Source organism: Populus nigra, chromosome 1 (assembly GCF_951802175.1).
Source record: "Populus nigra chromosome 1, ddPopNigr1.1, whole genome shotgun sequence".
Classification (NCBI taxonomy): domain Eukaryota; kingdom Viridiplantae; phylum Streptophyta; class Magnoliopsida; order Malpighiales; family Salicaceae; genus Populus; species Populus nigra.
In genome coordinates this window covers 15,715,182-15,787,270 of record NC_084852.1, presented here as the reverse complement: position 1 = coordinate 15,787,270, position 72,089 = coordinate 15,715,182, and the positions used below count along the sequence as shown (strand labels likewise).

At 35.6% G+C, this 72,089-nt stretch overlaps 1 protein-coding gene across 2 annotated transcripts; it reads left to right on the top strand.

The window, feature by feature from the left end:
• The first annotated feature begins 53,917 nt into the window (after nucleotides 1-53,917).
• Nucleotides 53,918-69,316, top strand: LOC133698009 (uncharacterized). 2 transcript variants are annotated; one of them, XM_062120875.1, is made up of 18 exons: nucleotides 53,918-54,410; nucleotides 55,188-55,436; nucleotides 55,775-55,965; nucleotides 56,054-56,225; nucleotides 61,319-61,456; nucleotides 61,529-61,706; nucleotides 62,467-62,612; nucleotides 63,014-63,190; nucleotides 63,420-63,530; nucleotides 64,424-64,543; nucleotides 64,672-64,828; nucleotides 65,230-65,393; nucleotides 65,543-65,629; nucleotides 66,304-66,632; nucleotides 67,197-67,278; nucleotides 67,560-67,699; nucleotides 67,830-68,079; nucleotides 68,631-69,316. In XM_062120875.1, the coding sequence occupies exons 1-18, from the start codon at nucleotides 54,117-54,119 to the stop codon at nucleotides 68,958-68,960; spliced, it is 3,315 nt and encodes a 1,104-aa protein (XP_061976859.1). In that variant the 5' UTR covers nucleotides 53,918-54,116; the 3' UTR covers nucleotides 68,961-69,316. The 2 variants fall into 2 exon arrangements, with proteins under 2 accessions (XP_061976859.1, XP_061976853.1); XM_062120869.1 differs by having other exon boundaries at nucleotides 67,806-68,079.
• The last annotated feature ends 2,773 nt before the right edge of the window (nucleotides 69,317-72,089 follow it).

Here is a 72,089-nt window from a genome sequence, read left to right as displayed (position 1 = left end):
ACTGTTAAAGACCCCTGCCTTAGTTGCAACATTTCTTCAAACATCATCTACTCATAATCAATGGGTAAGTATTTCTCTTTCAGTCGTTCCTTCATTTCCTCCCAGCTTGAGATCGATGGGCGTTGAGTTCATTGAAGTTGTTCTTCCACGCTTCCCCACCAGACACGAGCATGTCCCTTCAACTTCATCCTGATATACCGAACCTTTCGATCTTCTAAAACAGCAAACCAATCGAAATAGTCTTTAATGGCGGTTAGCCAATCTTCAAAAACATGGGTTCTAGTTTGCCATAAAAGTCAGGCACATTCACCTTCATTCGCTTAGTGAGTTCATCGATGGGTTGATTCTCCAGCCCTTGCCATCACGGTGTCGTGGAAGTTCCTCTCTGTGATGTTGTAATCGGTGGTATTGGGGTTCAATGTCTCTATACTCAGCGTCCAGGTTTTCCCCACAAATCCTATGGCTCCCTTCTAGTGTTTCCTCACGAAGTTATCCACACCCCTTTCTATTGGGAGACCTTGCTCCCTCTCGAGCTTTACGTTCATCCACAACATCTATTCTGTTAGAAAGTTGTTCTACCATAGTGGTGATATGGATGATTTGCTATTGTAAATCTGTATGTTCACATGAGGAATTATTAGGAACATGAGTGTTTGATATTAGGTAAGAGTTACCGCTCCGGGTTACAGGCATGAACCACTCTAATACCAAATTGATGTAATTGCTCCCTGTTACAACCTCTCATTGCTCACAATAAGGACAATAATTAAGGCAGAATCTCTCTGTAGAGGAATGTTACGATGTCGTGGTCGCACAAATTAATTACCCTAGCTTCAAACACAACACACAAGATAGTATAGAGCAACCAAGGGATCGATCCCACGAGGAAGGTTCAAGTCAGATTTTTATGCTAGATGATATGCAATTTGGGGAGGTTTGGATGTTATCTAGGCTAAAGCAAAAGAAAATAGAAAACTATGAAGAGAAATTAAATAAAATCAGAAAATTATCAAGAGAACAAACCTTGGTCGTAAGCACACATTCACCTACAGAAATCAGAACTGATAATGGAAATGAAACATCAATTTATATTCTGAATAATTATCTCTTCTTAACATTGGTTAGTTAACAGATCCGCCATATAATTAACTCTAACCATCAAACAACCACAGTGTCTGATCTAGATAAGTTGATTAATCAAGAAAACATAATTATTCGCAATCTATGTTTGATTTGGTTGAATGTTCTCCCTAAAATTAATAACATAGATCCGCCACAATTATTAAACTCAGTTGCTTCACAAGTTTATATACCACAACTCCAGTTTTGATATCAACTTAGCAACAAATTGTCTACAATAATAACTTAGAGTATGCTCTAGCAATTAAAATAAACAATCATAGAAAAAATAAACATAGAAGAATAAACATATCCATCATATAAACTGAAAATAAAAGGTTAAATAAATCTCACAGTTCTTGAAATTCGAAGGTTTCCGTGTCCTTGCAACCAAGAAAACGAGTTTAGCCTTGCATGTTTGTTGAACAACTAATAAAAAATAAGGAAGAATGTATGATTTAGGGTTTCTTAGAGGAAGGGAGTGTTTTTCTCCTCTTGGCTAGCTGCCCCCCTTCTCTTTTCTCATTCTTTTTATATCATAGGAAACCCTAGTCTCTATTTTACAAAATAGTCATCCCTTAAGTAAACAGTTTACAATTAAGTACTTCAATAACTATTTTTCTAAAAAAAAAAAAATAGCCTTGCATGAAATCTTCAAGCTTTGACTTAGAGGAGCTAAATTGCTAAAATAAAAACTTGGATATCGGTTTAGATGTTTCGGAACATAATTTGGACTCGTTTCTTCACGAAACCTGTTTGTTGGCAGAATTCAGTTATCATATTTGAAAACTAATATCTCCCTCATATGACATCATTTTTTCCTACAATTTGGAGCGTTGATAGGCCTTTGAGTCAGGAATCCAATAAAATTAAGTTTGCATCAATTGGACTTTTTTAGCTCTAGATATTCAAGTCGTAATGGATGAAGGTCAACACTGGCAGATTGTGAGATTTGACTTTGAAGACTATAATTTCCATTCTCTTCCTTATTTTATTTTCTTGCCTTAGATGTACAGAAAGGTATGGATGTTAGCTTTTAAATTCCACTAGAATCACTTCATTTCGACCTCTAGAGCTCATGGTCTGCACAAAACATCGACTAAAGGTCAAATCTGTCAATTATCTTCAATTTACTCCTTTTTGCATCTTTCATCCAAAAGTGCCTTCAAAACATAAAACAAAGAATAGCAAGGCATTTTATATATAAAACATATGCAAAAAACTAGTTAAATATGGGTGAAACTATCGAATAATATGGTTGCATTAAGGAATCACTCCAGATCTGTATTAAAGAATAGCAAATTGTCTGATTACAAGAAAAATTACCTATCTTATGTTATGCTCTCTTCTTAAATACCCTCTACTAGGGAATTATAATCTAACATGTATTTGAACTCTAATCCTAATCTAACTAGGAAACTACCTGCTAACTAGGAAAATAATAACTATAGCTAATAAGCTTTTAATTAGCTTTCACGATTCCTTGACTTCCCATGTTTCTATCATCTAGCAGTCTTTATGTTTTACAGGGTCCTTTCCTCTATATCCTCCTAATTTGCATCATATATCCTTTATTTCTTGTCAAAAAGATTCAAATTTCTTTATCTCTTTCACGTTCTATATATGAAGGTATTTGTTGGTTTATTGAATATTTTAAAAAAATTCTTTTGAAATTATTTTTCTTCTACTTTCATCTTTTGTGTTTATTCTAATTTTTGTATAGAGAGAAACACTACCAGATTTAACAATTTTACCCACAGAAATTTCTATCAGTATTTACACTAGCAATTTATCGGTACGTATGTTATCGACAGACTCACGGATGGAAACAATCCGTCGAAAAAACTATCGTAGGTAATTTATGGACCGTCGGTAGTAAATATACCGATGGATTTACAGATGAACAATGTGTGCTAAAAAAAATTACCTGCTTTATTCCTTCGATATATCCATCGATACATATAACATATCACCAGTAGAATACTATCTGTAATTATGTTGGTGCGTTAACAATAGCAGTAACATTTACATTAATTCTTTTTCAACTCCCTAGAATATATCAACTGTCTAGTTTCGCCGGTAACCACGTTAGTAATATTTAAAAAAAAATATTAAACAGAAGTAGAAAAATAATTAAAATCAAATAAATTAGTTTAAAAATCAAATATTTATTACAAATTTAAGCATTTGCATGTTCAAATACAATAAATATAAAATAGTGGTAGCGCTAAAGGAGGAGGAGAAGGCTAGTCATTGTCAGGACCGTAAGGCTAATTAGGGGGTGCACATGAACCACCCATCTATGATCTTATCTCCGTTACCAATCGAAGGAGTTCTTCATAATTAGCAGTGAGTCATTCATATTTATCATTAAGATGGGATGCCTGATCTTATACATATTGGTCTAATATCGCCATAAACTCTAAAGTTTGAACATTTGGAATTGATTGTGAGCATCCAATTGTTGAAGCAATAAACGTCATCCACAAGTTCTTGACCTAATGTTAGAGAGTTCATATACTTGATTGCTACCGGGCCCACATGACGATCATGCCTCCAACAACAAATCTAGATCGATATTTGGATGGGTCGAAGGATCGTTCTCGTATCTCTCCCTTCAATTGGCTGTTATATGTATCTTAGAAAGAAAAAAATAAATTCATAAAATTCAAGTAAATAATAACTTAAATTTTTTTTTATTGAAAACGAACACACTACAAAGTGTTGAGCTCGGCTATCAATGAATTGTTGCACCTCGTTTTGGCGATCATCACTCCACACATGCGTTTCAACTAAAAGCACCATTGGGCTTGGCTCGCATCCAAGAATCATTACCTGTAATAAAAAAAATATTGTCATTTAAATATATTTATAAAAAAACAACTAATAAAAAAATGAATGTAATAAAAAAATCATACCATCTTCTTCGTATGTGAAACGAACAAAACAGAGTCGCCGATGTACGTGGTCATGAAACTGTGAACCCATCGGTTCTGGTTATCTGTACCAGACTATAACCGTCTAGTCAAACGCGTGAACATCACATGCTTAATTTATTTTGCTCATACATCATCTGAGACGGACAATGGTCTGAAATCCTTCCAAACCACCATGTCATTCCAGCCTGGAAGTTCTATTTCTTTCATATATTTTTTAGCTTTCTTTTGCGCCTCGTGCAAAAAATCACGCAACCTACATGATACAAATTAATTTTATGTTAGGAAGTGAAAAATAAAATTTTAATATTTGGAATAAAAAATATCATGAATTCAATCTTACCTAATTGTAACGTGATTCTTACAAACCCTCCTTGCAACATTATTATTTCAACTCTCTCATTCAAATTTTTCCTTGAAGTAAAAATTTCTAAAAGGAAAATTTCATTAATTTCAATAAACGGTACAAATTAAAATAAAAAATATTTATGTTAATATTAACATTAAACTTGAAAATCATGCATCAACCTGCGGTTTTTATTCAAGATGTTTGGAAACCTTACTTCATTGAAACAATGAAATCTCCATCGATGATTTAAAGGCCGATGTTATTTTACTCAATTTTTGTAAACTTGAAATTGTATTCGTTAAATGATATTATTTTTAAAACAATTATTAAACATGTCGTTGTGAAAACAAAATAAATTTACATTGAAAGGTCGATCTTTCATTAGGTATCGTAGTTACGGGTAAATAGATCTTGTTTTGAAGGGACCCCCCTTGACGTTGTGGCATTGCACTCGACGAGCCCACATTGTGAGTCGATGCATGTGCCTCGGATGCCTGTTTTAGGTCGACACCTAGTGACTCATGGTCGTCAGCATCTTTGCTAGAAGAACTAGCAGTGATTAAGTCCTCGCAACGTGCAATAGACTTTTCCCCATGCATCTACACAAATTAACGGATAAAAAAAATAAAACAATACCTATTTAAAAAAAAACTTCGGCAGCATCTCCCCTATAGGGAGATTACCTAAAATTTCTAAACCTACAAATACACAACATATATGCCACAAACCAATTGATTTAATTCAATTTCTTCTAACAATTTAGCATAATTCAATTTCATAAAAACATTATTTTCTATGTGATAATATTTTTAATCTTAAATTTACAAGAAATTATTCTAAAATTACAAAAATTAAAAATAATAATTAAAATTAATCCTATTCACTTAATTGAAATTGAACAGCAAAATTGAAAAAGAAAACAACTAAAATTCAACGAAATAATAATGTAAAAATTATTACAATACCAATTAAAATTTAACACAATTATTTCTAAGTAATAAATTTACAAAAAATTTATTCTAAATGGAATAAATACAAAATAATAATTAAAATTAATCCTACACATTTAATTGAAATTGAACAAAATATTTGAAAAAACAAATAACTAAAATTCAACAAAATAATGCAACAATTATTTTAATAACAACTAAAATTCATGTCATTTATTAATTCATAAAATTATTAAGGACACAAAATTGAACAAAAATAATGAAAAAAAAATAAAAATAATGCAAAAAGAACACAAAAAAAGAAGAAAAATTAATGAAAAATTCTTACCTTAATGGTGTGCTTTATTTTGGCTCTTAATTAAAAAAAGGCATTGTTAATAAAGCCAAAAAATTAAGAAGAAAAATGAAGAAAGACAACATACCTTAAGAAGAGAAGATAATAGAATACTTGATCTCGTGTGAGAATGAGAGAGAGAAGAGAAGAGAAAGAGAGAGAAACGAGTGTGTTGGAGAAGAAGATGAAGCCTTGATCTATCATAATTCTAGTCTTTTATTTTAGTTTTTACCAACGGGATTACTGATGGGCAATTAAATATTAATAGTTTTATTATTTTCAATAGTGATTCCGTCTATAAAGTCAAATGGAAATTTTAAATTTGCACAAAAATTCTCAGAAAGCCCCTCAAAATATTTTTGACGGCTTTTCATTCTATCAGTGATTCCGTTGGGAAAAAAGTGAACAATAAATAGATTATTAATTATCACTGCATTGAGAAGTGAATAGTTTTCATGGTCTCTGGAATATACTGACGGACACATTATATCAGTATACCGATATCTAACGAACATTGTGAATAATGCCATTGAGAAGTGAACAGTTCCTATAGTCTCTAGAATATATTGATAGACACATTTTGTTGGTATACTCAATATATAATGCACATTGTGAACAGTATCAAGGTGAAGTTGAACAGTTTTCATAGTTTATGGAATATACCGTTCAACACATTTCATCGATATACCCGTATGTAATAAATATCATGAACAGTGCCATGGTGAAAGGGAATAGTTCTTATAGTCTCTAGAATATACCGACAGATATATTTTATCGGTATACCTCGTATGTAATGTATAATCTGTTAGTATTTCCATCGATGTAAAACAATGTTTGATGCCAAATTTTATATGTATTCCTTATTTATCCATCATGCAAATATTTAAATTCACAGCTTCACACACAACACAATAACATCAATCACATAACGAATAACATCAATTCATTACATTAAGGTGAATTTTGTCTATAAATATTACATTATAGTTTATGGCATTACACATTCATGTTGTGAAAATTAAAAAAAAATTCTCTTCTTCTTCATCCATTGACTCATCCTCATCTCTATCGCAATCTTGTATATTGATTTTTTCGCTACCATCTTCATCGACTTGTGTATGTCAGCTAGATCTCAAAACATCATTCAACTCCTCAGCGTCAACATAAATAAAAATATTCTCAGTGATGCAAAAATTTAAATTTTCTTCTAAGTTATTAGACAAAGCAATTTAATAAGGACCAACTAACTCACTAAGTTTAAAGGCATCATCTCCCATAGTTAATTCATCATTATCATCCTGAAAAACCTCAACACAACCTTTATGTTTGGTTTTTATTATGAATAACCAATCAGTTATTGAATGATCATTTCTAAAGGAAGGATTGTATGTGTAATAAATTTGTTGTCATTGATTGGCAAAAACAAAGACATCGTCGACGTTGCGGAGTTTAGCCTTTGAATTAATTTCGGTCAAATCATGATAAGGATCTACTCTAATTTCTCTGTTAGTGGTGTGATAGCAATAGCAGTTGAATAAAAATACTATATTCTGCTCATTATGATATTGCAATTCAATGATCTCATTCAACTTCCCATAGTAGTTAACTTCAAACTCATTAGAAGTCAATCCCTTAATACAAACCCCCACAATTATATATCTTTCTACTCTGCCTATATTATTCAGTATGAAATATATGTCCATTGACAAAATACATGTTGTAGCACTTCACCTTTCTTTCAGACAAAGTAACACTAGCATTCCTTCTTGATTGATAAACCTAGTACATGAAATACAACTATAAATAGTTAACAAAAAATGTGTAGTGAAATTAAGTATCCTAAGATATAATAATAATTAAACAGTACTTACATATATTTTGAACCACGTGAAAAATTGTTCATCCTATAATAAAAAAATTTGAGATTTAGTCAGTTGTGAGTTTTGCGACAGTAAAGATTGACATTGTTGCCTACGAGGAATTCAACAATGTATTAGTTTGTGATATTATAAGAGATAAATTGTTAAAAAATAACAACATATTAAGTACTTTACTTACTAAATAAAAGGTCTTAATTCATCATAATTAAATAGCACATAATTATATGCTTGTTTGAATTGTATCTTTGAAAAATATATTTCCCTTACAATATTTTTTGGTACAGATCGTCCAGGATAGGATAATATTGACAAGTTCTCACTTGAAGGCACTTCCCCACTATCATCATGCCATGGAACACGGTTGATTTTTGTTCTCAATTAAGGCTTGAAATAGTACGAGATAATTGTTAAGATCTCTTCAACAATATAGGCCTCACATATCGAAGCTTCAACATGTGCCTTGTTTTTTTACTTTTATTTTAAGGTTGAACAACTACTTGCATGGAATTAAATGAATGTTTTGAAATTTTCAAATAAAGACAATAAAATTTTAATTGTGATGCATGTGTAAACCCTAAGCTCTTGAATGGATACATCCATCTATATTGAAATTAAATGAGCCCTGCTTTTTTTTTTTTCAAAGTTTACATTTCAATTATAAAACTTCATTTCTTTTATATTTCAATCTCTAATAATTGAGAGATAAGAGAAAAAGTTAACAATAAAAAAGATCAGGGAAAGCTTTTGATTAGCCATATTTCCGTAATAAAAAGGTTAAACTTGATGTAAATTCATCTTAATGAGGGAAGTTAAATGAATTTAGTTTTGATTTTTAATCATGCAAAAAAAAAATTAGAGTCTAAAAATTTTGATTTGGTTATATTTGATTTTAATTTTTTACCCTAATTAAAATGTGTTTTAACCATGGAAATGAGTTCATTGATGTTTGAATGATGTTTTTGGAGTGTTTTTAGGTAAATAAAGGTTGGGCATTGGGTATTATATTTTTGCATAATTATGTATTTATTATGCAAGGTCAAATTAAATACCCCTTCTTCTTTTTCATTGAGCCGTAATAATAGTAATCTTAATAATAAAAACATACATGAAATATCAAGTCATAACTTTGAAGTCATTTTGCATGGATGAAACAAAAAACAAATTTTACAAAAAAAATAATAATTAATTAATAGATGTGGCTATTCGCTAGGCTTTTAAAAACTAAGTCTTAAGTGTGGAGCATTTGTTTGGAAAACGATAAAAAAAATAATTCATGCATTATTGATTTTTTATGGTACAAAAAAATCATAAATGGTCTTTGGTTGCTGTCTTATAATAAAAGAAACAAAAACAGTGAAAATGTATTTGTTTAGAATGATAAAAACATAAAAATAAATTTGTATCTAACAAAGTTTTATAGTAAATTTATGTACTTTTAAAATAAGAGATATAAAAAGAACAAGTCTCTATAGACAATATTTATTATTTTTTGTTCTTAAAACATGCTTGTAAAAAACTTTCAATTCCAAAATTGTTTAAATAAGACATGTAAGGATAAAAATAGCTATTATCATAGTTTTAAAACTCAACTCGAGGGTTGATCCAGGGTAAAGCCCGAGTCACTAGTCGAGACCTGGGTTAAGGGTTCGGTTGACATGGGTTGACTGAGTCAACGTAAGAATAAAAAAAATTATTATTATATTTTAACACCCAATTCAGGAGTCGACTCGAGGCAAGGTTCGGGTCATGAATGAGGTTGACCATTAACTCAGGTCAATATAAAAACAAAAGTTGCTATTATTTAACTTAGGGGTCAACCTGATATAAGACCCGAGTTAAATTGAGTTAACATAAAATAAAAGTTGTTATTATCATAGTTTTAAAACTTGATTCGGAGGTCAACCAAGGGTAACGCTCGAGACACAGATCATGAGAGTCAACCCGGGTTGACTCGGGTCAATGTAATAATAAAATTTGTTATTATCATAGTTTTTAAACTTGACTTGAGGTTCAACTGGGTAAGGCCAAGTTCACAGGTTGGAAGGGTTAGCATAGGTTAATCGAGTCAACTTATAGATAAAAATGGTTATTATTATGGTTTTAAAACCTAACATAAGAGTCGACTAGAGGCAAGGTTCAAGTCACAGTCTTGGAAGGTTAACCCAGCTGACCTATATTGTTTTTAAAAAATAATAACAACAATCTTGTTTTTACCAAAATTATTTTTTTAAAAATCAACGGGTTTTGTGACCCATGTTTTATCCCGAGTTTACCTGAGTTTTTCACTAGGTTATGTCAAATTAATCTTTCCTCTATCTTTTAACCGGACTAGAACTAGTCCAGATCCAAGTCAACCCATCAAGTCGGTCATGATTTTATAATTAAGGTTATTATAATATTATTAATTTTAATATTCAATATAAACTAAAGTAAAAAAAAGACATCTAATTATTTTTTAAAAATATTTAAGTCTGGCAACAATACATTTTAAGGGTAAAATATATTTTTTTATACTTTATTTTATCTTGTCAACCATAACCAAACAGAATTCAAAGACAATTATTTTATCATGTATATCACTATCGAATATAATTTTGTCTACGTCTTATTTTTTGTCTTGTCTTATCTGTCTCTATTATTTATGTCTTTTCTGTTCTAAAATAGTAACCAAACACTACTTAAAAGTTCAGAAACTAGTCAAAACATATTATATAACATGCCTGTTTATAGGAGTAAAGTATGAATGAGTTTCTCTAATTTTACAAAATAATTAAATAGTCCCTCTAGTTTTATAAATTAATTAATTAATCTTTATATTTTTAAATCTACTTGTAACTTAATCACTTTCGCCATTTCATTTTCTTTTTCATTTTTTTTTACTTTAAGAAATAGGAAAAGGAAAAAAAGAAAAAAAAATGCATAAAAATATTGATTAAAAAAAGATATATTTTAAACAAATTAAAGATGACCAACACTAATCAAATGTTTTTAAAACGAAAAGGACTATTTTAAATTATTATGAAAAACCAGAGGAACTAATTTATAATTAACTCCACATAACAAATATATAAGTATAGTAAAAGGAACCAAAATTAAAAAAACAACTCATAACTCCCAACCAGCTCTCATATTAACTAATCAATCTATAAACATTAAAAGAATTAAATAAGTTATAATATTTAACCTTTTTAGATTAATAGCATATTTTTTCCCTTTACTTTTGACATTTTTTTAATATGGCCTTTTTTATGAGATTCTATTTAAGTTTTTAATAACAAATGATAGTGGCATGACACATCAAATAAAAATGTCCACATTATAGCGTGGTCTACCTCCCAAATTGCATAGCAAAATTTAGTTATCGAGGCCTAAACCATTTTCTAGTTTAAGATCTAATGAAACCTATATGATAACATAATGGTTGCAAGATTTGTTATGTCCTTATCTAGAAGGTGTTTGAGCTTTTAATGTGCAATGTCTCAAAGATATAAGAACTTGTTGTCTGAAAGGTTTCTCAAAAAATGTTTTTTGAGGGGGAGGACAAGACCGAAAAACAAACACCAACAAGAAGTGGAGGGAAACATGGACAAATGTAAACATTAACAAATAGTAGCATTCCTGAAAACATGATCCAAATTATTGAAATCCCAGTTCACCAATGTATAATTTTAGAGAAACATTTAAAACATCATAATTTTAAAATGCAATTAACCTTAAATTGATATCAAGAAGAAAAAAGGCAAGCAGAAATAGAAGAAAAGAGAGTCCACTTTGATGAATTCATCAGGCATGTAGGGTTATAAATAAAAAATAAATGAAAAAAATTTATTCTTAAAAGGAACATTTTTAAACTTACGATGCAAATAAAAAACAATTGAAGAAGATCAATTTTTAGGTTATAATTTTTGGCAATGAATTAAAAGATAGACAAATAGTAGTTATAATTTCTTGCCATATTGGACATACTAGATGCACAACTAGTCCATAATATCATGTCTATAAGATGGCATGTTAGTCTTAAAATCGTATATTGTACAAATACAAAGGAAGTGCAATAATAACCTGACTGTAGAGTGAATATTATAAGATTATAGTTCAAACATCTCCTCCCTTCCAACCTCAATGAAATCTCTAATAAACTTGTCCAGACCAAATGTATTAGCATTTTTTAAAAAGAGAAAATAATAGCTTTTACAATATAAGGGAAACCCAAGATAAACATAAACCGGGAACATATTATTTCATGTAATCAAGCAAGAAACTTTATAGAACAATGGATGTTACCCTAACTAATGACATAATAAATGTTCCAAAACTCTATAGTAGTTAAGATATAATAAAGGATAAAACTATTGTTAAATTAATTCATATTAAAATAAAAGAAAAATGAACATAAAAGAGGAGGCTGAAATTCTCATTAATCTGTTTATTCTAAAGTGCTTAAGTTAACCTAAATACAAAAGGATTATATATAGGTTAAACTAAAAATACTATCCTACCCTTAATAAATAAAACAAAAGTAAATGTATTATTTAACATCTCCCCTCAAACTCACGATGCGGCAGCTACAAGCATCGAGAGTTTGCTAACTAGAAAACAAAAACGAGAAATGGAATGCGATTTGGTAAAGAAATCTACAATCTACAAGGAAGAAGGAACAAAGGGCAAAGTAATGTTGTTATGCTTGAGATGATGACGAGTAAGATGACAATCGATCTCAATGTGTTTAGTTCGCTCATGAAAAATCGAGTTGTGAGCAATTTAAATAGAACTCTAGTTGTCACAATACATATGAGTAGGATGAGAGAAGGAAACTCCCATATCAGCAAGTAACCAACGTAACCAAACAATCTCCTTGGTAGTAGATGTCATAGCACGATATTTTACTTCGATTGAGGATTGAGAAACAATAAATTGTTTCTTGTTTTTTTAAGAAATAAGAGAATCACCTAGAAAGATACAGAAATCGGTAACAGACTTGCAATCTAAAGGATCACTACCATGATCAACATTAGAGTATGCACGCAGCTCCAAGAAAGAGGTAAATGAAAGTAAAAGACTTTGAAAGACTGTACCCCAAAGATATTGCAAAATACGAAGAACAGCTGCCTAGTGAACAGTAGTAGGAGAAGAAACAAACTGATTAACAACATGAACAACATATGCAATATCTGGACGAATGGTGAGATATACCAAGCTCCTAATAATAGTACGGTATAAAGTAGGATCTGTTAAAGGTAAACCATCAGAATAAGAATACCTTACATTAACCTCAATGGGAGTATCTACAGTCTTGTTATCATTAAGTCTAGCCCACTCAAGAATATCTACAATATATTTTGATTGAGAAAAAAATAACCTCTAGGTGAGGAAGTTACCCAAATACCCAAGAAATATCAAAGATAACCTAAATCCTTCATTTCAAATTGTCTAGCCAACTCTGTCTTCAAAACTAAAATACCATCAATGTCATCACCAGTAATAATCATGTCATCAACATATAAAGATAGAATTATTCGACCTGCATTAGTGCACTTAATAAAAAGAGCAGAATCATGATTACTATAAACAAATCTAAAAGATAAGATCACAACAAAGAATTTCTCAAACATACCTAGAGTCTTATGAAACACCTAGATTCTTGTGAAACACCAGTAGAGGTGCTATATAAACTTCTTCTTGAAGATCCTCATTCAAGAAGGCATTTTTAACATCAAGTTGAGAGATATGCCACTAACGAATCGAAGCTACTGCAATAAGAGTACGAATAGTAGTTATTTTTGCAACAGGGGCAAATGTCTCCTCATAATCCATACCATATGTTGCTACCCAATTTTTGACCCATGTTTTAATAAATTTTCAGAAAAAATCCAAAAATAGTGAAAAGCATTGAAAACCCAAAAAATACGTTTTTAATACATTTGCATCGTTTTTAGCATTTTTCAGCGTCGTCTAAAAAGAATTTAAATTTTCAAAGGTCTTTCGAACGCGTTCAACTTTAACACGTTAATTTTAAAATCATTGATTTTCCTGATTGAATCGACGTTGATATTGCTCGTTTTCAAAAAATACAAAAAAAAATAAGAAAAATCAAAGTTTACAAAAAAAAAAGGAAAAGAGAAGGAAAGGAAAAGTTGAGGGACTAGTTTGAAAACCTAGCAAAACTTTTCCTATAAATACCATGCTACACTGAATTTTTAAGGGGGGGATTTTTTGGTAATTAGGTGGAGACAACACACAAGAGAAAAAACCCTAAAATTAACCAAAACCTATCTTCTCCAAAGGGGGTGGGGGCGGCTGATTTTTTTTCTTCTCATCCGGCCGGTTCTACCAGCAGCTCCCCCCGGTCATTTTTTGAATTTTCTTCTCTTCTCCTTGACCCAGCCGAACAGCAGCCCCCCTCTCCTTGAATTTTTTTCTTCTTTTTTCCCCTGCCGCTCACCATCTTCCTCTGCCCCTCTCCCTCTCGGCCGCGCCCTCTGCTCCAGCCAACCACCGTTCTTCCCTCTCTCAGCCAGCCGCCGCTCACAGCCTCACATCACACAGCCACAGCCACTCGAGAGCCCCTCTCCCTCAAGCTCTCCGATTTCCATCCATTCGGCCCTCAACGGCGGCGGCACCAGCAACCGATCATCCTTGCCCCCCCTTGTCAACACCAAAGGCTCCCCCCTGTGGCATCTTCTTCCCCCTTCAGCCTCCCTCTCCGGGTCAACGAACGGATCTTACCATAGCAGCCAGCCGCAGACGCCATTTCTTCTCTCTCCACTGACCGGACAGCCATCCCCATCTCCACCGCAGCTTCAACAGCCACGAACGACAGCGCCCCCACTGGATCTGTTACCTGCAGAAGAGAAAATCAACGAAACAAGAAAAAGGGGAGAAAGCAGATCTAAAAGAGGGAGGGAGAACCGAAACATTGCTTGTGTTTTTTCTTCTTTTGCAGGTGACGGTGGTTGCCACCACCGGCAGGGAAAGGAAGAGGAGAAGAGACTGAGCCAGGTCCGACCGGTGTCCGGGTCTGTCTGCAGCGGCGCCGCCACAGTTCCCGCGCCCAGAAAACTTCCTTGGCACTGTTCCGGCTTGGCAGATAGCAATCCCTGTAATTTCAGATTGTTTTGAGGCTAATTTTTGTAATTTTAAATTGTTTAATGTATTTTTTTGTTTAGTTTTGAATTTTTGTTATTTGTTTTACATGTAAAAATTGTGTATGTAAAAAACAAAAAAAGAAAAGAAAAGGAAAATATAGTGAAAGTGTATGGGTGTGTTTGTATTTGTTTTATGGATGTTTTATTTTTATTTAAGATAAAATTGTAAAGATTAAAGAAGAATTTAATATTTTGATTGGATCACGGTCAAGAATTATTAACTTACATGTAAGTTGTATTTCTAATATCCGATGAAAAGACAATTATTAAAACTTCTTTAACACATCAAAGTCACGAAGCAGCTTACCTCAGGTAGGGTGCGTTAGGGGTGCTAATACCTTCCCTAACCACAACCAGTCCCTTACTCGCGAATCTCTGACAAGACCAGTACATCCGGGTTTTCTAGTAACCCTCAATTAAATACTAGGTGGCGACTCCAACGAACCAATCAAATCAAATCAAACGCAATAACAACGATAAAATCGCCAGCCGATGCCGCGCGGATTTTTTTAGACGTGCGACAGAATGGCGACTCCACTGGGGAAGGTACTGTTTCTGACAATATTGGACTAAGCTTTGTGTATTTGATGTGTTTAAATTTTTGCTTTTTTGTCTTGTTTTATTTTTGTTTTATCCATGTATTTTTAGAATTGTTTCATGCATCACCTGTATTTATTTTTGAAAGCACACACAAGCTTCTAAGTTAGGTGGTGAATTAGCGATCTACCCTATGACTATTGGTCAGGGTTCAGATGTGTGAAAAACCAAACTCATATCTGAGTGCTTGCTTGGTAATGGTGGGTAGAGGTACCTTAACTATTCCTTGCAACGCCCCCATACTGTCTTTACGAAGAACGTCACTGGGCAGATATGAGACCCTTTTGAGACCAGGTAGAGAACCTACCCATGTTCACATAGCGAATAGAACCTGTCCTTAGGTTGTATGTGCTATTTTTATTTTGCATCAGGGCAAACCCTTCTTGAAGCATCTTGAACTCAAGACTTTTGGGTGACCCAATGGCCGTCACTCAGAAAATTTTCATTATAGAATTTGGGGCAAGAATCAAGATTCTTGTTTCATCATACAAGAGTTACGACCATATGTCACCCCTCGAAGGGCGAGTTCTTCATATAGATTACATGTTCATACATTTATCATGCATGTACCAGGAGGAAAAATAGGTTCCCCCATCCGAGCTGTGCTACACGCGAATGAAGAAAGATGATAGAAGCAAAGAAAGTTGTCAGAGAGAGGCACATAGTCAAAAGAAAGTTGAGAGCATCAAAGGCGAAGTAGCCAGACTCAGATCCGCTTGAACAAGTGTAGAGCATCAAAGGGAAAGGGAATGTCTACACAGTCTTCTGTAGGAACACTGCTTGTCCATGTCCCATTGAAGTTACACCTCCTCTTTTCAGTCATGAATAATTGCAGCAATGCCTTTAGTCATCAGCTAATGACAACCTTTGTTCTTGTTCAGTTGCACTGATAATTATTCATTGCCTCCGTATCTGCTAATGGAACCAAATAACTACTAGCTTATGTGCATGGTGTGTTAGCCTTCTTTGACGTTACCCCAACTGTTAGCTCAATTCCAGTTCAGCGGCACAAGATGTAAACAAAAAAAAAACCGAAAAAAAAAACATGATTCGACCCTGAACTTCTACGTGGCAGAGCTCTCTGTGTAGAGATTTGTTTGTGGATCTGCCAGTGGGGAACGCAAGAGGGGGTGTAGTAGTTTCATATGCTTTAAAACTTTCTCTCACCAGTGGCACCAGCAAAACATTGTAGTAGGCAGAAGAGTCAGACCTGGTCTGAAAATGTTAGCAGTCATCAAACTTCAATGTGGCAGAGCTCTCTCTACAAAAATCCGTTTATGGCTCTGCAAGTTGGGAATGCAAGAGGGGATTTATTAGTTGCATATGCTATAAAAATCTCTCATCAGTTTCAGCACAAAGACATTGTGGTAGGTTGAAGAGCCAAACTTGGTCTGAAAAACATGAACAAACATCAAACTTCTACATTGCAGAGCTCTCTCTGTAGAGATTTGTTTGGGGATCTGCCAATGGGGGATGCAAGAGGGGATGTAATATTTTCATATGCTATAAAACTTTGTCTCATTAGTTTCAGCAATGAAACACTGGAGTAGGCCGAAGAGTCAGACCTAGTCTGAAAACATGAGCAGTCATCGAACTTTGACGTTGCAGAGCTCTCTCTATAAAAACCTGTTTGTGGCTCTACAAGTGGGGAATGCAAGAGGGGATGTAGTAGCTTCAGACCATGTGAAAATTTACGCCACTAGTTTCAGTACTGGAACACTGTAGTAGGCAGAAAAGTTAGACCTGAGCTAGAAAACAGGGACAAACATCCAACTTCAACGTAGCAGAGCTCTCTCAACCAAAATCTGTTTGTGGATCTGCAAGCGGGAAATCCAAGAAGGAATACAATAGTTTCAGATCATCTATGATTTTCCTCCTAACAGTGTCAGTATTAAAATGCAAAAGTAGAGAGAAGAGACAGACGTGGGCTGAAAAACAGGAATAAGACTGAAACTTCAATAGAGCAGAACTCCCTTTACAAGTGTCTGTTTGTTGCACTGTCAGTGAGGGATCGAAGAGGAGACAAAGGAGCTCTAGATTCATTAGTTTCTCCTCCAATAAAAACAATGCATCATTTCACAAATTGACAGTGATAGCGTTGCATGATTCTATGCGTTGCCAAGATTACCTAGCTGGTGGAAGTTTTCCGACAACCCTCAACCAACCACAACAACATTGGAAGAATGACATGATGTCGTGAAGATCATCGAAAGAATTGAGCGAGCTATGAAGAAGTGAAGGATTGAAGGTTTTGCCATGGATTCCAGAACTGTGAAGAGAGTTGAATCAGAAGATGACTCTCAATTGAAAAACCTCAGTTATTTTGCCTAGTCAAGTCTCGCTCAAGCATCAACTACTCCAATGTCTTTGCCAAAGATAGACATTCCTTTGCCATGTGGGTTTATTTACCAGCATCTGCCAGATTCCAGACTTTTGCCTGACTCTGACAGATCCCATGCAACCACCGTTTTCTAGGTGGTATAATCCAGACAAGAGATGTGATGTCATGGTGGGGTCCTCGGCCATTTCAATTGAACAGTGGCAAGAATTTCAAGAATCGAGTCTAGAAGTTGGTAAGTAAGAGACAAGTAGAGTCTGTGAAGGAGGTTTGTCATTGGTTATATTGTCACAGAACATTCTCAGAATGACAAGAGATTGAAATTGCTCGGCGAAACACAGATATTGCCAGAATAGTTGATCCAAGAAGGGCGTTGAACTGTCAATCATGTTGTTATGGAATTTTTGCCATTCTGCATTTTGTTTCGGGATCACATCTCACCCTTCAACGAAACATGTCTTTTCGTTGTCTCTTTGTTGTTATGAAATCATGAGATGCTTCTTTCAAAGGGTATTTTGACAAAATATGTTTGATCAAACTCCAACATGCAAAGTTTAATCATGAACATTAAAAGTGTTTTGATTGCAGAAATGACTTGATGCTTGAAAATGACATGAGGTGACCAAACAATTCTGAACTCATACCTCTTGAAACTGAACCACACATCATATAGCTAGTTTTAACATTATGCATAATGACATGTAGTGGATTCAATAGTTATGGACTCGTGAATCATGATTCTTACAAGTCCAAATCATTACACTGGACGAGGTCAAAATTTATCGGTTCTAACCGACCTTGCTTGAAATGAGAAAAGGCCATCTTTGTTATCCCTTCACTTTCTAAAGATTATATCCCTTGCAGTCCCATTTTGAGCCTGGTAAAATATTTTCTTTCAAAAAGAAACCTTGACTAGGATCACACCCCGCACTTGGGGCAAATAAGAAAAGACAAAAGTGAAAGAGAAGGCTTAGAACAAAAGTCCAACGTTTGAGAGTGAGTTAAAAGAAAGAAGACCTAGACTGGGGGCATGTTAGAAAACTATGAGAAATGCTATGTGAAAGCCATGACCTTTGGCATCCATGATAAAGCCCTGAAGTTATCAGATGATTGAGATTGGTTATTCATCAAAGAAAAAGTTGGATTTGGATATAACCTATGTTAAGAGAATTCTGATATTTGAGGTTAATAAGGTAATATGTTATTTCCTCTACAAAGACAACAATAGAAAAAGAGTTGATGAATAGTTTGATGTTGATCCTAGGTCTTTGAAACCATCAAACACTTTTTGAGCTTGTGAAATCCCTTTTTTTCATAGCCATGTACCATAGCCTGCATTACATGTTTTTAAAAGCCCTTTTTGATCAGGTAAGCAATTTGAATCGAGAAATGGCGCTCTCAAAACTTGAAGAGTTTTTCCATAAGAGTCGTGGCTTCATGGATTAAGCTACTTGTTATTATGCATGCTAATAAAATTGGTGCTAAAAAGAAAACAGTCTTTCTTGATGAATCCTCAAGTTTTGACTTGAGCCTTTTGTTTTCCTTGAAATTCACATAAGGTCACCTCATCGCAGACCATCAAAAGATATACCCAAGATCAAAGATTAAAACTGATACAAAGAACCATAAAAAAGGTCATTTTAATCTTACAACGGGTCATTTCTGTTTTCAAAGTACAAGACAGTCAAAAGATTACATTGAATAGTGTGTGTTGGGTCTTTGACCGAAGAAGCTTGATTTCCAAAAACACTTTCAAAAATTGACATCTCTTTGATTTCATTTCAACAATTAGACTTGAATATGACATGATCATTGAAATATGAGATTTGATTCTAGAACAAGAAAGATTGTCAAACAAGAAGAATATCGATCAAATTGGCAAAATCCATGATCGAAATGACATCAACATATCTGGACACTCCTTGAAAAGTTGACCACTTGGGGGCAATACAGTAGACCCTGAGAAGAAAAACAAGCAGTATTTAGATCAGCTGGGGGCAATGAAAGATGATCAAATGATGAATCAATGCACTGAGGACAACGGTGTTTAAAGAAAGCAAATCAGCAGAACAAGCATTCAGATCATTACTGGGGGCAATGTTGTTCAAAGACAGTTAGTTGATTTAGTGAACTTCAGCAGCAATTGATGTGCAACACTGCACTTGAAGGGCATTTTATTATCGTCAGCTAAAACATGGCTATGACTCCTAACATATGTTATCAAGTGAGTGCATTTGAATGAACATCGAAAGATGCACACCACCAAGATTGACTGTGGGACCATCTATTCTGAATCTCAAATGCGCACTTCACCGCATGAATATGGGTGATGAACATCATTGATGATGCCAACGCATTTCCTTTTATGATCTGATTTGACAAGCTGAGAGGAATCCATGGAGAAGAACATTGAGCTTACAACGATGAGCCTTTTACTGCAAGCTATGAGATGCATGCCCAGATGACTTGATAGTTTCCAAGAAGGTTGATGATAACATATACTTGAAGGGTATGTTTCAACTGGAGGCAAGTTCATGACTGATTAACAATCTTGATGGGTTGGCATGATGCGCACAACCAATCAAAGGACAATTCTTGAGAGAATCTAGGAGATGGATGATTTGTTCAACTCCTTCATGATGAATCAAGCAACACCACACTTGGGGGCAGAGTCAAGCTTGATAAACAACAAGAGCAGTAATCGTCGTAGACAGCCAGAGATGGGCACTGCACTTACATTTGAGTGGAAGGCTAGCATACAAATGAGCAAGTACATGGGAAGAGCAAAGAAGGCCTTGGTTAGCAAACAAAGGCACCCTATGACGATGGATCATCCAAGGGGGTAACCTATATTTCACATCAGGTAAGGATGCACATACTTGTGATTTGTTACAGAAAGATCCTCCATGAAGTCCTGCAAGGTTGTGGACAAAGAGAATCATTGAGTTGATGATGAAAGAATCGGTTTAGATCCTGGAACGAGAAGAGAATGAGATGAACCCTGCTAGTAGGAGAATCTCAAAGAAACGAGGAGATTAACCCCGTCATCAAAAGGAGTCTTCAAGTCAACCTGCAACCAGAAAGCGCCAAGTTTGTCAGCCTTATCCTGCTAGGACTGCTCCAACCAAGTCTTTTTGCCAGGTAAGTCACATTCTATCTTTGGGTAGGTCACCCGTAACAATGAGACCATTTTTTTTTTTTTGAAAAAAAAAGCATCATTTTTCTGGGTAGGTCACCCATCACAATGAGACCACCATCTTCCATTTGGGTAGGTCACCCATTATAACACGACCACTTCACATTTTTTCTATCTTCCACCTGGGTAGGTCACCCATTATAACGCGACCACTTCACATTTTTTCTATCTTCCACCTGGGTAGGTCACCCATAACAATGAGACCACTTCATATTTTTCTATCCTCCACCTGGGTAGGTCACCCATAATAATGAGACCACTTCACATTTTTCTCATCTTCCACCTGGGTAGGTCACCCATTACAATGAGACCACTTCATATTTTTTCTATCCTCCACCTGGGTAGGTCACCCATTACAATGAGACCACTTCATATTTTTTCTATCATCCACTTGGGTAGGTCACCCATAATAATGAGACCACTTCATATTTTTCTATCTTCCACCTGGGTAGGTCACCCATTATAACGCGACCACTTCACATTTTTTCTATCTTCCACCTGAGTAGGTCACCCATAACAATGAGACCACTTCACATTTTTCCCATCTTCCATCTGGGTAGGTCACCCATTATAATGAGACCACACTTCACATTCTTTCCATTTGGGTAGGTCACCTATCATAATGAAACCGCTTTCCATATTCTTTCCACCTAGGTAGGTCACCCATTACCATGAGACCAGTTTTTGCACATTTTTTAGTTTTGATTTAATAAGGTCGCCAGATGGAATCTCATGTAGCTTTGGTTAAAGGGAATCGCCAGATGGAATCTCATGTAGCTTTGGTTAAAGGGAATCGCCAGATGGGATTTCATGTTGACCGAGCCACCACATATTTTTTAAGTTCCAGTTTAATGAGGTCGCCAGATGGGATCTCATGTAGCTTTGGTTAAAGGGAATCGCCAGATGGGATTTCAGGTTGACCGAGCTACACACATTTTTTTAGTTTTGGTTTAATGAGGTCGCCAGATGGGATCTCATGTTGGTTCTGGTTAAAGGGGATCGCCGGAAGGGATCTCAGGTTAGCCCAACCACGCAGATATTGGTTCTGGTTAAAGGGGATCGCCGGACGGGATCTCAGGTTAGCCCAACCACACACAGGATATTGGTTCTGGTTAAAGGGGATCGCCGGACGGGATCTCAGGTTAGCCCAACCACACAGGATATTGGTTCTGGTTAAAGGGGATCGCCGGACGGGATCTCAGGTTAGCCCAACCACACAGGATATTGGTACTGGTTAAAGGGGATCGCCGGAAGGGATCTCAGGTTAGCCCAACCACGCAAATATTGGTTCTGGTTAAAGGGGATCGCCGGACGGGATCTCAGGTTAGCCCAACCACGCAGATATTGGTTCTGGTTAAAGGGGATCGCCGGACGGGATCTCAGGTTAGCCCAACCACACAGATGTTGGTTCTGGTTAAAGGGGATCGCCAGATGGGATCTCAGGTTAGCCCAACCACACAGGATATTGGTTCTGGTTAAAGGGGATCCCCGGACGGGATCTCAGGTTAGCCCAACCACGCAGATTTTGGTTCTGGTTAAAGGGGATCGCTGGACGGGATCTCAGGTTAGCCCAACCACACACAGGATATTGGTTCTGGTTAAAGGGGATCGTCGGATAGGATCTCATGTTAGCCCAACCACACAGGATATTGGTTCTGGTTAAAGGGGATCGCCGGATGGGATCTCAGGTTAGCCCAACCCACAGATGTTGGTTCTGGTTAAAGGGGATCGCCGGACGGGATCTCAGGTTAGCCTAACCACATACAGGATATTGGTTATGGTTAAAGGGGATCGCCGGACGGGATCTCAGGTTAGCCCAACCACACAGGATATTGGTTCTGGTTAAAGGGGATCGCCGGACGAGATCTCAGGTTAGCCCAACCACGCAGATTTTGGTTTTGGTTCAAGGAGGTCGCCAGATGGGATCTCAAGTTAACGAAAGAAAAAAGAGAGTAAAGTCTTTACATGAGTGGATATTGAACAAATTAAGAAGACAAGAAGACAAGTTTTTCTTTACAAAGCTTACTATGCAAAACATTGAGGAGTTTTGCTTCGTAAGCATTGTAAAGAGGGGGCATCTGTTGCTACCTAATTTTTGACCCATGTTTTAATAAATTTTCAGAAAAAATCCAAAAATAGTGAAAAGCATTGAAAACCCAAAAAATACATTTTTAATACATTTGCATCGTTTTTAGCATTTTTCAGCGTCGTCTAAAAAGAATTTAAATTTTCAAAGGTCTTTCGAACGCGTTCAACTTTTAACGCGTTAATTTTAAAATCATTGATTTTCCTCATTGAGTCGATGTTGATATTGCTCCTTTTTAAAAAATACAAAAAAAATAAGAAAAATCAAAGTTTACAAAAAAAAAAAGGAAAAGAGAAGGAAAGGAAAAGTTGAGGGACTAGTTTGAAAACCTAGCAAAACTTTTCCTATAAATACCATGCTACACTGAATTTTTAAGGGGGGGATTTTTTGGTAATTAGGTGGAGACAACACACAAGAGAAAAAACCCTAAAATTAACCTAAACCTATCTTCTCCAAAGGGGGTGGGGGCGGCTGATTTTTTTTCTTCTCATCCGGCCGGTTCTACCAGCAGCTCCCCCCTGGCCATTTTTTGAATTTTCTTCTCTTCTCCTTGACCCAGCCGAACAGCAGCCCCCCTCCCCTTGAATTTTTTTCTTCTTTTTTCCCCCGCCGCTCACCATCTTCCTCTGCCCCTCTCCCTCTCGGCCGCGCCCTCTGCTCCAGCCAACCACCGTTCTTCCCTCTCTCAGCCAGCCGCCGCTCACAGCCTCACATCACACAGCCACAGCCACCCGAGAGCCCCTCTCCCTCAAGCTCTTCGATTTCCATCCATTCGGCCCTCAGCGGCGGCGGCACCAGCAACAGATCATCCTTGCCCCCCCTTGTCAACACCGAAGGCTCCCCCCTGTGGCATCTTCTTCCCCTTTCGGCCTCCCTCTCCGGGTCAACGAACGGATCTTACCACAGCAGCCAGCCGCAGACGCCATTTCTTCTCTCCCCACTGACCGGACAGCCATCCCCATCTCCACCGCAGCTTCAACAGCCACGAACGACAGCGCCCCCGCTGGATCTGTTACCTGCAGAAGAGAAAATCAACGAAACAAGAAAAAGGGGAGAAAGCAGATCTAAAAGAGGGAGGGAGAACCGAAACATTGCTTGTGTTTTTTCTTCTTTTGCAGGTGACGGTGGTTGCCACCACCGGCAGGGAAAGGAAGAGGAGAAGAGACTGAGCCAGGTCCGACCGGTGTCCGGGTCTGTCTGCAGCGGCGCCGCCATTGTTCCCGCGCCCAGAAAACTTCCTTGGCACTGTTCTGGCTTGGCAGATAGCAATCCCTGTAATTTCAAATTGTTTTGAGGCTAATTTTTGTAATTTTAAATTGTTTAATGTATTTTTTTTGTTTAGTTTTGAATTTTTTTTATTTGTTTTACATGTAAAAATTGTGTATGTAAAAAACAAAAAAAGAAAAGGAAAAGGAAAAGAAAAGGAAAATATAGTGAAAGTGTATGGGTGTGTTTGTATTTGTTTTATGGATGTTTTATTTTTATTTAAGATAAAATTGTAAAGATTAAAGAAGAATTTAATATTTTGATTGGATCACGGACAAGAATTATTAACTTACATGTAAGTTGTATTTCTAATATCCGATGAAAAGACAATTATTAAAACTTCTTTAACACATCAAAGTCACGAAGCAGCTTACCTCAGGTAGGGTGCGTTAGGGGTGCTAATACCTTCCCTAACCACAACCAGTCCCTTACTCGCGAATCTCTGACAAGACCAGTACATCCGGGTTTTCTAGTAACCCTCAATTAAATACTAGGTGGCGACTCCAACGAACCAATCAAATCAAATCAAACGCAATAACAACGATAAAATCGCCAGCCGATGCCGCGCGGATTTTTTTAGACATGCGACACCATATTGATGAGAGTATCCTTTTACAACCAACCTAGCTTTGTATTGCTCAATAGACCCATTAGAATTAGTTTTGATCTTATACACCCAACGACAACTAACAACACTTTTACCAAGAGGTAGAGAAACCAGATCCCAAGTATTTGTCTTATATAAAGCAGAAAGTTCCTCATCCATAACCTGCTACCAAAGAGGATCAAAAATTATCTCTTTATAGGAAAAAGGCTCAGATAGACAATGAATAAAAGCTAAAAAGAAAGTAAATGATGAAGAATAACAAGAATAAATAAAATCAGGTAGTTTGTGAACTTACAAATGTGTATGGATTGACGTAGGAGTGGATCCACAATCTCAAATGAAGCTTGAGGAGCTGTAGATGAGAATGGAGCTTCAGGTGTGTTAGAGAGTAAAGTGTCAATACTTGCAGCATTATGAGTATAAATTGGTTGAACATGGAGAGGAGTATCTAAGGTACTAGAAACATAATATGATAAACTATCAGAATCCTCAGAAAAAAGATCTATACGAATAAGATCAGGTCTAATCAGGTTATGAATAGTGGATGGAATAGAAAAGAAAGGTGTATGCTCGAGAAAAACAACATGACGAGACATATAAAGTTTCTGAGTTATTGAGTCAAAACAACAATACCCCTTTTTACCTTAATCATAACCCAAAAAGACACAAATAACAGATTGAGAGGACAACTTACTGTGTTCTACATGAGGATGAAGAATGAAACAAGTACATCCAAAAACTCTAAATAAAGAATAATCAGGGACACACTCAAATAACTTTTCATAAAGAGAAAAACCCGAACTATAAGATGATGGAATCATATTAATCAAACTTACAACAATAAGGATAGCTTCTCCCCAAAACTCACTAGGAATAGAAGCAGACAACAAGAGAGAACGAGCAGTTTGATAATTTGCCTATATTTTCTTTCTAAACTCCATTTTACTCAAGAGTATTTGTACATGAAGTTTGGTAAATGGTTCTATCTAAGGCAAACAACTAACAAAATTTATTAGAGGTGTATTCTCCACCCAAATCATACCTAAAACATTTGATTATAGTAAAATGTTGAGTTTTGACAAGAGCTTGAAAGGCTATATATATCTTAAAGAATTCATAATGATGTTTCATTAAATAAACCCAACAATAACGAGTGTTGAGGGGGCGCGAGCGCCGCGACGTCGTCTGGCGACGACGGAGGCTGTTGTCGTGCCTCCTGTTGTGAGGTGTTGTGTGTTGGAAAGGGTTTTGGATTTAATCATAAAATTATGATTAATGTTTTAGGAGTCGCCACCTAGTATTATGGTCACTAGGAACCGATGGTCTGCGAGAGTCTGGGTAAGGGACTGGTTGTGCAAGGGGAAGACGCATCATCCCCAGTGCACCCTACCTAAGGTAAGCTGCATTGTTGTTCGATTGTTTTTTTTCTAAGTCGGGTTCTATTCGTTGGTCTTTTCTAAGGCTCAAGGTAGATCTATCTTCATGAGAGAGTCTCTACCTTATCAGGTTAAATCATAACCGTTCTAAAGTCTGAATTTTAGCATCGTATTTTTACACCTTGTATCTTTAATACTTGAGGGTGTACTTTATCGTGTAATTTTACACCTCACAAATATTAAAGTCTCCATCTGGATCCTAGAAAAAAAGATTGGAAAAAGGTTTTTGATATTTTGGCCAAACCCTAATGGATGATCATAAACTGGTTATGATATCTATTTTTTGGATTTTCAAAACATGAAAAAGATGCAATCTTTTAATGAAAACATGCTTGGAAAATTTTTAGGATTTGGCCGTATGAAAACAAAATGTTTTTTTTTTGAAAGGGAAATTGACTTAAAAGTTTTTGAAATTTTTTGAAAATGTTTTGAAATTTTTTTTTTAAATATTTCGGAGAAAACCAGGTATTTTAATACCGGATTTGTATTTTACAGTGTAAATATACAACTCGATATTACGCAAAACTGGTAGAAAAATATTTGAGAAAATCACAAATTTTTTAAAAGATTTTTGAAATTTTTTTGGAATTTTTTTCATTTTTTTTTAAAATATAATACTATAATATAATATAATATATATAATATAATATTAAATATGTGGGTTGGGCCAAGCCCAGGAGCTTTCGGTTGGCCCGATCTCGGCCCAACATATCCTTTTCCTTCTTTTTTTAGGCCAGTCCGGACCCAAATAGTCCGGCCCAGGCCCGCATGGTTGCTGGCCTGACCCAGCAACCATGCAAATTAATAAGGCTGCATGCAGAACGAGAATTCGTTCTGTATGCAGCAACTCAGTTGCAGCTACGGCGGGGTGGCGCTACCTGACGCCGGAGTGCTTAAATGGAGGAATGGCTGGTCGTGACGGGGAGAGGCCGACGTGAGGACTGTGGCCGAGGCTGTGGAGGAGTTGGTGTTGTTGCTGCCGATACTAGAGAAGGAAGAAAACGAAAATGGCAGTGCTGGTGGGTTGCTGCCGTTGTGGAGGAAAAGGAGAAGCAGTCGGTGGAGAGGGATAAGTGTGGTGGATAGGGTGGCGGTCAAGCCGGCGGTGACAGTGGTGGGGTCGCTGAGAGCACGATGGAGAGAGAGAGTGAAGAGGGAGAGACTTGTTGCAGAAAAACTGGGGAGGACGCTGGTTTTTTCCAAAGTTTGGACCTGATTATCTCCTCCCTCAGGCCATGAAATGAAGCCCTATTTATAGGAGGTGGAAGAGGGACACTTTGTCTTTAATGGTGCCAAATCGTGGCCTTTGGTTTGGTTGGTAAGCATCCCAACCGTTGGTTCAAAGCGTGCACCTCGAACTGCCAAATTTGACAGTCCAAGGCTGCCCGAGGTGGCCACTTTAGGCCAGTGATCGGAGCAGTTTTCATGTTAAAAGGCCTGAACGGACGATACACGGTGATAGAGGGAGTTCATGCGACCATTTTAGTGCATTATTTGTCAATTTTGGTGGAAGTATGAGGCATTAAATGCACCTTAAAAGTAGCTCCTGAACTGTCATTTTCGGGCAAAAATCGGGAAAGACAATGAACAGTGACCATACGACGCGTCGTCTGGTCCCCTTTTTTTTTTAAATTAGAAACGGCGTCGTTTTGTGTTAAAATTAGGGATTTTCGCCGATTTTCAATTTAGTCCTCCCGGTTTCAATTATTTCAATTGAACCCCTAATTAACCCTAACCCTTTGATTTTGTGCAATTTAGCCCCTGCCGAAAATTCAATTGGAACCCCAATTGTGCGCGCCTTTTACAGTGTAGTCCTTGGTCTCGAATTTATGCAATTTCACCCCTAATTGACCATTAAACTTTCAATTTCTTCAATTTGACCCCCGAATTTTGTTAATTAAACCCCCCAATTTTGGTGCATTTTGCAGATTGGTCCTTGGCTGCGAATTTTGTCAATTTAGCCCCTAATTGACCCCAAAACTTAAATTTCTTGCAATTTGGCCTCTAATTTCAATCAATTAACTTTGTAAAAAATAAATTTGGTCTCTTAAAATTCCAATCTTCTCAATTAAGCCCAAATTAGGCTCCCAAACTTAATTTTTCACTAATTAAGCCCCAAATAAAATTAATTTGACCCATTTAAAGTATAATTAAGTCCTTGCACTTAATTAAATCCTTAAATTGGACCCAAATTAATTCTTAAACATAATTAAAATTTAATTTGGCCCATGATTAAATCAAATTGGCCTATTAAAAATTTAATTATGTCATTGGACTTAATTTTTATGCAAATTCGTCCAATAATCATTTAATTTGACCTTGAATTTGCATTTTTCTCTATTTTGGGCATAATAGGGTGCAATTAGGCCTTGAATTTCCTTTAAAAATTGCAACTTGATTTTTGTCTATTTTTGCAGTCTTTCTTGATCTGCTTTCTCCACATTGCCAGCCTTTATTTCATTTTTTTGATTTTTATTTTGAAAAAGGAATTTATTTTTGGGAATAACCCAGAATTGGGTTATGACAGTTGCCCCCCTCTTTACAAGGCTTACGATAGAAAGTCTCGTAAGAAACTTTAGATAGTAAGCGTTGTAAAGAAGAAAAAAAGGATGAGAGATGATTGACTCATTATATTGAGAAATGATGAATCCTTTTGAGGGCTAGAAAGCGCACTCAGAGTAAAAACTGGAAGATTTTTCTTTTGAAAATTCAGAGATTTTGAAATGGTCGAATTGTCATGGGTGACCTACCCAGGGAAGAAATTTTTTTTTTAGATGGTCTTATTGTAATTGGTGACCTACCTACAAAGATTTTTGGAGATTTTTCAAAATGGTGAAAAATACAGAGAAATTTCAAAGTGGTCTTGTGGTAATGGGCGACCTGCCCATGTGAAAAACACAAAGATTTTTCAAAGTAGGGAAAAATACAAAGATTTTTCAAAATGGTCTTGTTGTGATGGGCGACCTGCCCAGGTGAAAAATGCAAAGATTTTTCAAAGTGGTCTTGTTGTAATGGGTGACCTACCCAGTGACACGACCAAAAGATTGATGTCTTATCCCAAGTGCAGGAGTGTCGAAGTAATAAATAACCCGACAAGACCGGGGTCGAACCACAGAGAGGTTAATTGTATAAATTATAAATAACAATGCAACAACAACAACAACAACAATAATAACAATAATAATAGTAATAATAGTAATAATAATAATAATAATAATAATAATAATAATAATACTCAGTACGTGGCGTTGTTATACCTAAGAATGATCTAAAAGATCGGGTCACAGGTTTCCAGCCTATATACTGATTTTATGAAAAGATCAAAGAGATATATTATATAATATAAACAAATTTCTTATGCGAATGAACAAGGCAAGACCAACAATGTCAGGATCCTTGATCAAACACAGAGCATACATAACGTACATAACATATAACAAGAATGTAAATAATAATAATAATAATAATAATAATAATAATAATAATAATAATAATAATAATAATAATAGTAGTAGTAGTAGTAGTAGTAATAATAATAAAAAGAAGAAGAGGAAGAAATTAATGAGAACTTTGAGATGGAAGATTAATATAAGGATTAAACAATGATAAAAACAAATGTCAAGGTTAGAGGATTCACTAATGGTATTTCAAATAAATATAATATAAACTATTTTTATTACTCAACTAGAAACCACACACAAAGGAGGTTCTAATCGGATGATTTATCATTAATGGCTCATTATAAAGTATTAACATGATCATATTAATTATCTTGTCTAAGTAACACCATACTTATAAATATCATCAGGCATTCATGTTGCTAGCTTATGTTAACAACAAATCAAGTTCCTATCATAACAACGATGTCGGCCGAAAACTATGAAGGATCAAGCATTCGATGTACCAAGTGTTATACAACATAAATCTAGATTAACCATTTAACAAGTAAGGTATTAAGAATTAGTAAGATAAAAAGATAAGACATGCTAATAACAATTTATCTTGGATATAAACATTAAAGTCCATGTTGAGTTTATATTATACCTATTCTAACACCATTAGTAAAACCTTTTCACCTTGACATAATTAACTTAGCTAAACATAATGAAGAAGAAAAACATAAATAAACAAGATAAGAACATGATTATGATATAAGTTAACTAAGTATATGAAAGGAAATGAAAAAGCATAAACAAGAGATTAATATAACATGAAAGAAAACTTGAACATTACAAAGATATAAAGAGAGAAAGCAAGAAGATGATTTTGATCTGAAAAATAATATGACTAAATACATGGCAAATGCCTCCTTTTATAGGCTAAGATTCAGAACTATTGATTGGTAGGCAACCATTGATTTGGTGGCTGGTTTTTGACATTGTTGGCTGCTGGTTCTTGATATTGTTGGCTGATTTTTGATATTGTTGGCTGCTGGTTATTGATATTGTTGGCATATTTTTGATATTGTTGGCTGGCCAAAACATCATTGCTAACATCAGAATTTGAGCCCTTTGTTTCATGAAAGCTGTGGGCAATTGTCTCAGCTTTCCAGCAAAAAAAACCAGAGCTCATTTGGACTTCTAGAACTCAAGATATGAGCTGAAAACCGAACAGTGTTTGAGCTGCAGGACAGGTTCCGACTTCTCCGTTGTTGCTAAGATTTGAACTTAAAAACTGCAGAATTGAGTCTTGGACTCCACATTAAAGTTTTAGGTCTATGTCTTATCTTTCCATCCATATAAAGTGGACCTGAATCCGAGTTCTACAACTCCAGTTATGATCAAATAACCGAATGGTGCTCCAGTTTGGAATTGAACCAGCATCTCTTCTCCTAGCCTAGTCCTCCTTTTGTCTCTTCACTTTCAATAGTTAATCACATCAATCAATCCTTTGAATTGTGAGATATATCTGCATTCAAAACAAGCATTTACCATAAATTAAAGATATATTATATTATTAGACTTGTTATTATAAAACATGCTTTAGTTAGGGAATTTAACGATACTTTAGTGCAATACGATGATATAAAGCCTTAATGAGAATGCACTTTTAAGTACTAATCACACCCCCCAACCAGCTTATTACTAGTCCCTAGTAATCAAAGCGTTAAAATACAAAAACAATTTCCAAGTTCCACAAAGCAAGGTATTCATCATTTAACTTCCATTAATCTATCCAAATAAACAAACTCTCGTTAAATTTATATATCTGCTTCATACTTCTTAAACAAGATATTAATAAACCTTCCTTTTGTGCTCAGTAAATCAAAACATAGCTATGGAGCTTTTCATGGAAGAAAACAAAATTTTGTTCCAATGTTTAAGGTTAACTTCCTTGGGTTGGGATTATTATCTCTGTTTTTTTTTTTTTTGAAAGCAAGAATTTATAATACAATGTATCTTGAACCCATGTAACGAACTTTTAGCTAATGACTCCCAGACCAGTTGGTCTTAGGGCATCAGGTGTTGAGACACCCCTACGAGCTTAGTAACTCGGGTTGCAGATACTGACACGTAGATAGTGCAATGTTTGATTCCCTTAAGCTTTTCTCCTTAACCCATGTAACAAGCACTGGGTCAATAGCTCCCAAATCAGTTGACTTTAGGGTACTAGGTGTTAAAACACCCCTTCGGGCTTAATTGCTTAAGTCAAGGAGGCTACGAAACCAAACTTATCTACTTTTATTTATTTGTTTGTTTTTTTGTTTTTTTTTCTTCATATTATATATTATCCCTTTCCCTTAGTTGTTACCTTTAACAAAAGAACATAAATAATGTAATAATCCAATATGCAACCCACAATCATATGTTAAAGTGTGTGTGTGAAAATGAAGGTTTAAGAATACTTGTTAAATGAGTATATGAGCAGAATTAAGTGATAACAATGCGAGAGTTTGTAAATCTGAATATTTCAAGAAGTATTATAATAGACCTTGTTAAGAATGTTTACTAAGATGCGTCTCAAGAGTCACTAAAGTTCCTCCTTTACTCTGCCATCCTAGTAACAACAGGTTTGCAAATGGTTGTAACAATAGAAAACATAGTTAGTTAAATTTTTTTTTAATATCAACTACTACCCTCTCCCCCCAACCAAAACGAGACATTGTCCTCAATATTTTAAGGTAGAAAGATAGAGTATAGAAGACATCACCTGAAACAGCGACTACTGACAAACCTGAAACACATTTAAACAAATATAATAAACAACAAAACACAAACATTATACCATCAATAAAACCAAAAGACACAAGTTGTCACAGACTTAGGCTCAAATCCAATCTAAGCTTTTTACGGCGTTCCATGATTGACCAATTAAGTCGACTCATAGAGGAATCAACTACAGGGATGAAAGATTGAATTTCATCAATCAATTGTTCAGCAGTAGCAGCAGAGATAAGGATTTGTCGCGCTGAAAATGTAAGAAATTGTTGTTCCACAGCATGATCAAGAAAAGACAGTAAAGTATTATAAAAACCATTAACATTTAGCAAACCTATAGGTTTCTGGTGAATGTTCAGCTGAGCCCAAGATGAAATATGAAATATCTCTTCTAAAGTTCCCAAACCACCTGGTAAAGCAATAAAGGCGTCAGCATGGTTAAACATTACAGATAGTCGTTCAGACATTGTGGAGACCTGTAGTTCCTCTCCGACTGTTTTTCCAATGATGTCCCCTTCGGCTAAAGCTTTGGGGATGACCCCCAAAACTTGATTGCCTCCTAAAAATGCAGCTATTGAAACACTCCCCATTAACCCAAGGTTGCCTCCCCCATATACTAAATGAATCTTTCTCTCAGCTAGTACCCGACCAAGATGATTTGCTGATTCTAAAAACTCTTTTTCTTTCCCAGGACTGGATCCACAAAAAACATAAATATTTTTTATTTTAGGAACAGAGGAACTGGCCATTTCTACACACTTCTATATCTATTAAATGAATGGGTAGAGTAGAAATGATGGGAAGGAAGAGAAGATTTTATAGATGAGAAATTGAAAATGCAATCATACCACCTATATGTAGGCTAGCTGGAGTCTCACTCTCTCTCTCTCTCTCTCTTTGTTTTTTTTTTTTGTGAAAAAGCATGTGTATGTACAAACAGCTGTGATTGTGGCTCACATCTTCCCTTGGTTTTACGTCCAAGAACGGCTTAAACACCCTCTATGGGTCGGGGATAGGCTTCCCATCCAGTTTTCTTAAAAACTGACAAACAGGGTCTTTTTTAGTCAGATTCCCAAGACTAAGTCGATCATGTTCTTTATGAAAATGAGGCCATAAATCATGAATTGCACGATGCACATCTCCACTAGAATGTGTCTCAAGAGTTAATAGAAGATTATCTAAAGACTCCTTACTCAGGCCATCCTTAATGAATTGTATTTTATCTTCACGGTTTATAGATACCATTCCTAAAGAATGACATTTTGCATTACAAGTCCATCTGGCACATTGGTGACAGACTTTCAGTCGTTTTGCACGACGTTTCTTTGCAAAAGTGCTTTTACCTGTTCCAGGCATGTATGAAATAAAAGTATTGGAAGACTCACCTGATAATCGGACCTTTGCTTCAATCAGCCAGCAAATATCTTCAGGAATTCCATGGTTCATTAACCACCTAAATCTTTCACACCTAGCACGGTAAATTTTTGTAATCGCATTCTGAGGCAGGGCGGGAAAATACTTTTTCAATTTTTCAAGAGTGGTGTCCATTTTTCAAAAGAGAAGGGGAGGAGAGATGCATAGAAAAGAGAAGGAATAAGAAATTGAACAAATATATACACAGATATCAGTTATCATGGGAAACTGAAAGAACCGACTTAAGAGTCACGGAGTACCGTTATCCGCCATTTGACCGGGGTTGGAGAAAGACAAGCAAAACAAGAGTCACACAAAAAAGAAACACAAAAACAATGTGAGAAAAACAATATAATCAACCTTTATATACAGCATCATTCAAACCAATGGATTCAATTTCACTAGGAAAATTATCAAAGTAAGCTTTCAAACGATGTCCATTTACCTTAAAAACATTGCCATTCTTTGGATTCTCAATATCAAAGGCCCCATAAGGATACACATGTTTCACAATAAATGGACCGCTCCATCTGGATCTTAGCTTTCCAGGAAATAAATGGAGTCGAGAATTATAAAGCAAAACTTTTTGACCAACATCAAATGTTTTTCTCAAGATTCTCTTAACATGAAACTCTTTGATTCTTGCTTTATGAATTTTTGAATTTTCATATGCATCATTTCTTATTTCCTCAAGCTCATTTATTTGCAACTTACACAGATGGCTAGCATCATCCAGGTTTGAATTGAAAGCTTCAATAGCCCAATAAACTTTGTGTTCAAGTTCCACAGGCAAATGACAAGGTTTTCCATAAACCAACCTATAAGGTGACATACCTAATGATGTTTTAAAAGCAGTGCGATAAGCCCAAAGTGCATCATTAAGTCTTAAAGACCAGTCCTTCCGATTAGGGTTCACTGTTTTTTCCAAGATTTGTTTGATCTCCCTATTAGCAAGTTCTACTTGTCCATTTGTCTGAGGGTGATAAGGGGTGACAACTTTATGTGTGATTCCATATTTTTTTCATTAAAGACTCAAATGGCTTGTTACAGAAATGTGTTCCACCATCACTTATCATGACCCGAGGGATTCCAAATCGACTCAAAATATTTTCTTTTAAAAACTTGATCACTGTTTTATGATCATTGTTACGACTTGGAATTGCCTCTATCCATTTTGAAACATAGTCTACTGCGACTAATATGTACACAAAACCAAATGATGGAGGAAATGGACCCATAAAATCTATACCCCAACAGTCAAAGATTTCAATAACAATAATAGTATTTAAAGGCATCATGTGACGTCTTGAAATAGATCCTAGCTTTTGACAATTTTCACAAGTTTTGCAGAATGCATGCGTGTCTTTGAACATGGTGGGCCAATAAAATACATATTGTAAGATTTTTGCAGTTGTCTTTCTTGTGAGAAATGACCCCCACATGCCTCAGAATGACAAAATTTAATGACACTACTTACCTCATTGTCGGGAATGCATCTTCGAAATATTTGATCAGGACAATATTTGAACAAGTAAAGGTCATCCCAATAAAAGTTCTTCACTTCATTCAAGAACTTTCTTTTGTCTTGGGTACTCCAATGAGCTGGCAAATGTCCTGAAACAAGAAAATTAACTATATTAGCAAACCAAGGCATCGTAGAGACAGAAAGTAAAGATTCATCAAGAAAGTAGTCATTGATTGGTGTGATGTCAGATCTCAAATCAGTTGTCAATCTTGACAAATGATCCGCGACAACATTTTCGGTGCCTTTCTTATCCTTGATTGTGATATCGAATTCTTGAAGTAACAAAATCCACCGCACCAATCTAGCCTTAGAGTCCTTCTTAGAAAGAAGATATTTCAAAGCTGCATGATCGCTAAAAACAATAACACGTGAGCCAACAAGATAAGATCTGAATTTTTCAAAGTGGTTTTGTTGTAATGGGCGACCTACCCAGGTGAAAAACATGAAGATTTTTCAAAGAGGTGAAAAATACGAAATTTTTTCAAAGTGAAAAATGCGAATATTTTTTAAAGTGGTCATGTTGTAATGGACAACCTGCCCAGGTTTTTCAAAGTGATGAAAAATACAAAGATTTTTCAAAGAGATAAAAAATGCAGAGATTTTTTAAAGTGGTGAGAAATGCGAAGATTTCTCAAAATGACAAAAAATGCAAAGATTTTTCAAAGTGGTCTTGTTGTAATGAGCGACATGCCTAGATGAAAAATACGAAGATTTTTTGAAGTGGTGAAAAACGCAAAGATTTTTTGAAGTGGTGAGAAACGCAAAGATTTCTCAAAATGGTGAAAAATGCAAAGATTTTTCAAAGTGGTCTTGTTGTAATGGGCAACCTGCCCAGGTGGAAAATGAAAAGATTTCAAAATGGTGAAAAATACAAAGATTTTTTAAAGTGGTGAGAAATGCGAAGATTTCTCAAAATGGTTTCATTGTTATGGGCAACCGGCCCAAATGGAAGATGAAAAGAGTTTTCAAAGAGGTCTGCTTATGATGGATGACCTACCCAGGAGAAAAAATAAAATGTTTAAAAGGGACGACATGATAGGACTCGATGGGGTACGAGGGCTGAAAAGTGCACTCGAAAGGAGGTAGGGTTAGAAAAACACACTACCTAAGAGATGAGTGCACAAAGTTGCACTCTAAAAGAGGCAGGGTTAGAAAACACACTACCCAAGGTGGTCGAAGGCTCTAAAGCACACTCAAAAGGAGGTAGGGTTAGAAAACACACTACCCAATAGGTGAGGGCTCGAAGACGCACTCAAAAAGAGGCAGGGTTGGAAAACGCACTACCTAAGAGGTGAAGGCTCGAAGGGGCTCTCAAAAAGGAGGTAGGGTTAGAAAACACACTACCTAAGGTGGTCGAGGGCTCTAAGGCGCACTTAAAAGGAGGCAGGGTTAGAAAACACACTACCTAAGAGGTGAGGGCTCGGAGGCGCACTAAAAAAGAGGTAGGGTTAGAAAACACACTACACAAGGTGGTCAAAGGCTCTAAAGCGCACTTAAAAGGAGGCAGGGTTAGAAAACACACTACCCAAGAGGTGAGGGCTCGAAGGTGCACTCAAAAAAGGAGGCAGGGTTGGAAAACACACTACCCAAGAGGTAAGGGCTCGAAGGCGCACTAAAAAAGAAGGTAGAGTTAAAAAACACACTACCTAAAATGGTCGAGGGCTCTAAGGCGCACTCAAAAGGAGGTAGGGTTAGAAAACACACTACCCAAGAGATGAGGGCTCGAAAGAGCTCTCAAAAAGAGGCAGGGTTGGAAAACGCATTACCTAAGAGGTGAAGGCTCGAAGGTGCACTCAAAAAGGAGGTATGGTTATAAAACACACTACCCAAGAGGTGAGGGCTCGAAGGAGCTCTCAAAAAGAGGCAGGGTTGGAAAACGCACTACCTAAGATGATTGATGGCTTGAAGGCGCACTAAAAGAGAGGCAGGGTTAGAAAACACACCACCTAAAGTGGTTGATGGCCCTAAGGTGCACTAAAAATGAGGAAGATAGGGCTAGAAAGCACACTACCTAAATGATCAGCCCGCTCAAAAAAAGGTGATGGTAGGATACCGATATGTCAAGGATAAAAGTAATGCATCATGATCAATATGCATGTATACTTACCTAAGAAATACAGGTCCCCTTTTCTTCATGGAGTTTTTCTTTCCTCAAAAGTTTGAGTCTTTGATAGCAAGCTTTGATGGCTCTTTCTACTCTTGCTTACTCAAGTCATACCTTGTGATCTTGACCTCTATGAGGGGTATGACATCAACATACTTCTTTGTCCACAAACCTTTATCTGAAGAGATTTCCAGCTCAGCCCAAATTTTTTATTTTCTTAAAAGGGGAATCATGGAGCCAACCCTATGTGTTTTGGTGAATTGCCCCCCAGTTTGATCATGTCTCTAAGTTTTCAATTTGGTTTTTCCTTGGGGATGAGGCTATGTGGAAGAAGGAGTTGTTTTCAAAAACAATTTTTGGAATTTCAAATCTATTCCGAAAAAATCATTTTGAAGTTTGTTCAAAACAAACTTGTTCTGAAAAATTCAAGCGATTCTCATGGATAGGTTTGCATGAGTGTTGAAATTTTTTTTGCTTTTGGTGAAATGAAGTGATGTTTGACTGGTCAAAAGGGTTCAAGCTTCAATTTAAGGGTTTCAAAGAACCAGTTTTCAAAACATTCATTTTGCTTACATGAATAATGACTTGTTTCACATGGAAAAGCAAAGTCTACCAATCCAACTTGCTTGCCTTTGATCAGAAAGGGCTTGATTGGGCATGTAACGTAGGCTTTGGCTATTGGCTATGAAGAAAAAGGATATTTGTTGGCTCAAAAGGTGTTTAAGGGATTTCTAGACTAAGGATCACTAGTGCTTATATCCCAAACTCTCTCTTTTTTTTTCATGAATTTTCTGGACCTTGGAATTGATTTTACAAAATGGTCCATGGTGCCCCCCCAATGTTGGGCTTTTCTTCTTTTGGTTTTGAGCATCATTATATTAGTGATTTTTGTGGCACGCTCAAATCTTTTTGATTTTTTTTATGCCCCCCAGCTTTTTTTAGGCACTTTTGATCATTGAGGATTTTCTTTCATGCCCCCCGGTGTTGTTTGGGACTTTTATCGTTGAGAACTTTTTCATGCCCTCAAGAGTTATTTGGGCACTTTTAATCATTAAGGATTTTTTAGCACTTGCCTCCCAGTGTAGGGTGTGATCCTAGCCAAGGTTATTTTTCAAGAAAAATTTATTAGGCTCAAAAGGGGATTACAAGGGTTTTTTAGCATTATGAAAGGATGATCAAAGATGGCCTTTTTTTATTTCAAATGCATGCAGTTAGAATCGACAAGCTTTGCTTTCTCACATGCGAATATACAAAATGGTTTCTCATTATTCATTCAGTCAAAACTCAGCTTTGAAGTTATTTCATGATGTTTGGGTTGTCTTTCAGGTTTTTTAAGTGTTAGGATATCACTTGAATTTTCAAAACTTGTTTATTAGAACAAACACCAATTTGATTTTGTTTTTGTATTAAAACTTTGATTTCCCAAAAATCCTGTGAAAACATGGGGTCATACTTGTTTTTTGGAAGAGAGAGAGAAAAAAGAAAACACCAAAGAATTCTTGAGGCAGTGGTTTTGTAAGTACAAAGGTGTGCTCGGTATGTTACAGAAAAACACATGATTTTATTAACAGGAAAGGCTCATTTGACAGAGAAAGTCTTGTGGCATTATGAGCTAAATTGCCAGCAAAACTAAAACAGGTTGAAACAGACATGATCAAACAAAAGGAAATAATTGAGTAGGCTCCATCCTCCCATCTTGTGGCATAACGTCGTCCTTTATCCTCGAGAATGCACATTGCCTTCTTCACACCCTACTCTTGCCATTAGTGCTTTGAGGTTTTTGGAGCATTCTGCCTCTAGTGCATTTCCAATCCACTACTTGAAGCATTATTGGGTAAAGGTTTCAAACTCCCGTTTGGAGTTCCTTCGAAGGTTATCCATCCAGCTTTAATCAAATGCATGAGCCTTTTCTTGAAGGCACTGCAAGTATGAATGTTGTGTCCCGCAGCGCCAGTATGGTACTCACAAGTGAGGTCAGGCTTGTACCAGTTGGGATAAGGTGGTTACAGAGGTGTCAGGGGTTCTGGAGCTATATGCCCGATTCTCAGTAGCTTTTGGTACATTTCATTTAAGGGCAACGGTAATGGAGGTAGTTGTTCTTGGACTCTTTGGTGTTTGGTTTGATGATCAAGTTTTCTTGTGGGGAATGTAGGGTTAAGATTGATGTTGGAAATTTGGGGTGAAGGGGATGAAGTGTGGTATTTTTGAAATGGATTCCTCCTACCCTCATCATGGTCAACCTCTTTCTTTTTACCTTCAAAGCCCCTGTTCTCCACAAGTGTAGAGATTCTACCACTCTTTACTCCTTGTTCTATGCGCTCAGCTACTGCCACAATGTTAGTAAATTGTTGAGCCGAACTACCCATCACATGCTCGTAGTATGGGTCTTTAAGCGTGTTGGAAAACAGAGTGACCATCTCTTTATCTAGGAGTGGAGGATGTACTTGAGCAGCTAGGTTTCTCCACCTTTGAGCATATTCCCTTATGCTTTCCTTGTCCCTTTTCTCTAGATTGGACAAATTGGTTCTATTAGGAGCAATGTCCATATTGTACTTGTATTGCTTGACAAAAGCATCCACCAAATCTTTCCATTTTTGGATCTTTGTGTTATCCAATCTCATATACCAGCTCAATGTCGCCCCACTCAAACTATCCTGGAAAAGGTGCATCAATAGTTTCTCATCGTGTATTACTTCTGCCATCTTATTATAGTAAGATTTGAGATGAGTCATAGGGCATTGTGTTCTAGTATATTTTATGAATTCAAGAACACGAAACTTCTTCGGGACAACCACATTTGGGACCAAACACATTTCTACTGCTCGTACTGGATCGTACAAGTCTACCCCTTCAATGGCTCTAATTCGGGCTTCTAGTGCTGCCATCTTATCAATGTCATCAGATGACTTGGTCTTATGGGACTCATTGGTAAATGCATCTATGACTGCGGGGGTTGGTGTCGGTGGTATTGAGTGTACAAATGCTGGATTGTATGGAGGCTCTTGACCATGTTCACTCATTGTTTCTTCAGGTTGAGTTGTTGCTGGAAGCTGAACAAAGATATCTGGCCGGTTAAAAGGACCTTCACCAGAGGTATTTCTAAGTGTTTGCTCGAGTAAGCTAGTGAGGCGAGCCACGCTTGCTTTCAAAGACTTTAACTCTTCTTGGAAATGGGCATCACGGTGAGCACGCTCTTCGCCTTCCATGTTTCTTGCTCGAAGTCGAGTGTTGTAGACTCGTTGGGGACCTATATTTCAACCTGATGCAAGTATGTATGTTATTTACAATGGATGGATGTATGTGTGTGGATGCAAATGTATGCACATTTGGTATGAATGGAAAAACCTATACAAAATGAATATGTTGGGAGTCTATGCTCTAAAGGAAGGTGCTAGGTCATTACATGATAGGTAGGCTTTCTACCTAGTCTTAAAAGGGTCTATGAACTGCCTAGTGACCACCTCACATGAAGGCAATATAGGGGTTTACAAGGAATTGTTGGGGCACAGTGTGACTGCCATTACCGAGTAAACACTCAGCTCATAGTTGGATGTTTCACGAATCTGAACCCCGACTGAAAGTCATGAGGCAGACCGCTACTCCCCACCTAACCTAGAATTAGGTTTATTCGCAAAATTAAAATGCATGCTAAAGTAGTAAAAATGCGAGCTAAAATTAAAAGACCAACAAAAGGAAAGAATCAAACAATTAAAGCTTAGTCCGACCAGACAAGGCTTTCCCCAGTGGAGTCGCCATCCTGTCGCGGGGGTGCGAGCGTCGTGACGTCGTCTGGTGACGACGGAGGCTCTTATCGTGCCTCCTGTTGTGAGGTGTTGTGTGTTGGAAAAGGTTTTGGATTTAATCATAAAATTATGATTAATGTTTTAGGAGTCGCCACCTAGTATTATGGTCACTAGGAACCTATGGTCTGCGAGAGTCTGGGTAAGGGACTGGTTGTGCAAGGGGAAGACGCATCACCCCCTGTGCACCCTACCTAAGGTAAGCTGCATTGTTGTTTGATTGTTTTTTTTCTAAGTCGGGCTCTATTCGTTCGTCTTTTCTAAGGCTCAAGGTAGATCTATCTTCATGAGAGAGTCTCTACCTTATCGGGTTAAATCCTAACCGTTCTAAAATCTGAATTTTAACATCGTATTTTTACACCTTGTATCTTTAATACTTGATGGTGTATTTTATCGTGTAATTTTACACCTCACAAATATTAAAGTCTGCATCTGGATCCTAGAAAAAAAGATTGGAAAAAGGTTTTTGACATTTTGGTCAAACCCTAATGGATGATCATAAACTGGTTATGATATCCATTTTTTGGATTTTCAAAACATGAAAAAGATGCAATCTTTTAATGAAAACATGCTTGGAAAATTTTTAGGATTTGGCCGTATGAAAACAAAATGTTTTTTTTTGTTTTTTTTTTTTAAAGGGAAATTGACTTAAAAGTTTTTGAAATTTTTTGAAAATGTTTTGAAATTTTTTTTTTTTTGAAATATTTTGGAGAAAACCGGGTATTTTAATACTGGATTTGTATTTTACAATGTAAATATACAACCCGATATTATGCAAAACTGGTAGAAAAATATTTGAGAAAATCACAAATTTTTTAAAAGATTTTTGAAATTTTTCTGAAATTTTTTTCATTTTTTTTTAAAATATAATACTATAATATAATATAATATAATATAATATAATATAATATAATATAATATAATATATAATATTAAATATGTGGGCTGGGCCGAGCCTAGGAGCTTTCGGTTGGCCCGATCTTAACCCAACATATCCTTTTCCTTCTTTTTTTGGGCCAGGCCGGACCTAAATGATCCGGCCCAGGCATGCGTGGTTGCTGGCCTAACCCAGCAACCATGCAAATTAATAAGGCTGCATGCAGAACGAGAATTCGTTCTGCATGCAGCAACTCAGTTGCAGCTACGGCGGGGTGGCGCTACCTGACGCCGGAGTGCCTAAATGGAGGCCTGGCTGGTCGTGACGGGGAGAGGCCGACGTGAGGACTGTGGCCAAGGCTGTGGAGGAGTTGGTGTTGTTGCTGCCAATACTAGAGAAGGAAGAAAACAAAAATGGCAGTGCTGGTGGGTTGCTGCTGCTTGGAGGAAAAGGAGAAGCAGTCGGTGGAGAGGGATAGTGTGGTGGATACGGTGGCGGTCAAGCCGGCGGTGACAGTGGTGGGGTTGCTGAGAGCACGATGGAGAGAGAGAGTGAAGAGGGAGAGACTTGTTGCAGAAAAACTGGGGAGGACGCTGGTTTTTTCCAAAGTTTGGACCTGATTATCTCCTCCCTCAGGCCATGAAATGAAGCCCTATTTATAGGAGGTGGAAGAGGGACACTTTGTCTTTAATGGTGCCAAATCGTGGCCTTTGGTTTGGTTGGTAACCATCCCAACCGTTGGTTCAAAGCGTGCACCTCGAACTGCCAAATTTGACAGTCCAAGGCTGCACGAGGTGGCCACTTTAGGCCAGTGATCGGAGCATTTTTCATGTTAAAAGGCCTGAACGGACAATACACGGTGATAGAGGGAGTTCAGGCGACCATTTTGGTGCATTATTTGTCAATTTTGGTGGACGTATGAGGCATTAAATGCACCTTAAAAGTAGCTCCTGAGCTGTCATTTTCGGGCAAAAATCGAGTAAGACAATGAACAGTGACCAGACGACGCGCCTTTTTTTTTAAATCAGAAACGACGTCGTTTTATGTTAAAATTAGGGATTTTCGCTGATTTTCAATTTAGTCCTCCTGGTTTCAATTATTTCAATTGAACCCCTAATTAACCCTAACCCTTTGATTTTGTGCAATTTAGCCCCTGCCGAAACTTCAATTGGAACCCCAATTGTGCGCGCCTTTTACAGTATAGTCCTTGGTCTCGGATTTATGCAATTTCACCCCTAATTGACCATTAAACTTTCAATTTCTTCAATTTGACCCCCGGATTTTGTCAATTAAACCCCCCAATTTTAGCGCCTTTTGCAGATTGGTCCTTGGCTGCGAATTTTGTCAATTTAGCCCCTAATTGACCCCAAAACTTAAATTTCTTGCAATTTGGCCCTTAATTTCAATCAATTAACTTTGTAAAGAATAAATTTGGTCTCTTAAAATTCCAATCTTCTCAATTAAGCCCAAATTAGGCTCCCAAGCTTAATTTTTCACCAATTAAGCCCCAAATAAAATTAATTTGACCCATTTAAAGTATAATTAAGTCCTTGCACTTAATTAAATCCTTAAATTGGACCCAAATTAATTCTTAAACATAATTAAAATTTAATTTGGCCCATGATTAAATCAAATTGGCCTATTAAAAATTTAATTATGTCATTGGACTTAATTTTTATGCAAATTCATCCAATAATCATTTAATTTGACCTTGAATTTGCATTTTTCTCTATTTTGGGCATAATAGGGTGCAATTAGGCCTTGAATTTCCTTTAAAAATTGCAACTTGATTTTTGCCTATTTTTGCAGTCTTTCTTGATCTGCTTTCTCCACATTGCCAGCCTTTATTTCATTTTTTGATTTTTATTTTGAAAAAGGAATTTATTTTGGGGAATAACCCAGAATTGGGTTATGACAACGAGTATGATCATCAATAAATGAAACATAATATCAGACCCTCCTTTTGTGGCAACAGGAGAAGGTCCTCATACTTCAGAATGAATCAAGTCAAAAAGTAAAGAAGAAACATAAATACTTTGATTAAAAGGTAAAATGGAAAATTTTGTCAGTTTACATCCACTACAATTAGAAATGTCACAAGTTTGCAAATTTCCTAAAGCTCTTGTGGATGCCAAAAATCTCAAACAAGAAGAAGAAACATGACCAAGACGAGAATGCTATAAATAAAAACTAGAAGATGAAGAACTCAAATGAAAAGAAGACAAATCAACAATAGTAGTAGCAGCAGCGGCAACTGGCACTTTTAACTCATCTAAAATATATAGTTCATTCTCCCTACGACCTGTCCCAGTTAGTTTCTGAGACTGCAAATCCTGTACACAACAGAAAGAAGAAGAAAAAATGATTAAATACTTACTAGAATCACATAATTGACAAACAGAAGCAATATTCAATTTGAGTTTCAGAAGAAGATAAATATTAGGGAGAGACAAGTGAGGTTTGATAACAGAACTAACACCTGCTAAGGGCATGAAAGTGTCATCAGTAGTCATAACAAGAATGGAGGGCGAAGGGGACACAAAGGTAAAAGATGAAGAATCTAGAAACATATGATGTGAAGCACTAGAATCTAAGACCCATTCAGAATACGACATACCTCAGGAACTATAAGGCAACTGATTTATAGAATGAGAAGCGGACATTGCTTGTGGCTGTAAGGAGAGAAACTTCTAAAATTACTCAGCTAGAGTATTAGGATCGGTGATAGAGCTTGATGAAGTTACTGCTACAGTATTGAGGTGTGGTGGTTTATAACTCTGAGGTGGTCTATAAGCATTAGATTGTGACTGGTTGTCATGATTCTAAGCTTGCTTATATTGTCTCAATTTGGGACACTGGCATTCCAATGACCTTTCTGCTTACAAAAACTGCACTCATCGAAGCCAACTCTTGTGTAAGGCTTATTCTGATGATTAAAGAATGGTTTAGAGGGTACTGCTAGTATAGAAGGATTCAAAGTAGAAAGACTTTCCTTTTTAAAATAAGACTGAAGACATATTTCTTCAACCAATAACCCACTAATAACAGAGTCAACAGAAGGCAGTGAAGAACGATACAAAATTAAATCTCTAAGTCCTTCAAAATCACTGCGAAGTGCTTTTAAAAATTGTACCAATCATTACTGCTCTCTACGCTAAATATTGACACCATATACCTTTAATTCTGTCAATTCTATAAGAGCCAATTGATCTCAAATATCTGTCATAACAAAATAAAACTCATGATTATTTATATTCTTTTGATGAAGAGCTCGTATGTCATTATTTAATTAATATTGCTTTGCAAAATTTGATTGCGTGAATAACCTTTGCAGATGATCTCAAACCTCCTTTGTTGTCTCATACTTCGCCAACTGCGTACCTATGGAATGCTCAACAGAATTGTTGATCTAAGTAATAATCTTTGTATTGTTTGCTTCCCTTGTATCTATCAAAACAATATCCCCCTCCTCAATATTCTTGGATATCATATAAGTTCCACCAATATATCCCCATATCTTCTTACCCTTAAGAAAATTTACCCTTAAGAAAATTTCTCATTACATAACTCCAATACAAATAATTCTTTCCATCCAACCTCACACTCACAAACTGAAGCGAATCATCTCTTTCGGCAACCATAATTAACAAACAAAAAGAACCAAAACACAAAAGCAACGAAAAACAAAGTACCAGATTGTAGAAACTGAACAGTTATTGCAAAAACTAAACAAATATCTTCTTGAAATTATATGATTACTCCAAAACACATTAGAAATTGCAGAAACTGAGTGCAAATATCAAATTACATAAACTGAAAGAAAGACAAAATACTAGATTTTGCAAAAGCAGAAGATAAAATACCACAAAAAAAGTTTACAGGGTGCGCTATCCCCTACAAATTCCCAGCCAACTCACTGCGGAGTTGAATCCACGAAAGCTGTGTTTGAGATTAAGCTTTATTCTAGAAAATCAGCTATGATATCATGTTAAATTAATTCAAATTAACATAAAAGAAAAACGAACATAAAAGAGAAGGAAGCTGGAATTCTCATTAATCTGTTTATTCTAAAGTGCTTAAGCTAACCCAAATACAAAATGATTATATATAGGTTAAACTGAAAATATTATTCTACCCTTAATAAATAAAAAAAGTAAATGTATTATTTAACAACTATAACATTAAAAGTACAGAGTAATCATTCTTTCAACATACAATGAAAGAAAAGGAGTATAAAAATGTACCTTATCAAAGTAGAGTCAAAAAGATCATTAGAAGACATATCAAAAAATTTACCCCAATTGACTCTAATACCAATATTGTAAAAAAGGTTTAAAAGCAAATAAAATGGTTTCTAATGTAAATGAAAAGAATCCAAATATATATAAAAAAAATACTCGCCATATGTTGCTCCAACACAATCCAAAATGAGCACTCTCATAATCAGTAAAGTTAATTGACTTTATAGCGAAAAGCATTGGTGATAGCAAAAAAACAAGGACCTTCAATATCTTATAAGTACAAAATGTTAGGCAAACATTGCTTGCATTATAAAATATAGAAACATGCAATAAATGCAATTAGGATGGAAATCTTCTTTATTAAAATTTGTTGGCATAAAAATTTTAATAGTATAAGCTCTTATATAGGCACACCCGAGTCATTAACAATGTAATAAGGGGGAAAAACCCAAGAAAAAAAAGGTACCAACTGCCACTGATGATATCCTTTAAAGATGAGAATCTTGAGGGGTAGTTTAGCTGGTCAGGTCTTGGGTTTGCTCCCCAATGATCACGAGTTTGAGTCCTTTCAGAGCCACTAGAGGCTTAAATGGTCAATAACTTCAAAGCCCGTGGGATTAGTCAAGGTGCACAAGCTGGCTCAGACACCCACGTTAATAAAAAAAGATGAGCACATTCATTTAAGAACAAACCAAGAGAGTTTGTTAGGAAATGAAATAATCACAAATGAGCACATTCATTTTCCAACATCAAATAACAAAACATAAAATAAATATATCTTGTTTTTTTTCTTTTCAATTAATTTTTTTGTTTAATTTTATTTTTTAATATTAATTTTTTTTCTATTTAGCTATCATACTCTCATGACACGAATCTCAGGTTTGATGGGTTAACCCAAGTGACTCAGATTTTTTTTAATTAGTTTTTTCCTTCAATTTCATCATTTGATATTGATTTAATTGAGAATTAAATTTCATGATTTGTTTTGTTTACTTTTCATTAAATTATCATGATCTCATGACACAAGAATAATGCTTAACGAATTAACCCGAGTTAACTTCGGTTGTTTTTTGTGTCTTTTATTTCATTGATTTTTTAAAAAAATTTTACTATTCAATATTGGATCGGTTAGGAATTGAACTTCATATCCTATAACTACTCTTCAGCTCTTTTTTTCCAACTTTAAACTTAAGTTTACATGTTGTTTCCCTTTACATATCTGTGACTTTCTCATCACTATCATCCTATAAGATCTAAAGTTCAACACCAATTATAGCAACGAGCTCAAAACTAAGATTTTTAAGCTCAAAGTTGTTTATACCCATTTTTGGGTCCCCTTACAAAAAAGAAGAAAATCAAAAATTAAAAAAAATATGTGGAAGAAAACAAAAAATAATAGCAGTGAGAAGAGGATACCAAAGTTTAGAGCAATTGAGGACTGAATTAAATAGTTCAAAAAGAACAAGGATTGTGCTGTAAATGGTGCTAAAATCCAGGGGTCCAATTACAATTTATCCATGGGCTTGATTACAAAATTACGAAACCCCAAGGATCAAATCAAAAATAGCCATTTGAATTGGAAAACGAAGTCGTTTCTTGGACAAATGTTTATTGACTTCTTCCTCAGCAATTGTTTCAGCACTAAAGGCAGTGAAGATGTTTCAACAGCAAAAACACTAAATTGCTTAGTTAAGGGGCATGTTTCACGACTACTAACCCTCTACATGTCGTTACCAAGCTGACTGTTACCACCACATGGCATTCTCTGGCCTTATAAAAGCTAAAGGAAGGCCATGATCAAAAAAGAAAAAGAAGGAAAACACAGAGAATGAAGAGAGAAGAGGGAAAGAAAACGAGAGAAGAACTGAAAAACCCAAAGGGAGACAAAAGGGGGACGAATGAAAATAAGTGAAAAACAAAAGGCACGCCCTCAACTTCTTCTTCAATAGTAGTTCCAAAGCTCCATCTTCAGCAGTCATTGCACCAGAAACAAAGCATTCCAGGGGAAGAAAAAAAAGGGGGAGGCATGAAGAAAAAAGAAAAAGAAAAAAGAAAAGGAGTAAGCGAATAGGAGATAGACACGAACGGGGGAAATAAAAAGGAGAAGATAGAACGAAAGGGAAGCCAGACGCAGTGAGTGGCATCCTAGCTTCTTCCTAAAATTCCAGCAACAAGCTCAGGAAAGGCTTCACCTAGCAATGCTTATAGATCAGGTAAGCTTTTTACTCCCTTCCCTTTCATTTATAATTACATAGACACTGTGCAGCTTGAATTTTAATTACCTCTTCACTGTGCACGCACACACTGCGCGTGCCTCTGCTGGCCAGCTGGGTCACTGGTTTGGACCAGTGACCAGGCTGGGCTGCTGGGTCTAGCTTAGCTTGACTGGTCTGAGTTGGACCCAACCCAAAAAAAATGATAGAGGGGAAGAGGAAAACCAAAAATAAACCAGTAAAGAAAGAAGCAAACAAACATAAACAGGGAAAAAACAGACAGAAGAATACCAAGAGAGAGGAGAAGACATAGACGAAAGGGAAGGAACAAGGCCGCAAGAAGAATAGAAAACAGAAACAGAGAGAACGAGAGACCAGAAACTAGAGAAGAAGAAGAAAAAAATAGAGAGAAAGAGAGGAGAATCGTCCAGCCATCGTCTTCGACTTTGCCTCCCTACACCAGGTAATTTCTTTTTCATTCCATCTTTTTTAGTTACATAACACTGTGCAAAGGTAATTTTAATTACCTTCACACTAAGCATAACATACGTAGTTCACGCATGCAGGCCTTAGTCAGCCGGGTCATTGGCTTTAGGCTAGTAACCCACCAAAAAAAAACAGAGAGATTTGTGATTTTTGGCGTACTTATTTTGAGGTTTGTATTTTTATATTGTAAAAATATAAATCTGGTTAAAATACCTGATTTTCTACGAAATGTTGCAAAAAAAATATCTTGAAAAACAAAAACAAAAAAAATATTTTGTTTTCATGCATATGGTCAAGTCTCTCAAAGATTTAAAAAAATCATATCGTAGTTTCATACAATATAGAAAATTTTAAAAAAAAATATGTCTTAGCATGCATTTTCGGCTTTAAAAACAAGTTTATTAAAGTTATGAGAACTAGGCCAATATTTCAAAAATAAAAAAAAATATTTTTTTTTCTTTTGGTATCTAGGATTACGATCTTATACGTAAGATGTACTTTTGATATTAAATAGAAAAGTTCATTTTTTTTTTATTGATGCTAGAGCAATTAGATTTTCTCTACCTGATAAGATAATGATCTCCTTATTGAGGGAAACTTTTCTTCTCTTTTTAAGAAGTCATTGACAAGATAACTTTCAAAATCTTTAAATCACATCAAACCACGAAGCAGCTTACCTTAGGTAGGGTGCGCTAGAGGTGCTAATACCTTCCCTAGCCACAATTGTAATATCTCACATCGGCGGGTGAGGGTTTAGTGGCTGGCCTTATTAGTAGCGTTGGTTGCTAACATGTTGTATGCGTTTTGGGACATCAAGTTTAGAAGTGGGCTTGCATCACCAAGAACAAAACCATGAGGGCGGTAAGGCCCAAAGCGGACAATATACGACATGTTGAGCCGGGCTGTTACATTTGGTATCAAAGCCGACCTCATTGGCTGTCCAGTTGTGCCAACGGGGTCGTCAGGCTCCTTAAGAGGGGTGAATTGTAATATCCCATATCGGCGGGTGAGGATTTGGTAGCTGGCCTTATTAGTAGTGCTGGTTGCTAACATGTTGTACGCGTTTTGGGGTTTCAGGCTCAGAAATGGGCTCGCGTCACCAAGAACAAAACCGTGAAGGCGATAAGGCCCAAAACGGACAATATACGACATGTTGGGCCGGACTGTTATATTTGGTATCAGAGTCGACCTCACTGGCTGTCTGGTTGTGCCAACGGGGTCGTCAGGCTCCTTAAATGGGGTGGATTGTAATATCCCACATCGCGCAGGTGAGGGTTTAGTAACTGGCCTTATTAGTAGTGCTGGTTGCTAACATGTTGTACGTGTTTTGAGGCGTCAGGCTTAGAAGCGGGCTCGCATCACCAAGAACAAAATTACGAGGGCCATAAGGCCCAAAGCGGACAATATACAACATGTTGTGCCGGGCTATTACACACAACCAGTCCCTTACCCGTGAATCTCTAACAAAGACCAGCACACTCGGGTTTCCTAGTGACCCTGAACCAAATACTAGGTGATGACTCTCAAGAATCAATCAAACGAACGAACAAAAATCACCATCAAAGTCGCGCGAGCACGTGCGTCAAAATATTCAGGGTTTTGAAAATTTTAAGGTTTCGACTTGCCTTTATAACATGGGCTATCAATTAGAGGAGCATGACATTATTTTTTATCATAAGCAAGATTTCTCTTCATTGACCTCCTCCATTTAGAGAGAAATAGAGGTAGAAATAAAAAAAAATAATTATTCCAAAACATAAAAGAATGTAACATGCACATTTGAATAGTGCAAAACTGAGACAATAGGCTCAGATATGTAGATAAGTGTTTTTATGGTTGATCCTTAATCGTATGCATAAGTCATAATAGTCAGTAAAATGTAAACCATATACAGATCAATTGAGGTTATATAGGAACAAAGGAATAGTAAAAATACCATTAAATGCAAGGATGAAAGCAAAAAAATCATTTAGCATAAAACATCCACCCAAGACATTAGCAATAATCGAGCCCCTTTCCACAATTATCTAGGAAAAACAAACAATCAAACCTAAAATAATAATTCAACTCTTTAATTGAAACTGATAAAAAAAACCTTAAAACCTAAATATTCCTAATTCTTTAACCTAAACTTTAAAATCTTATGAAATCCCCTAATTAATTGCAATAGTTCATTTTCAATTTTTTTTCCATGACTCTATTATTATATTCTCTGCTCCTTTCTTCATGTTCTCTACTTCCACAATCACCATCATTAGCTCTTTCATCTCGCTCCCTTGCTCTTATTTTTGCCACTGTAGGATACTCTTTAAATCTTATTGTCAAAGGTTTAGAATGATGGTTTTTATGGATGAATAAATGATGGACTTAGAATTGAGTGAATTATTTCTAAATCTATTTATTCTAAAGAAAATTTTAATGATTAATTTGAATTGAGGTTTTATATATGAATAAAATGAAAATTATAGATTTTTATATTTAAAAGGTTTAATTTTATTACAAGTAATACAAATATGAAAAGGCATGCAAGTAAATCATTAGAAAATAAAAAGGAGTTTACACAATTGGACTTTTAAAGTTCTTTAAAATCCAAAAACTCACAAGCAAGATTGACATAATCTTAAAAATTCAAAAATCAGATTTGAGATAAAACCTTGACCTAAAGATAACCATGTATCAAAAAAACCAAATGTATTGGAATTGAATTGGATCTGTTGATTATAAAGAATTAGAAACTCATAGTATACAAAGAATACCCACAAAGTTATTTATACTTTGAAAAGTTCAATTGTTTTTTGTTCAGCAAAGAAAAAATATATTGTACTAAATAAACCAATAATTTTATTCAATAATCCATGACTACTTAAATTTGACAACAATAAACAATTTAATAAGCTTAACAAACAGTCGTAGAAACCTTAATGGATCACGAACCAAAAACCCCCCCACAAAAAAAAAAACCTAAAGGCCAACATTAGTAATAAACCCTAAACAATGATTAATGGGTTGTCATGAACCCAAATTAAAATAAAAATCCAAATTAAAACTAAAACAAGTCTAAAATAATAAAAATAACATAAAATCTAAATAATAAATATAGTTATTCATGAAACAAGCTTAAATAGCGTAAAACAATTGCTTTTCTTATCTAGAATCCTCTACGATTGAATTTAACATCTAGAAGGCTTAGGATAGTTGTAGCCACTCCTTAATGTCTCAAATTAACTAGGACAACTCTTATTTTAATTTCTAATTAGATCCCATATTCTACCACCCTTTAACTTCCTTATATAACGTAAAATCCTTGCAATTCATGGAAAGAAAAATTATCCAAAATAAGCAAAGTAATCTGCTATTAAATACAATCATCCATCATTTTCTTGTATAGTTAGGATAAATAAGGAATTCTTGTAAGAAAATGATTTTTTTAACATTATATGAATCTTTGCCACATTTAAAAGCTATGTTGTTGTCCATTAAAGATTCTAGTAGAACTAGTAAACTCCTAAAAATAAGTTGTTAGATATTCTTGTATCATTTTGAATCATTTTCTAAACTGGTTTGAAATAGCAAAAGGTAAAAAGAAAAATTTTAGAACATTAAAAAAGTCCATAAGTCAAAAGATAACAAATATAAAAATATATACAACACATTCTAGCCTTTATCGTAATGTTTTTCTAAACTCCAATTAACTTGAAATTTTAACCCAATATTGAATAATACTTTTGAAAATTTCTGATAAAATTTTAGCTTGATTCGATGGTTAAATTGAAAATTATGCGCGTTAATGTATATTGGACAAAAGGTAACATTACGCTAAAATCTAAATCTGATTATCTAACCCTTGCATGAATCGTATTACTTAGTCTATTTATTCTTTAAAAAGTTTTAATGATTAATTTGAAATGAAATTAGAGATTTTTATAATTTGAAGGTTCAATTTGATTACAAGTAATACAAACATATGAATACATGCATGTAAATCCTTAGAAAACAAAGAGGAGTTTACACAATTGGACTCTTAAAGTTCCATAAGAATTCTCTCATCTTCATTTTAAGGATTTAAAACTTGATAATGGTAAAATACATGGTTTTGCATCATTCAAAGATAATAGCCAGAAGAAGTTATGAGATTATTTCAAATATTTTTTCAATAGTAGTTTAAATCTTGCAAATATTTGAATGTAAGATTTTATGTGAAAAACAGAGGAGAAAATAGGTGTGGATTGTTGTATGTTCTAGGCATACAAGTGATTTGTTGTGTGTTATATTTATTTCATTTTTTATTGGATTTTTTTTCCTGATAAGGAATTGATATTTTTGTAGATTTGAGTTTAAAATCATAATAAATATGTTAAAGAGAATAATGATTTCTTATTTGTTATTTATTGGGCTTTACTTTAAAGAAATTAAGAGATATAAGTAGGAAATAAATTATAGGTGAAGATATTTTTATAATTTTTGGTGAATCAAGACTTATTTTCTTTTTTCTTTTATGTTAATCTTTTTTTTTTTAAGTAAGTCATGAAGTAACTAATAAAATATTATTAATTATAACTTGAGAACCATAAAATTTTTCAGAATAGTTAAGGGAAAAATTTTATATTTTAAAAATTATTTTTTTTCACTTTTATTTTATTAATTTATACAAATTTCTCTGATTTTCAAAATTTAAGTTTTTGCCACATGTCAATCTTACCTCTCATGACATGCAACCTTACGAGAAAATTGAACAGAATCTCATTGGAGGGATCAAATTAAGAAAATGTCTAGAATAGAGGGATGTAATAAATATTAAAAAGTAAAGAGGTCGCATTAAGAAAATCTCAAGAGTAGAGGGATGTTCATAAAACTGTTTACCTACAACTCAGCTCCCAGTGCCAGTGTAGTTTAATCCAACCATCTTTTAGCGTAGTACTATCTGCTCTTCCACTTTCCATCAGCACATCACTACCGTATTTAGCATCTTTCCGGTGGGCGCATCTCCCTCCGATCACCCTCCCATTCCAAATCAGATCAGCTAAATATATTATAATTTGGGAAACCTCAAATATGAAAAGATGATGGAAGGATTGAGATCCAAAATCAGAGTAGCAATAGTAGTTATAGTATCAGCATGGATCGGAATCCTTGCTTTGTACGGTTTATTAAAGCCGATCTCCAATGGCTGCATAATGACTTACATGTATCCTACTTACGTTCCTATTTCTACAAATGGCGCCGTGTCGTCTGCTAAGTATGGATTGTATTTATACCATGAAGGTTGGAAGAAGATTGATTTTAATCAGCATCTTAAGCAGCTTAGTGGAATTCCTCTTCTTTTTATTCCTGGAAATGGTGGCAGTTACAAACAGGTAAGCTTTACTTTTTATTTATTTATTTTTGGATTCGCTGTTGTTTAATTGTTTTTCTTTTTTTATTTCAATTTTTTTAAAAGAGATCTTTCTATTTATTTATTTATCAAGAGATCTTGTAATTAGTAATTCCAGCTCGCATTAGTTAAATGAGACCTTGCTCTTTTATTTTTTCTTTATTTATTAAGAGATCTTGCAATGAGTAATTCCAGCTCGCATTAATTTAATGAGATCTTGAACTACACTTTTTTTTAAAAAATTAGATCTAGGGTTATGTAAATGCCGCGTGTTCTTATTTTATCTACGTGATTGTTTGTGTTCTGAAATAATATAAATGGGTTTTAAGGTTTTTTTTTTTTTTGACTATCGGATTCAATTACGGGTCATGTTGAGTTGTTGAAATGGGGTTTTAGTTTCTTGCCTTGCCGTACTTAAATAATGTTGATTACGAGTGGAAGATTCTGGTCTAAAATCCGTTTTTGGTCATCGGATGTTAAACGAATGTCCTACCTAGCAAGGATAGAAAAATCTTGAACCTGTTGAATTATATGTAAATCAACAAGTTGTAAAAATGGGTTAAAAATTGGTCGATTGAGTTTCTTTATCGTACCTTTCTTTTTGGCAGAAGAAACTGCATATTCTGTAACCTATAGAAATGGAAGTGGAAAGATGAGATGTATATCATACATGACAACCCCATTTATTTGGTGTAAGAAGGATCTGCACATTCAAACACTTGAAATATTGAGCTATAGTTTTATGGTGGTCTCTTCACAGGTTAGATCCCTGGCTGCAGAATGTGATAGGGCGTATCAGGGAGGTCCACTTGAACAGGCATTTTATCAAGAGGCTTCCCTGACTCCCGATGAGGGAGGGGAAGATATGGATATAGCTGGCTTCCAGTTACCTAATCAATATAGTAGAAGGCTGGATTGGTTTGCTGTAGACCTTGAAGGTGAACATTCTGCAATGGATGGTCGGATACTGGAAGAGCACACAGAATATGTTGTTTATGCCATCCACAGGGTATTTCTTATTGTGTTTACATTTTGATCTGCAAATAGCACACCAAATTAGTTTAATCATCCAGTTGTTTCTTCTTTACAACCTGCTGAACTTCCATCAATTTATGCCGTTGATGCATTTAAGTACCTTTTATCAATCTTGAAGGTTTTAGTTTCACTAACTGTTCCTTGTTTAGGTTCTCTTTCTACATCCTTACTTATGCTTGAACTTCATCAAACATGCCTTGGTTATGTTATCTTACGATACCCTGCTTTGGTTATGTTATCTTACGATACCCTGCTTTCTCACAATTAGAAACTTCAATTCCTCAATTACTTATTAAGTGGTCGCGCATGCAGATTCTGGATCAATATGAAGAATCTCGTGCTGCCCGAGAAAAAGAAGGTGCTGCTGCCTATGGTAGTTTGCCAAAAAGTGTCATATTAGTTGGACATTCAATGGGTGGTTTTGTTGCTAGAGCTGCACTCATCCACCCTCGTTTAAGGAAGGCAGCTGTCGAGACTGTTCTTACTCTTTCAACACCACACCAGTGAGCTTTGCAGCCTTTTCTCATTCATGTATCTGTATGAAATTTCATTCATCGATTAGTTTTTCACTTAATTCACCCGTTTATCCAGATCACCTCCTGTGGCATTGCAGCCATCATTGGGTCACTATTTTTCCCAGGTAAATGAGGAATGGAGAAAGGGATATGAGGTCCAAACGACTCAGACAGGACATTATGTGTCTGATCCATTACTCTCTCGTGTAGTTGTTGTCTCCATCTCTGGTGGCTATAACGATTATCAGGTATAATCACACTCCCTTTGTTCCATAGAGTGTTTGGGTTTCTATGTTTTGTTTTTCTTTTAAAATGGTGGCCGAGTGAGCTACCACTCCGGGGCCGAGAGCAACTTGGGTAGGGCCCCCTCTCCAAGGGTTGTTTTTCACAAGCTGGAATTCGAACCTGAGACCTCCTATTACCAGGAGAATCTCAGCAGCGTCCACCCCACTTGCAAGCCTAGCTTGCTTCCGCTAGACCAAACCCCCTTGGGTTTTGGGTTTCTATGTTGGTTTGTCTCAAAATGCATGTCCTGTCAAATAATTAACCGCTTTATTTCATACTATCCCCTCATTTGGAAAAGACTTTAACCACCCATTCAGCGTTAACAGACTAAATGATTTGTTTGGGAAAAAAAGGTGCGCAAAAAATGTGAGTTGGCATGATATTTATTGAGTTTTCTTAATTTGTGTGAAGTTACACAGAACGTTACAGGAGCATTTATTTTATTTCTTTGAAGGGGTGGGAGTATTTAAATTGAACAAGGATTGTTAGGTGTTTTCGTAGAGCACTTTATCTGTTTTTGCCGATGTTGATGCAAAACCCTTTATACATCCACTAACCTAAATTATGACAGCTAAAGAATGTCAAATTGATGTGAAGTTTCATATGTATGATTATTGTTGTTTATCCCTATGTTCTGCATATGGTACAAGCCCCTGGTAATTCTGCACTGCTTCAGCCAGAGTTAGCTAATTTTCTTTCTTGCTGTTGCATCTCAGAATAATTTCTAAAAGCAATCTTCACTCTAGTGAAGATTTCCAATTATTCAACTTTTTCTTCCATTGATCTGTTTGGGAAATATGATGAGATGACGACTGTAAAAGGAACAGAGTAACTCAAGATTGACTCGTCTTAGAGCTCGACCATGATGGTGAATCAAGTTTGATCAAATTTTTAGGTTCAATTGAAAAGATGAGTGAGCCTGTACTTAGTTCATGAATAAGAGGGTAACTAGAAGTGGGCTCGTGCTATGCTGCGGGTCAAATTTTTTTCCTATAAAAAATGATGTTTATGTTTCAATGAAAGAAGAAAAATCAACAACTCGAGTTATAGACCCGACTGAGTTTAATAAGTTGGTTTTATTGTAAGTAGACAATAAAAAAAGCAACAATAGTAAACATAAAAAGTTAAAAAAAAAAGAAGTGATCATGACATGACAACTAGGAAAAAAACCTTGTAAGGATGAAATTGGATAAAAAAAAGAAAAAAAACTGGCTCGAGTCAACCTAGAGTAGCATGATAAATATGCAACCTGGGTAATAAAGGTTGAGTCAACTTTAGTTAACCCGTCAAATTTGCAGCTTGGGTCATGAGATCAGGATAACTCGATAGAAACCGAAGGAAACTACAAAACCAATTTTTTTTTTTTAAAAAAAAAACCAATATCGAACAATAAAATTGGAAGAGAAAATAAACAAAAAAAAGGATATTGATCCATGTTAATTTTTCAAACCTATGACTCGTGTTATTTAATCAGAAGCACCATACACAAAAAATCGAAGAACTCAATCCCTAACAAATCAAAGATTGAAGGATGAAATTGAATAAAAAAACAATAACATAAAAGGATAAAAAACTAAAAAGAACAATTAAAAGAATGAGGATAAAAATCAAATACAAAATAAATTAGAGGTCATATGTAAGATTGAAGGGTGAAACTAGAGAGAAAAAAACTTGAATAAAAGGATAAAAAAAATCAAAAGAATGAGGATTAAATTGAAAAAAATAATATTTCATAAATTTGGCTTGAGGGGTGAAATTGAAAACTAATAAAAAGTGCACAAAAGGGTTAAGGAAAAAAAAATCAGAAATAAAAATATAGAGAATCAAAGTGAAAAAACAACATATGACAAATTGAGATTGAAGGATTAAAATGAAAAAAAAAATCAAAACTCTACAAAAGGGCAAAGGACAAAAAACTGGGAATCAAAATAACAGGGATCAAATTTAAAAAAAAAAGCAATTGAGTGACTACTCTAAAAATTTAGGGGGCAAGGTGCGGAAACCTTGGTGGAGAGAGAGAAAGGAAGAAACAAAAGGTTGTCGGCGCTAAACTATACTTGTCAACAACACCTGTCAGCCAATGACGGAGGGAATGTCGAGATGAATCGGATTGCACCTTGAAAGCCTTTGTCTAGTCGCTGGGTGCTGCCTAAAGACAGTGGCCAACAATCACGCGTGCAACGCACTCGTTAACAAGTTTTTTATATATATCTAATATAATGTAAAAGAGAAACCTGCCCTTTAACACACTTAATATTAAAAAAAAACAAGATAAAAAAATAAACTAACCTTGGACCAAATGCAAGGGTTTTTTTTTACTTTAAGGGCAGGTAAGTAATTTAACTATGCTTGAAAAAGTGAAATCCCGAAACTATCCCTACACGCAAGGTCTAAGTTTTTTGTCCCAAGAGTATTTTAAAGAAGGAAAAGTCTCTCCTACCTCAATAGCTAACCCAATTGTTTTTGGTTTTGAGGGGCAAATTTGTAAATCTACTATTATAATCCAAAGTGGATTTGAGTATATAGCTACAGTAAATACACTATTATTAACCCTTTTCCTTTTAGTTTATTTTGTTATTGTTATTTAGCTTTCATAAAACAGTTTCTTGGGTTGTTTATGGAATAATATTTACATGTCTCTTTTACTCTAGAGAGGATGACGTGTGGTGAAAATATGAACTAGAGGATGTGGATTCCTGGTAGATATGACAGCTGTCTATTTTATTTGCTTAGGCATTTTACTTATTTTATTACTCTTATACAAAAACAATGTTCCACATCTCTAGGTGACCCATTTTGTTCACTTTCTTGGCAGTTATAGAAAGACTTTCTTAGTTTTGAAGCTCAAGAAAGCCGAATTACCTTCACAACTAAAAGAATACTTCACTTGCCATCCTTTTTTTTATCTATTTTATTTTCAATTTTGTTCTTAAAACTATTTTCTTTTGATTTGATCTATTTTAGGCCTAATTTCATGAGATAAAATTTTCAATTGAATTAGAAATACAAAATCTAAAGTAAGAGCACAAAAATGTAAAACATGTAGAAACTTCATGATCAATCTCAAAATTCTTAGAATTTTTATTTTGACCCAAAAATTTATTTTGTTCTTAAATTAGAGAGAAGAAAGAGAAACTTATTGAAATGGAGGAGAGAAAAAGCTACAGGGAAGGTAGATTGAGTTTGGTTTCGATTTTATGGATTTAGTTGATTTTTATTTTTGTGAGTGATTTTAGAATGTTTTAAGGTTGTTGAGTAGTTTATATAGGTTTTTATGGTGTTTTTAGATGAAAATTGATTGAAAAATAGATTTTTAGGGCATATTCCTCTCGCCTAATATTTTGTTAACCACAATAGCAAACGTGTCATCAACATAATAAACAAAAAAAAAATGGATGATGCATCATTTGTCCTTTTAGTCAAAGGTCTAGACATGCGGGCTTGGCTTTGCAAGCCCTCGTGTGAGGCACTTAATCTCTCAATGGGCGAGACGTCTGCCCTCTTTTCTTTAACCCATTTTTATTTTTTGGATTTTTTTATATTTTTTGAAAGATTTGAAATAAATTTTTGTAATATATTTAAAAAAGGCTTTTTATAATATTAACATGATATTGTTTTTAATAAAATTATTGAACAATTTTTTTTTTCCTGATCTTTCATGATTTGTCTTTGTTTTTTCCCTCAAGTTTAATTTTTTTTCCCTTCTCTTTGCAAACTTTTTTACTGTCACTTGATTACATTGAAATAGACTCCAACAAATTTAAATGTATTGTTTTTATATTTGAAACACATCCTTGGCATGGCTATGATAATATTATTTTATTACTAAAATTTTCTTTTGTGATTCTCATAATAGTTTCATCCAACAAATTGATAAACAAATTGTTAATAAAACAAATAAATTTTAAATATCACCCTCTCTCTTTTTTTTTTAATTTTTTTTTGTTTAGTTCATGCTTTTTAATTAGTAGTTATTTTTTAAATTTGATGATGTCTTAAAGAGATTCTTGTAATTTATCATTATTTTTTAATATTTTAAATAAATAAGTTTTATTTCCATGATGTATTTATAAAAATAAAATCCATTTGTTCTTAGTTAAAGAAAAAACCTCCAATATAAAATAAATAAAAACATTTAGATTAAAAAAAATCATGTATATGTTTCTTAATTAAAAAACATGATATTTAATAAAACATAACAATATTAACATAATTTTTATTATGTTTGAAATTAATTTGAACTTCTACTCGCGGCGGCGTAGTGCTGGAGATTAAACAAAAGTTTGGACCTGTAAAAGTTTTCAAGCCTATCGAGCTGACCTCAATTCCACTACATATCTAATGATCTAAGTTCTAACAAGATGACTTGAGCTGAGTTCAACCACCATTTTGATATTTACCAAGCTGAGTCTGAGCATTTGTATACTCTGGCATTGGCTCAGTTACACCCCATGTTGGATTGGCTCTTCATATGGAATCAGAATTGTTTTTCATTGTTGATATGCTTTCTGATGAAGTTTTGTAATATCAAATTGGAATATGACTGAAAATAGTTAAAATTCAATTTGCAGTAAATACTAGAAACCAAACCATTTCTTTGCCTTAGTTTATTAATAATTTACTTGAGTGTATGAGAGGATGTCAATGTGGGGTTTTTTTTCTTCCCCTTTTTGGGATCACTTATCTACAGAGGTTGGTTAGATGTTGCCAGCAAAATAGAGCTGGTTAACTAAGTCCAGCATGCTTGCTAATGTATAATTGATTATCTGTCGTGAAAAGTGTTCCAAAAGTTTCATTCTTTTGTTAAATACTCTGATGTAGATGCTTGGCCACTTGCTTTACTTATCATAGCATACACTAGTTCATTCAGTCCATGCTTTTTTATTATTTTTCTCAAATATAGTTATCCAACTTAACACCTGAAAAAAGTGTACTTTGCTCTGCTTTTTTATTACATAAAATATATCAATCATTTGCGCTGGACATAATTCTTACTTTTTTGTTATGCTCTTACTTTTTCATCATATGGTAAAACTTTTTACATTTTGACTTTCAGGTTAGAACGAAGTTAGAGTCCCTCGATGGTATTGTGCCACCCACCAATGGTTTTTTGATAAGTAGTACAGGAATGAAAAATGTTTGGTTGTCAATGGAACATCAGGCTATTTTGTGGTGCAACCAGTTAGTTGTGCAAGTAAGTGTGCGGTCTCTACCAGAATACATGCCTGTACCACAAACATTGCTGAAATGTACATGTTCCATGTAGGTGTCACATACCCTCCTTAGTCTGATAGACTCCAAAACAGGCCAGCCATTTCCTGAAGCTAATAAGAGACTTGCAGTATTTGCAAGGATGCTTCGAAGTGGGATACCACAGAGTTTCAACTGGATGTCATCTCATAGATCAACATATGTTCCCTTAAAGGACGTGAAAAATGCAACTGGTATTGTCTATCTTGACTCTATCTTTTATCAGCTGACATCTATTGAAGTTTTATAATTTCTGTAAGAAAGCTTGCTGAAGAAAATAAATGATTGTGTTTTATGAACTACTTTCAAACTCTGTGAAGTCATTTAGGTAATGTATAAATATTTGTGACATGCAGTAGCGAGAAATTTGATGGATTAAAATGTTCAATTTTTTTCCTGTTCACTGAGATGATAAAGAAATAAAGAATTAACTAGAAAGAGAAAGAATTCACGAGTGCAAATATATTAGCAACAAAGACAAGTGAATGATTAATTAAAGATCTATAGTTAGATATATGCCTGTTGTTAGTACTGTAGTAAAGGGAGATGATATTACATCCACATTGTGCTGTCATCTATATTTAGAATTAACAGGTTTTTGAAGGGAAAGGAAAAAGAAATTAAAAAATGTTTTGCGGATGAATTCCATAAGTGTGATTTGGAACCTGTTAAATCCTTGGGTTTCTTCCATGTTGTTTGACCACTGGATGACAGTCAAGCTGTTTAAAAGTGGCTTATCATGTGAAATACAGCTGGAAAGCAGAATGAGTAGTATAAGAACAAGGAGAGTGTGTGTGCTTGGTTTTGGGATTATAACTGGCAGAACTCTTTCTTAGGTTGCATAATGTGGACAACAATGTTTTTCTTATAACTATATGACTTTATTTTCAAACTGTCAATGATTTATTTTGACTAATTATAAATTTGAAGCGACAGTCCATGTTGTATTTGCAGGTTCTCAAGTGCATACTTTTTCCAGTTGCCCCAACAATGTTCACTGGAATGATGATGGCCTTGATAGGGATTTATATATCCAGACAACTACCATGACTGTTTTGGCAATGGATGGAAGGAGACGATGGTTGGATATACATAAATTGGTTAGCTTCGTTAAAGCTTCTCATTAGTAGTTCCAAAACGTTTTAACTGATATTTTTTCTCTTCAACGTGACTCCTAAATGTAAATGTTTTAATTGCTAATTTTCAAGAGTTGATTTAAGTCTTACCTCCCATTTTAAGTCAGGTTGGCACCTGGTTATAATTCTCCTTTCAATTTCATTTAAATTTGGTATGTAAATGAGCCTCAATACATGTTCAACTTAACTGTCCTGGAATTTGATAAATAATCTAAAAACGTTGAATAATGTTCTAGGCTTTGTAGTTCAAGCTTCTGAATTTGTGCATTTAAAGATAGGTCTGTGGTTTTAAATATTCGACCTTTTCTTTCTGATAGACCACTCTAAAAAATGTGGAGTTACTTATCTGCAATTTATGTGCATAGGGGTCAGATGGAAAAGGACACTTCATGTTTGTAACAAATCTCGCTCCATGTTTTGGGATTAGACTTCATTTATGGCCTGATAAGGGGAAATCTGCTTCAGAAATGGCTGCAAGTAAAAGGGTTCTAGAGATTACAGCAAAATTGGTGCAGATTCCATCAGGACCAGCACCAAGACAGGTACTAAATATGTTTATTGCATTCTTTCATGTAAATATATTTACCATAATTATGTTTGGTGCTGCCTGTCATTTATATTCCCTCTGTGTCTTGTATTAGGGAAATTTATGATATGTTATGAGGTCTAGTTTCTCTAGCTTTTAGAGATTAGCTGGACTGTTATTTCTCAAGTGTTTTGTAGACTTGCTCTTATTTCTGAATATGCTCTCTCTCTCTCTTTTTTAATCAGATTGAACCTGGAAGTCAGACCGAGCAAGCACCTCCATCTGCTGTACTCTGGTTGAGTCCTGAAGATATGCATGGTTTCAGATTCTTGACTGTCTCAGTTGCTCCTCGTCCGGTATTGTTGGCCATTCTTGCTTCTTTTCCTTTTCCATGAATGGTTTCTGCATCAAATTAGTCTGTATCTTTGTACTTTTCTTTCAAAGTTCTATTCCTCTTATAGATTATTTTTTAGGAGCATATGTTTGACATCATTGCCTTGCCTTGTTTTGTCAAATTAGTGATAGCTGTAAACATTAACTTTGGAGGAAGGGAAACAACTCTGGGCTGCAACTACACCAAGCTGTTCACGAACAGCTCAGGATTTGCTTAGTAACAGGATTGTGAATTAACCTCGATCAAATCTTAGTTGCATGTCCACTGAAAACGCCTGCCAGTTCAACAGGAGTGATTATGAATTAGCTTGGCAAATAAATTTGTAATTTAATAATAGTTTCATCTACTATCACCAATCCTGAACTAGTTGGGGTTGGCTATGTGGATCCTTTGTGCCATTCCATGTGATCATGTATCGAATCTGCCTCAAAATTGGGAGATTTTAAATCCTCCAATACTACTTACTTTCACGTTAACTTAGGTCCCCCTCTTCCCCCTAACTACTAACAACTTATCTCTCCTTCCAACGATGCCTTCTTGTGTCCTACTTTTGTGTATCCTACATGTTTCTCCATACACGTGCTCTTTCAAGTAAATATTGGAGAACCTAAAAAATATCTCACACCAATAATGGTTCAACTAATATGTAAATCACATGCTTTGATTTTTGGCAATTCAGATTATGATCTCCACCAGTAGTTCAATCACCAAAAGAGCTGAGTTACTGCTTCTTATACTAGGGTTGTTTGTATCAGCCTTTTCTCATCTCTGCATTCTTTTGAATGGTGCTTTTATGCTTTTGTTCACTGATGCTTTGAAATGGTGGTAATTGATGTGATTAATTCTGATGGTCAGACAATTTCAGGCAGGCCTCCACCAGCAGCTTCCATGGCAGTTGGTCAGTTCTTTAACCCAGATGACGGAAAGAGAGATTTATCTGCTCAGTTTATGCTTCTATCTAGCCATTCTCAGAAGGTTAATGTTTTTTTAAATACGTGTACTTCTTAGGGTTGTAAGACATGGAATCTTAAAATAATGGGTTAGTTAAATCATGCCTTTTCAGACAACTGGCCTTGAAAGTTTCATAAATTCTATTTGTGCAGGAATTACTTTTGAAGGAGGATCATCCCCTAGCTCTCAATTTATCATTCACTGTTAGCTTAGGCCTTCTGCCCATTTCCTTATCTTTGACGACTACAGGGTGTGGAATACAAAGGTCTGGCCTTCTGGCAGAAGAGGTTGGAGACATGGAAAACAGTAGTAAGGAATTTAATTTATTTCTAGTCAGCCAATTGTTTTAATATCTATGGATCTACATGTAATCCTCTTGTTCTCAAGCATGCATAATTGCTCCAAATCTGTCTGAGGCGTTCTATAAGATATCATGGATTTCCACACTGCTTCATTTTCACTGCTCAAATTAGTTTCACTGATGGATTTATCAATACTGCACTTTGAACTGCGGGTTTTGAACTCTTGAGAACTCATTCCATGCCCCATATCAGTAATTTGATTTTGACTTGGATACAAATCCCTTAGGTTATATGATATAAACCTGTAGACAGCTATCATTTATCATATTCCATGTGGATTTATTTACAATTGAAGGTTCTCCTACACGTGTGTCATTTTTCCACTAAGTTAGCTTTCCTGGTATTCAGGGCTTTGTAAACTGCGGTGTTTCCCACCAGTAGCGCTTGCCTGGGATCATACATCAGGTCTTCACATCCTTCCAAATTTGTTCAGTGAAACTATTATGGTTGATTCCTCACCTGCCCTATGGAGTTCTACCCAGGGGTCTGAAAAAACCACCATTATGTTACTGGTATGATGGTGTTTACACGTTTGTGTGTGTGTGTGTGAACTCTTATGAGAGTGGTTGCATGTGTACTCTTGTACTGTAGATATATAGATGTAATGCTTTAGCTTTAATTGTTAACAAGTAGAGGTCTTTATTTCTGTATGCTTCTTCAGGTTGATCCTCATTGTTCGTATAAAGCAAGAATTGCTGTTTCAGAAACTGCAGCTGCTAGCAGATTTTTGCTTTTGTATAGCTCACAGGTGATTCTAGAGCCTCCTGTGAATTTTCTGCATAATATCAATTTTTTTTTTTACTTTAATGTTAATTTTGGAAAGTGCCTTTGTTTTCTTATATTTTCTTCTTGTAATTTGCTATTATTTTTACTGCTTCTCTTTGAAACATGTCATTTAAAGGCAATTCCTTAAGCATGCAATTGTGGTTAGATATTGGTTGGGCCTTTTGGTATGATTTAAATCATTGAAGAGTTACTGGAGTAATAAAATGAAAATTCAGACCTGAGTTTAATTAGGAGGAGGATGTGGTGTAATGTTGTTGCAATGGTGTTGTGGTACCTTTTGCTTTAAAACACAAGGCCAAAAGAAAAGACTTTCAGTTGCAGGATTAATGTGGAATGCAGAGGTAAGAAACACCTAAATTGGATAGAGACGTGGATGCATTATTATTTTCCTGCTTGGTTAATTTATCCATATAGACATTGAGCCTTTACATATATGGGATTATATCTTGTTGGAGACATGCTTACATGGGTTTATTTGTTAAAGGAAAAAAGAAAAGTAGTGATTTGTCAAATCAGATGCTCCAAGAGATGGGAATGGCTTATTGCTGTTATGATGACTTGCTTATATTAATGATTCTTAGTGTTACTTCTTGGGAAATCAAAGTTATATCATGTCATGAGTTTTCTTTAATGCAGATAGTTGGCTTCTCCATTGCGGTTATCTTTTTTGCTCTGATGCGACAAGCACATGCATGGGATCTTGATCTGCCCATGCCTTCAATGCTGGTGGCTGTTGAGTCCAATTTGAGAATTCCATGGCCATTTTTGCTTCTAGGCTTCGTACCCATTTTGTTTTCCTTGTTCATTTCCTTGCTAAAGTCTCAACCACTTCCACCATTGGCAAGCTTCGTCTTCGTATCAATGATTTGCTATGTTTTTGCAAATGGATCTGTAATTCTTCTGGTATTGGTTTCACAATTGGTGTTCTATGGGGTTGCAATCATACATGTTTTCATCAAGTCAAGGTTGGTATGCTTGTCCTCTCTGTGCTCCATACTATGTGGATATGGATGACATGTTTACCAATATTTCAACTGTCTTAGTCAAAGACCCCTCCGGGGAAGGAGGGGCGGCGTGAAAGGGAGAGAATGAAAACAAAAGAAAATTGCTGTTTTTATCATTCCATATCTGATTGGTTATTATTTTGCTTAAATAAAGCAAGAGGGTCTCACAATTTTTCAAGTGCATTTGGAAACATTTTGAGAAGTGACCTTCCTGTTAAAGAATATATTATATGCCCATAACTAACTTCTTTTGCATAATTAAATTTATTTTGACCATCACCATCCACAACCTTACCCTAGTGGTGTCTGCGGATTATCAATGGGAACTGATAATCATGTGATGCACACAGGATCTAAGATGGGATTCTTTTTCTTTTTTCTTTTTTCTTTTTTCTTTTTTTTCTCTTTATCATAGCATAATGGAACTCCTGCTTCTTTCCTGTACCTCAATTGAGTTATCCATTTGGTATTAATATGTTAAAGTATCACATTTGATGCTGAACAGCAAGAGTTTATAATTTGCAGGTGGCAAGAATGTGAAGGAAATATTTGCTTGGCATTTCTTCATTGGTTTGTTAATTTATCCTCTGGTTTCTTTTCATTAAAGGTAAGGTACTCTGGGATAAGTCATTGTGTCATCTCCATTTTCGATGTAAAATGGCATAATCAGCTGCATAACAAGAGTTTAAGTAGTCCTTTGTACTGGAAACCACTCCACTTTACAGAAAGCATGTAGAACTTTGTTCGGTGATCTATTTGTGCTGATTTCTCTTTATTCTCTCATGGTCACGGGGCATATTTATCTCCTTTTATATTTGTTTTCCCCAAATTTATGGGCACAAGTTATGCATTAGCTGGCTCACCTGATCTAACTTGTTCATAAAGCAGGTTGTGAGGGTTCTTAGAATCAATCCGTTACTTGTTACTGCACTGACTGCTATTACCTTGGGGTGCTTTGTCCAACCAGCACTGGGTTTATTCATATTGATCTTGTCTCATGCTTTGTGCTGTCATAATGCGTTGTGCAGGTACTTTTCAAGTTTGAATTCCTTGTACTTATCATTGTTGCGCATTCACTTCATTTTCAGAACAAGTGATACCCGTCCTAAGCGTTTCTCCATGTTTGTGTAACAGTTTTTTTACGGCTTCCTTTCGCAGCCATGCACGAATGAAAGAGTTGCTTGATTTTAAAGATGTTGGGAATGAAAGATCTCAGCAATTTGCATCTAAACAAGATGCTGGACTCGACCAGAATTTCCAGCTGGAAGAGAACAGCTCCAGTAGTCCTGACTCTTCAAGAAGTTTTGGGGACACCCAATTAGAGATATTCCATCACCGGCATGGTTTATTGATTCTGCATCTTCTTGCAGCGCTAATGTTTGTCCCCTCTTTTGTGGCTTGGTTGCAGGTATGAATAACGTATTGAATGTATCACTTCTGCAATGACTTAGTTTGACCATCTGCTTTGCTTTTTTGCGGTGGCGCACAGCCACTATAACCCATAGATCTGGCAACTCAAGCTGAGACATTATTTTATGACCACTATAAGCTGCGTCCAAATTTCCAACTTTAGAAACTAATGTTATAATTGTTTAAAAGCTCCCATCCCCCCCCCCCTCCCTCCCTCCCTCTCTCATGCATGGTTTCAAATGGAATATATTGCTCCTCAATGATATGTTAGATTTGTTTGCTTCTCAGTAAAAAATAAAATATCAAATATGCTTCACATGAATTTAGAAATAGTTTATGGATGTGCAGTTATGTGATTACTGTTGCACGATATTCAATCTACGGTGTTTGCATATTCTGTGCGCTTGCATAATATTGTACCTTACATAAATTCATCTCTAGTTCACAAGGATACTAAAGCACCAAGATCTTCATGGTGTATGCACTGTGCTCCTTGCACTTCTGGTTGAACATGATCTGTCCTTAATAGTGGAACTTGTGTGACTGCAGAGAATAGGCATGGGTCATAGCTTTCCATGGTTCCTTGATTCAGTTCTTTGCATTGGTGTCATTCTTCATGGTATCCTCAACTCAAAGCCTGAGTTCAACTCCATGTTTTCCTTCCCAGAAATATTTGGGAAGGAAGTGAGATTGGACTTCATCTACTTGCTCGCCGGCTACTATTCCTATGTTGCTGGTTTGGGCTTGGTGCCATACAGAGTATTTTATGCCATGGCTGCTATAGGTTTCATATCTTGTGCCATGAGGATCTTATATAGGAGGAGCAGGGAGAAGGGAGAGCCACGTTTTGGCAGAAAAAAGCGATCTCATAGACATTGAGGACGTGTAAAAAGCATCAGAATTTTAGAAGACATCTTGTACAAGCATTTGTGATGGGAGGTGTCATGAAATGAGCATTCAGTTTCTGCAGATAATAAGCCTGCAATCTTTGAAGGGAAGTGATCTTGCTAACAGGTGAAGGGTAATACAGAAACAAAGAAAGAAATTTTGTTGTTGTACCATTAGGCCGCTTTTTTATGGCTTTGCATTTTTGTATGTATATGAGCATTTTGTTTTGAGATCATAGGAGAGAATGGACTTGCTTTTGCGATTGAAAAGACATCCTGCATTTGGCAAACAAAGGCCATTGTTGATTGTGCAAAGCAAGGTGATCCTTCAAGAGTTTACTTGCAGAAGATGTGGTCTCTTTGGTTTTATTTATGATTTTTGTTAGATTATTACGTTAGAGTCTGAAATTGCATCAAGCTAGGAAATAACTATGTTCTATAGATCTTATGGCTAGCCTGTTAGATCAACTAACAGCAGCCGATGGGATTTAACAGGTGAAAGCGGTCTGGGGTTTGAGGTGCTTGTTAGCTACTGGTATGGGACTAGCTAATCTTTTTATTCATAGCTGAATGAATGCGTATAGCTAATGCAGGCAGTAAGAATGAAGCTTCCGCTGAACTCTAGACGATAAGTTACCGGCTGAGGATATTAAAGAGCATCGATTTTCTTTGGGCAAACCTAAAAAGTCTCCAGTCTATAGGGACATTATCGATTAGGTCCAGAAGTAATTTGTTTTCCTTGATCAAGTCCCCTTCCATACAGATTGATGATACTCAAATCATTTCTTCGAAGATGAGATCATGGGCAGCTAGGGCTTTTACCAGGACCCCCCATTCTCTAACATGACCCTCTTGGATATCATAGCAATTGGATTGGGAGGTAAAAGTGCCTAGGATCAATAATTTGAATATTCCTCTAGTATCCAGCTTTTCCAAAGCCTTCTCAAGGAAAATGACCACTTCCCATTTCAGTGGTTGTGTTGTCCATCTGTTTTTTAGTTAACAATCACACCTCCCCATTCAAGCATCGGAGCACTGTCCTTCAAGTGCGAGAAAAGGGTGGTGGCCTCCATCCAAGTACAGGACCGCAATGGTGATGGTGGCCTGGTTGTGTTGATTGAAGACTAAAAAGAATTTCCAGTATTAATGGGTCAGTGGGCTTCGACTGAGGGTTTGTGAGGGAGGATGATGGTCTTTTTTGGCTGTTGATGGTGTTGTGGTGGTTAGATTTTTCAGGTGGTAGAAGGAAGAGATGGGAAAGGCTGGTATGATGGTTATTTGTGAATTGTTTCTGGAAATAGGGGAAAAAAAGAATGGCTGGGTCATGCTATTGGTTTCATGGTTGCTGGATTCGGCGGTGTATAGGGAGGGAATGAATTGATGATCCTTAAATTGGTTTAGACCCCTACCTTCATCCCTAGTTCTCAAAATTATGCAATTATAACTCATCTAACTCTTCATTTTGACCTTTTCTCTTCAATTAAGTTTAAATAAATTATTTCTTAAATCCTTTTCCTTCAATTTCTCTTCAATTAAATCCTCATAATGACCCAAACTCCTCAATTGTTTACCCGTAATACTGATGATTGTTGGTCTAATTTCAACTTTAATTATATTTTTATTTTTATCTTTTTAATATTTTTTCACTTTTTGTATTTTTGTATTTTTTATGATTTATTTTTTAACACACAAAAATTAAATAAAAATAACAACATGATTCAAATTTACTGAAAATACATATTTTAAAAAAGAATTCTAATTTTTTAAAAAATATATATACAAAAATGAGATTCAAAATTGAGTTATGAAAATGATTATTTGGACTTGGAAAATTAACAAACTACTAAAAAAATATGAAGAAATTATTAATACTAGAGTATCTATCTATCTATCAAATATATGGTCACAAAAACAAGTTGTTTTGTATGTGATCCACAAAATATTCTCACAAAATATGCAAACATATTAGAGAATTCTTAGATAAAAGTTATGTGTTCAATCTGGTGTTCTTAATTAATTTATAACTCAGTAGTTTAATATTTCAACATTCAAGAACAACGATAAGCTCAACAACTTAAAAATCAGCTTTTTATCATAGGAAAATGAACAATTTCTTCCATTAACAAATAAGATAATTTATCTTTTATTTTTTTGGAAAGTGAGAGGAAATTTTGGTTCAAATTTAAATGTGATGGGCGTAAGATAAGGTTCATACATACACACATCATAAAGTTCAAATTAGCATTTATTGCATGTAGCTAGGTTTACATATAAGATTTTTTGTAAACTGAAAGGATAGTTTAGTGATTAAAGGATAGCATTTAATACATGATCATATCATGTATTACAACCTTGATTCAACATCATGTCGGTCCAACAAGGATCCATCGTCACAAGAACTCGTATATAAACACGGCCATCTTCTTCTTCATTGTATTATATACTGATATTATCATAACCAGCACCGAAGCTTTTAACGTCATGATCCAAGTCTGTAATTTCTTGAAATCTTCAAGTGTGAATCAATGTCTCCCCTCACGACGTCCCCTCCAGTGTGAAAGCGCCCGCCCAAATAGCCAGGATCAAATTAATTATTACCAGAATAATTCATCGTTGGTAGCCAAATGGTCTAGCATCGCCGTCGCAGAAAACCCAGAAAATGCAAATGCGGCACCCCAGGTCATGACCCTATCATGTGACTTTACCTTGTGGGATCCCTTGGTCTTGTCCTTGGACTTGGAAGATGGGTGCCTGTGACACCCTGTGCACCGTGGCTTACAGTATTTTCCTGTGAACTTGGAGTGGTTTGTGGGCTTTGATGGGACCTTGGTGAACAATCCGGCTGTTGGAGGTGCATCGAACTTGTTGAATTTTTTGTCTGAAGGCTTAGAGTTCCATGGAGATGGCAAGATCGTGTAGGTCCTAACCATTCCATGTGGGCGTCCCTCTCTCTTCATCTTGCCTACTTCAGATTGCGGGCTTGAATTTGGAAGGAAAAAAGGTGAAGAACTGTCTTGACGATGAAAGGCAAGGTGTTGCCTGTTTCAATTTATAGGAAGTTGAGTTGGTGATAGGAACTTGGGGAGCAAGGAATATTTTGTATCAGAAAGAAAATTAGGCA

Coding starts and splice junctions, on each gene's coding strand:
- LOC133698009 (XM_062120869.1), top strand. CDS start 54,117: ATGATGGAAGGATTGAGATCCAAAATCAGAGTAGCAATAGTAGTTATA. Junction 65,630..66,303: donor TGCTTTTGTATAGCTCACAG/GTGATTCTAGAG, acceptor TCTTTAATGCAG/ATAGTTGGCTTCTCCATTGC. Junction 66,633..67,196: donor CATGTTTTCATCAAGTCAAG/GTTGGTATGCTT, acceptor TATAATTTGCAG/GTGGCAAGAATGTGAAGGAA.